The sequence below is a fragment of the Bidens hawaiensis genome, unplaced genomic scaffold, assembly GCF_021521415.1.
Source record: "Bidens hawaiensis isolate Kalapana, Puna unplaced genomic scaffold, B.hawaiensis_p1.1 tig00014716_1, whole genome shotgun sequence".
Taxonomy (NCBI): domain Eukaryota; kingdom Viridiplantae; phylum Streptophyta; class Magnoliopsida; order Asterales; family Asteraceae; genus Bidens; species Bidens hawaiensis.
Window position 1 is genome coordinate 520,102 of NW_027492290.1, and position 65,563 is coordinate 585,664.

At 36.4% G+C, this 65,563-nt stretch overlaps 9 protein-coding genes across 10 annotated transcripts in view; 4 read left to right on the forward strand and 5 right to left on the reverse strand.

The window, feature by feature from the left end:
* Positions 1-2,454, forward strand: part of LOC143547414 (uncharacterized) — a 3,181-nt gene extending 727 nt beyond the window's left edge. The window contains exons 3-10 of the mRNA XM_077038845.1: positions 51-291; positions 373-476; positions 1,147-1,180; positions 1,283-1,329; positions 1,455-1,592; positions 1,669-1,733; positions 1,814-1,862; positions 1,966-2,454. Of these exons, the coding sequence (XP_076894960.1) occupies positions 51-291; positions 373-476; positions 1,147-1,180; positions 1,283-1,329; positions 1,455-1,592; positions 1,669-1,733; positions 1,814-1,862; positions 1,966-2,143 (856 nt within the window). The 3' untranslated portion in view covers positions 2,144-2,454. The remainder of the gene's footprint in view (positions 1-50; positions 292-372; positions 477-1,146; positions 1,181-1,282; positions 1,330-1,454; positions 1,593-1,668; positions 1,734-1,813; positions 1,863-1,965) is intronic.
* A 13,229-nt stretch (positions 2,455-15,683) lies between these two features.
* Positions 15,684-18,632, forward strand: LOC143547417 (rac-like GTP-binding protein ARAC3). The gene is made up of 7 exons (XM_077038848.1): positions 15,684-15,899; positions 16,530-16,617; positions 16,749-16,858; positions 17,322-17,385; positions 17,682-17,746; positions 17,854-17,919; positions 18,518-18,632. The coding sequence occupies exons 1-7, from the start codon at positions 15,801-15,803 to the stop codon at positions 18,620-18,622; spliced, it is 597 nt and encodes a 198-aa protein (XP_076894963.1). The 5' UTR covers positions 15,684-15,800; the 3' UTR covers positions 18,623-18,632.
* Positions 18,633-27,358: 8,726 nt separating this feature from the next.
* On the forward strand, positions 27,359-32,652 carry LOC143547413 (protein kinase STUNTED-like). The gene is made up of 11 exons (XM_077038844.1): positions 27,359-27,510; positions 27,668-28,073; positions 28,176-28,249; positions 28,366-28,484; positions 28,959-29,074; positions 29,485-30,042; positions 30,697-30,945; positions 31,038-31,201; positions 31,791-32,018; positions 32,110-32,259; positions 32,331-32,652. The coding sequence occupies exons 2-11, from the start codon at positions 27,890-27,892 to the stop codon at positions 32,628-32,630; spliced, it is 2,142 nt and encodes a 713-aa protein (XP_076894959.1). The 5' UTR covers positions 27,359-27,510; positions 27,668-27,889; the 3' UTR covers positions 32,631-32,652.
* Positions 32,653-33,738: 1,086 nt separating this feature from the next.
* Positions 33,739-35,623, reverse strand: LOC143547394 (heavy metal-associated isoprenylated plant protein 26-like). 2 transcript variants are annotated; one of them, XM_077038831.1, is made up of 2 exons: positions 35,529-35,623; positions 33,739-34,220 (listed from the first exon to the last, which is right to left on the reverse strand). In XM_077038831.1, exons 1-2 carry the CDS (start codon positions 35,610-35,612, stop codon positions 33,846-33,848), a joined length of 459 nt encoding a protein of 152 aa, XP_076894946.1. In that variant the 5' UTR covers positions 35,613-35,623; the 3' UTR covers positions 33,739-33,845. The 2 variants fall into 2 exon arrangements, with proteins under 2 accessions (XP_076894946.1, XP_076894944.1); XM_077038829.1 differs by having other exon boundaries at positions 33,739-34,229; positions 35,529-35,613.
* A 2,286-nt stretch (positions 35,624-37,909) lies between these two features.
* Positions 37,910-40,044, forward strand: LOC143547421 (SKP1-like protein 1A). The gene is made up of 2 exons (XM_077038851.1): positions 37,910-38,215; positions 39,615-40,044. The coding sequence occupies exons 1-2, from the start codon at positions 37,919-37,921 to the stop codon at positions 39,786-39,788; spliced, it is 471 nt and encodes a 156-aa protein (XP_076894966.1). The 5' UTR covers positions 37,910-37,918; the 3' UTR covers positions 39,789-40,044.
* Positions 40,045-41,547: 1,503 nt separating this feature from the next.
* Positions 41,548-43,913, reverse strand: LOC143547422 (uncharacterized). Its single transcript, XM_077038852.1, has 5 exons — positions 43,787-43,913; positions 43,486-43,682; positions 43,154-43,394; positions 42,003-42,139; positions 41,548-41,919 (listed from the first exon to the last, which is right to left on the reverse strand). The coding sequence occupies exons 1-5, from the start codon at positions 43,908-43,910 to the stop codon at positions 41,692-41,694; spliced, it is 927 nt and encodes a 308-aa protein (XP_076894967.1). The 5' UTR covers positions 43,911-43,913; the 3' UTR covers positions 41,548-41,691.
* Positions 43,914-45,962: 2,049 nt separating this feature from the next.
* Positions 45,963-49,629, reverse strand: LOC143547405 (uncharacterized). Its single transcript, XM_077038839.1, has 9 exons — positions 49,524-49,629; positions 49,158-49,316; positions 48,757-48,942; positions 48,337-48,519; positions 47,931-48,116; positions 47,600-47,785; positions 47,240-47,419; positions 46,443-46,619; positions 45,963-46,196 (listed from the first exon to the last, which is right to left on the reverse strand). The coding sequence occupies exons 1-9, from the start codon at positions 49,627-49,629 to the stop codon at positions 46,027-46,029; spliced, it is 1,533 nt and encodes a 510-aa protein (XP_076894954.1). The 3' UTR covers positions 45,963-46,026.
* A 4,090-nt stretch (positions 49,630-53,719) lies between these two features.
* On the reverse strand, positions 53,720-54,190 carry LOC143547395 (uncharacterized). The gene has a single exon (XM_077038832.1). The coding sequence runs from the start codon at positions 54,178-54,180 to the stop codon at positions 53,782-53,784; it is 399 nt and encodes a 132-aa protein (XP_076894947.1). The 5' UTR covers positions 54,181-54,190; the 3' UTR covers positions 53,720-53,781.
* A 1,349-nt stretch (positions 54,191-55,539) lies between these two features.
* On the reverse strand, positions 55,540-60,084 carry LOC143547396 (protein ALTERED PHOSPHATE STARVATION RESPONSE 1-like). The gene is made up of 4 exons (XM_077038833.1): positions 58,911-60,084; positions 57,527-57,747; positions 57,200-57,423; positions 55,540-56,676 (listed from the first exon to the last, which is right to left on the reverse strand). The coding sequence occupies exons 1-4, from the start codon at positions 59,806-59,808 to the stop codon at positions 55,842-55,844; spliced, it is 2,178 nt and encodes a 725-aa protein (XP_076894948.1). The 5' UTR covers positions 59,809-60,084; the 3' UTR covers positions 55,540-55,841.
* Between the last annotated feature and the right edge of the window lie 5,479 nt (positions 60,085-65,563).

Genomic DNA, 65,563 nt, shown 5'->3' on the forward strand with positions numbered 1-65,563 from the left:
TTAATAATTATTCAAATGAATCAAGTTTTTAACTTTTGTGGTATTTGTAGGAATCTTTTATCGGGGGACACTCTTTCTGGTTGTTGGGCAACTGTTGGAGTGTTATGTAACCCTGGTGAAAAGAGAATCAGCTCTACAGGGAAGCCGTACACTATATGGGAAATTACTTGTTTTAATGAAAAAAAGGTTTCGGTTTTCTTGTTTGGAAATGCTTATCAAAAGAACTGTAAAGAAGTAGTTGGAGCCGTATTTGCTTTCTTCAATTGTGGTGTTCGTAACGACCCAAAATCGGTAACAAATTTCAACTTTTTTTAATGTTATTGTCTTTTAGTTTGACAAATATTGACATTTTTTGTGTCTTTCTTTTTTTAGAAAGAAGGGTTTACTTTGACAGTTTTTAATGCTCCTCAAGTGTTGAAAATGGGAACTTCTCCTGATTTTGGGCACTGCAAATCTTGCACACAGTTTATTGACAAGTATGTTATCAGAAGCATTATATATATTGTTGTAATGAATGGTCAAATGTCAACTTTTATAAGTTATACAACTAAAGTTCTTGTCCATCTAAAATGAGTTACTTGTCCATTTAAAATGAATTACTTGTCCATTTAAAACGAACCGAATGTTCAATGAACTGGTCGGTGGAAAGTTCGTTTATGTTTGTTTGTTTTATAAATGAATGAACATTAACACATGTCTCTTTCCTTCATATATGTTAACGTTTGTTTATGCTTGTTTAAGTTTGTTTGTTTATGTTTGTTTGCGTTAATATATAATTCAAAATTTTCAGGCCTATTACACTTTAGTCTATTTTTAACATCTTTTTAGGCCCAATGCATTGTTCACATTTAGTATTAATTGGTTTTAGCTCAGTTCCTCAGTTATGTCCGTTCATTTATGTTTAGTTATGTCCGTTCATTTACGTTTGTGAAACGTTAATTTATATTGTCAATAAACGAATATAAACGAACTTAAACGTGCCCAATTTTTTAACAAATGAACACGGAGAAGAGAGCCTGTTCATTTGACTGTTCATGTCTGATGATTTGTTTGGTTAAAGCCAAATGAACAAATGGAGAATACAGTAAAATGATGAAACATTAAATCTCAAAAGAGTAATTATTTTCTTTTTCTTGTGTATTCTAGGCGTAAGGGAATATATTGCAGCTACCACAAAAAGGTATGCAATTATGAATGCACTTTGTTTCCTTTTTATATTTTCATTTCTGGGTACACATATACTTTTGCTGACTAATGATGTATCTGATTATTTGAACCACAGGATGCATCAAAAAAGTATACTAGTAAAAGAGTTGAGTTCACGGGAGGGTATGAAAAACATATTTGTATCTTTATTTTTCAACCAATTTAACTGTTTTTTCCCTACATTATATTAGCTGGGCACCACAAAACCATTAACTTTGACGTTCAAAAGGTTCATTGTTATGATTCAGGAATATAAAGGCAGCTTTTAACTTCAAAGATAAAATGCAATCGGAAGGCGTTTACATGGTTGAAAACCCAACAAATGTATCAAAACCTGGACAACTGAAGAAAATTTTGTCGGTTGAGGGATTGCGAAAGGCGTTAAGGTTTTAACTATTTTTAATATTGTTATCTAGTTAATTCTGAATCTTGATGTGTCACATAGCTTTTCTGTTTTGACAGTAATGCAGGAAAAGTGACAACTAATGCTTACTCGCAAGGAATAAGATTTTTATCTGAAGTTGCAGGTATTGTATTACGTTTGTTTGGCTCAAATTTGCTTATTTGTGATTACATTTTGAACAATCAAAGTCAATTTAACTAACAGGAAAACCAAGTTCAAGTTTAAATCAACCTATTAAGAGTTTTGATAAAAGGTAAACAGACTAAGAACTAAGAAGTCATAATTTTTTCATTATTTTGTGCTTGATTTATTTAAAAGATGGTATATTTCTAATCTTTTGTTTGTGGGTGTGAAAGGAAATCACCTGTTGTTGGGTCAAATCCGCCTGAGGTCAAAACAAGTCAACAGTTAAATGCAAAGAGAGTAAAAATTGAAAAGAGTCAAACGTCTGCGGCGAAAGTCAAAGAAGGTACACAAAAGATGCATGAATTAGAAATTATTCTTAGTTCTGACGATGAAGCTTGTCCTTTTTGAGATTTCTAAGTAGTATTGAAGAGAAATTGACCAGTTGTGTCTCATTGGATACAAGTGATGGTTTGACTTTGAGTAGGTTGACATTTTTCTCTATTGAAATTTTCTGTAAATTATAAGACTTAATTTGGCAAGAAATTTGATTAATATGCATGGCTAACATGAAGTCTTAATCTAGATTTTCATCTCATACTTGTTATGTTGTTTGACTTTTTCAGTTTGATTTTGACATGTTGGTTTACTTGACCAATTTTTATAATATTTTGTGTTACTTTCAGGCTTATGTATATTTTAAGAGGTAGTTTAGGTAACAGTGTGACACAATGACACAACAATGCAACATGATTCACCTAACCAGTCTTAGTCTGGTGATCAGATTAGCTAGTTAGCTACTACTTGAAAAATATAACAAAAGTCAATGTCATATGTTGACTTTGTTTAAATCATTAAGAAATATTTAATTTTCAAGCAAAGGGATTTGCTTAATTTAGTTAGTTTTTTTTATGCTGGGGCATTTTCTAATGATGTGGCATGTTATGTGGCATTTTTTAAAAATTTATGGATCTTATACTACCACTTCATCTTTAATAAAACCCTAACCTCTATACATAACCACCACTATCACCCACCCATCCACCTGACCACCTCCATCTCAACTGGTTGAACCCATTGTCTTTGCATCACCATCTCCCGCCACCAATGACCATCACCTAGACTAGTTTTGTCCAAATTGTTTAAAAACAAACTATTTTGTCCAAAAGATTTTTTTTTGAAAGGCAAACTTGAAATAAAAACCACATCCGGAAAGAAAAGCCTAACCGGGACAAGACAAAAATTACATGCTAAGTAACGGATTTTTGAGCCACGTCACCCAGTTCAAATAAAACTTACAATCACAAGATGATAACCACAAATACGTAACTGAAACAATCGAATTAAATAAAGTGTCTCTGTTATCATTGGGTTGACCAAAAATAATCTCATTCTGAACTTTCCAAATAGTCCACCATGTCGTATAAATAATCACCTCAATAACATTTTTTTTCTTTTTCACCCATCCCGAGGAATCCAACCATTCTAAAATACTTTTAGGCCCTTTATCTCCTGGAAGAGACACATCCAACCAACGACCGATAGCATTCCAAATCTTTGAAGCAAGGTGACACCCTCCAAAAATGTGATCCAAAACTTCCACCGAATTCAAACAAATTGGGCATAATATTGAAGGAATATCAAAACCTTTATGACTTAAATTAAATCTAGTCGAGAGACGATCTAGAAGCAGGCGCCAAATCATGATGTATGCTACAAATTGTGTCGAAAAATAAACCATATTGCATATTGCGATGTAACATTTGTACATATAATCCATGTTGTATGATTCATCTCTCAAGATAAGCATGTGAATGGTACCAATATAAACTAATGTCCGTACATGTCAAACTTCTAAGATGATAATTGACGAGTTTTTTCATCTAAATTCTTCTCCGTCATTGGTGGTAGATCCAAGTCGTTTTGTGACATCGTTTGTAAGCCTTTTGATGGATTCATGCAATCTCGTTTTGAACACTTTGAATGATGTAAATATTTAAGGGATAGAATTATGAGCATATATGTATTTAGACGTCCTTTAATTACATGTTATCATTATTTATCTCATCAAAATAGGTTAATTATACTCGGGCATGTGTGTGCCAATAACATATGATAACATCTTGGCATATTAAAAGTGATGTTATAAAGTCCGATACAACAAGAACTAACATAATGTTTAAATACATTAACCATACAATTTGCCTTTGATTGTAAGTAAATCTTTTTGAACAATCAAAAGTCTAATAATTAAAATTGTTGATTTGTTTACAACCTTTAGACAAATTGTAGTAAGCTTTACATATAATTTATCATAATTGTGTATATAATTATAAGTGACAAATGTTACACCAATTAAAAGGCATTCTTTATAAAACTTTTTTGCCTTGCACATAGAGGATTCTTGATGCATTGGAATGATTGGTTTATAAGGTTTGGCCTCCTAAAAGTTAGTTGGGGACAAGTTTGGTTGGAGGTAGAAATGAGAAGGTGATATTTGGGGATTAATTATTCCAAACTATGAACATTGACAAGTAGTTTAATCATTATTCTCAACCACTACTTAACTAAACCCTTAAGATATCATCCAAACTTTTTTTTTAATTTGATTTCTTTTTGGGTAAAGTTACAATAGTTTTATATATGCATTGTTTTAGGATAAGTTTTACTTGTAAATTAAGAAAACAGTAGATGTGCCAACTTGAACTTGTAACGGTATTAGCTTCTAGTTTTTGATTTTAAGAATTTTATTTTCCAATATAAAGAATTCTTGTAATTTTGTTAATTTATTTAATTTAACTTTGGATTTTTTTAACCTTGTGGCTTTTGGAATTTAGTCCGAACTTGGGCCCAGCTAATGGCTTCTTCCCTCCTTTGAAATCTTTATTGGCTTCCAAAAATTATTTTCAATATGAAATTTGAGAATCAAAGATTCAACATTTTTGCATTTCACTTGATATTTAAATAGTTGTTGAAGTATTTCCTAACAAGGCGTAAATTTTCAATTGTTGTTGCTAAATGAAAGATTCTCTAAGAACCATATTTTGTAAAGATGCATGATTTATAAAGTCAATCCACATGCTTAGAATCTACCATATCATAGTTTAAGTTGACATGATCATTTGTTGGTGGTTTTAATCTTATCATGATATTTTGGGTAATTAGAATTCATCTGAGACTAAATGAAAAGAAATAGAAAGTATATTGATACGAATTAAGAGTCAAAGAGTGCACATCTGAACGAGACTACTGCAATTGTTTATACACCTTTATCTTTATAGTTCAAGTAGGCGAAGCCCATTTGAAGAGGTAGGTCCCAGCAGAGCCCAGTTGGACCCGCAAGACTCATCTCAAAGAGGGACGTCTGCGCAGTTGAACCCGCAAGACTCACCTTCGCCAGGGACGTCTGCGCAAAGGCTAAACTCGCAAGACACCTTGAAGAGGGACGTCTGCGCAGAAACCAACTGGATCCGCAGGACCCACCATGCTCAGAGACGTGACGTCCTTACGCGCAGTACGCAAGCTGTTCCCGCAGGAAAAGCCTCCCAATGGTGAAGTACCCCGCCTGTTCCCGTAGCTGCGGATACAAGCCATCAGGGAAGGCTACCTGCGCAGCAAGGCTACACGCACAAGGCACTTAACTCTTAAATAATTCAGTAATGTCACCTGAAGAAGGAGTGAGCAAGCCGGGAACACTCCCGCACAAAGCCGGGAACACTCCCGCACAAATGAGCCAGTCCGTACGATACTGCAGGATCTTTTGTACTGTACCTGACGAGGTATGGACAAAAGATCTGACCAAAGATACGACAGCTCACTGACAACAGTATGACGAGCAACACGCTCTTGTACTGTATGTCACTATCAGCCGCTGCATACTCACCAACCTGTCGGAGGACGTGCATAGCCTGCAGTTGGTGGAACAAGAATAGTACACAGTCGGCCTGGTCACTATCAGCCGCTGCCTACTCACCAACCACCAGCATGGCACGTGCGTAGCCCACAGTTGGCAGAACATGAATACTATTCAGCCGGCTGTACCTGCTTGGAAACCTATCTTCGGCTATAAATACTCCAACACCTTGGAACGGTATTATGATCTCATCTCATACCATCATATCTGCTCTAGTCATTTATCTTAATATACACTTATATTCAAGAGCAATCTAGTCTGATTCTCACGCCGGAGGGTGGTCACAAGGAGGTTCCCCCCCCCCTTCTCAGTGACGAGCTCACGGTGTCTGTTTTGCAGGTCATCAGAAGAACCATCTTTGCCGGACCTAACCCCTCGTAGGAAACATCTATTTAACCCCCAGATTATCCGTAATCTGCCCGGGGTCAATTAGTGTTTCTTCATTAGCGCCATCCGTGCATAAAAGCTAGAACTAATTCTCAGTTTTTTCAAAACCTCCGAAAAGATGGTTAACGTTACTCAGGTCCCCAGGCCAGGGAGTAACCAAGAAACCCCGGTAACCACAACCCCAGCTACTGGGAGGAACACCGGCGAGCACACAAATTTTACGAACACTACCCCGGTTACCCGAGCCGGGGCAAGTGCAGTAAACAATCCTCCCCTGGGATTCATTGATACCCATGTGGAAAGACAATAGACGAGGCCCCCCCGCCAAATACTTGAACAAGTTAAAGCGTGGGCGAAAAAACGTCAAAGGGAATTCCAAGCTGAGTTGGATGAACGCTTACGTTCACTCCAACAGGCTGACGAATTCGAAAGCACTCAACAGCTCAACATGAGCAATGAGTGCGAGTACTTGGACGATGATTCGGAGGAATCCGACACCGACGCAAACCCTCGCCATAGGGCGAAAGAGAAGCGTAAGGAAACGGACTTCCAACCGAGAAGGAATTTTGGAGAAACCTTCAAACCAAAAAACGCGGGTGGAAACCCACGTGACTTCTCTAAAACCTTCAGACCAATCGCTGCAAATGCGGGAACCTCCAAGTTTGCAAGGGACATTGCGGAAGCAATCGCCCTAAGAAGTGCCAAACAGATGTCCAACATCGGCACTTATGATGGTATATCTGACCCAGACGATCATTTGAACAGATTCATAGCGGGGGCAACCGTCAGCAACTGGACGGAACCCACGTGGTGTTATATGTTCCAGATGACGCTGGTTGGAGCAGCCAGAGCGTGGTTCGACCGTCTACCGGTCCACCACATCTACGATTGGGCAGACTTCCAACAGAAGTTTAGCCAACACTTCAGCCAACAAAGAAAGTATATCGAAGAGCAATGGACAATCCTCAATTGCATTCGAGAGGAAGATGAATCTTTGCTAGACTTCATCACTCGCTTCAACTCAAAGAAGCTAAGTCTGGGTAGTATTAGGGAAGATCTTGTTCGCGCTGCTTTCATCCAGGGCGCGAAAGACCCAGAGCTCATCCGCACCTTAATGGGTAAAGATGGCATGCCATCCACATGGGATGCCATCATGACAGCAGCTAAACGCTTCGCGGAAACGGAAAAGCAATTGGGTAGAGATCTTCCCCAGAGCACAAACCTCTACACCCAGAAAACAAGAGAAAACAATGTCCTTACTGCCCGATTAAACAAAAAGAGGAAGCTAGGCATTTGGCAGTCAAGGGTGAACTTTGACACCTCATCCGGCTCACACCCTCTGTTAGGCGGAAAGGATAACATGCCGTCGTCAAACCGGAACTCCAGATGGACGCCACTTACCAAAAGCGTCACCGAGATATTCGACACCGAGAGACTCCCATGGCCAAAGGCTCCAGTAATCAGATAGCGTCACAACGCTGATCAGAGCAAATTCTGTGACTTCCACAGGACAAGAGGCCACAACACCGAGGAATGCGTAGACTTGAAAGACATCGTCGAATCATTTGTCAGAGATGGGACGCTCACGCACCTCGTGGCGTAATGAACGCTGAGCAGGCTAATGCGTGTAGAACCCCAGTTGGGGAAAACACGAATAAAACTGAAGCTTCAATGTCGGAGACTACATACTGCGTAAACAACGAGATTCCGAACCAAGTGCATATCGGCTCGAAAGGCTCGATGACACTCCCAATAACATGGAAGGGAGCTCAATTACACAGTCTGCATGTAGATCAATTCCAAACTTGTAAAAGAAAAGGCCCAGAGCCACTTCTAATGGAAATGATTCTCCTTATCACATTGACGCTGATGGTCTTACATTTATACTTAATGAACTTTCCACACTGATATGCCGGTCTTCACCGCATACATAAGTGGGAAAACAAGTCGTTGCGTGTGGAAGGCGGCAAAACCCGCATAAACACAAAAAACGGCAAACCTTCACGCAGGTCAGTCATAGGTAAAGTTTGATCATCCTACTAAATGAAAGTGCCGGTCCTAACCGCACAAATCATGATAGAGGACACCGAACTAACCTATTGACAACCGCGCGTCGAACGGCTAATTTATTCAAAACACTGATGCAGGTTTTCACCGCATAAATAAGTGTGAACAAGTCGTTGCATGTGGAAGGCGGCAAAACCCGCATAAACACAAAAAACGACAAACCTTCACGCAGGTCAGTCATAGGTAAAGTTGGGTCATCCCACTAAATGAAAGTGTCGGTCCTACCCGCACAAATCATGATAGAGGAAACCGAACTACCCTATTGACAACCGCGCGTCGAACGGTTAACCTATTCAGAACACTTAGAAAATCTCTTCAAGGAAAAAATGAGAAAAACCTCCACGCATGTCAGATATAGGTAAAGTTTAGCCATCCTACTAAGTGCAAGTGACGGTCTTACCCGCACAATCACGAAAGAGGAAGCAAAACTTTAACCTATTATCTGTCACGTTGATAGGTTAACTTATTCAAAGTACTTAAGAAATTGCTAAGTTAAACTAAAGTATGCACAAGCGAATCATATATTGTTTATGCGGCAAAACAAGTGCCAAATTAAACTATAATATGCATGAGCAAGTCGTATAACGTTTATAAAGCAAGAGTGACAGTCCTACCCGCACAAAGGATTTACATTCCATAAAAATTCAAGTATTACAAGAATGGCCGGGTATCTACCCGCTTACAAGAGTGTAAATCTATACAAAAACAAACCTATCCTAACAGTGGAAAGGGATCTAAAGGTTCAAGCTTCAGGACTACTTCCTCCAAACCCACTTGTACCCGCACCATCACTTGGCTGTGGCGGTTCAAAGAGGGTCTTGAGAATGGTTAACCCATCATCAGCAGCAGCAACTTCGTTCACCTTCTCCACCACTGGATGCGGGAAGGCAGCATACTGGTTCACTGCTTGGTCATAAGCAGCTTCAGTATCCACATCATATAAAGGGAAGTTGGAAGGCGGGATGCCCTTCTCAACGAACCCTAAACCAAGCAGGAAGCCAGCCTTTTCCCCATCCTCATGAGAAGCGTTGAGGGCTGCGCTCATGGCATCGTCATATGATGTGTCCGTGAAGACCCGACGCACAACCTACAAGAAAAAATACAGGTATCAAAACCTTTTCTTAGTACAAAGAAAAGCGTAAAGACGTTATGAAGCTAAGCTTACCTGCGACAACGCTTCTCGTAGAAGCCATTCCTTGGTAACCAGAGCCTCCTGGAGGGCAGCTTGAGCTTGGTTACGGGCGCGTTCGGCTTCACTTTTGTTAAGGTTGGCAAGCAACACTTCTTTAGCCGCAGCCTCTTCGACGCTCTTTAGCTTACGCTCAGTATGATCAAGCACGCCCCTCTGGTCCAAGATCTCTTGGAGCTTCTTGGCGTCTTCCATGGCCAAGGCATCATGAGCCTGTTGGAGCCTCTCTAATTTGGCTTTAAGCTCCTCATTCTCGGTGCGTAGAGGCTCAGCAACAGCTTCAGCCCTGGTGGCCCTCTCAGTTGCGTTCCGAGCGGTTTCCTTAGCTAACCGAAGCTGTTCGTTAACAGCTTGGGCAGCCTTGGAACGGGCCTCGAGACGGGCCTGAACTTCAACCTCAAGGGCCTTGAAGGACTTTTCCTTCTCCGCAGCAACGACGGAGAGCCTCATGTTCTCCTCCCGGACAGCCCGCGCTTGAGCTACTTCTTGGATACGAGCTGCTTTTAACTTGTCGTTTTCACGACAAAGCAGCTCGACGCGCGGCTGCATCCGGGCAAGGAGAATTCGAAGCTCGTTTGTCAGCCTACCATCCTGGTAGCTTGACATAGCTTCTCCCAGTGCACCACTGGGGGCGGCGTGGTGCGCCCACTCGACGCAGTCCACAGCCGTCCGAAGGGTGGTTCCCCGGCGGATGTTCCACCGCGGAACAAATACCTCATTTGAATCCGACACTGCAAAAACAAAAAGCAGTTAGGAAAAGATGATAAAAAAAAAACATAACAGGCCAAAATAACCCTACGCACCTGTAGGGTCGACGACAGGCCTGTAGCCGCCGAACCCATCACCCGAACCTAACGGATATCCATCCATGAGGTCAGGCAGATGGGAAGGAGGCAGAGATTGGCTAGACGCCGCAATCCCGGACATACCTGAAGGACCGGCCGTAGTCACCGGCGCCGGAGGAGGCATGGCGGAGGCCGCCGCGGTAGAGACCAACGGAGGTGAACTCACTGGAGGTGAACTCACAACCGCGGTCGTTGCTGCGGAAGAGACCACAGAAAAACTCACCGCCGGCTCAGTGAAAGAATCAGTGAATATGGCACTGACAACCGGCGGAGACGTTGTCACAGGTGGAGCAGTTGCCTCAACTGAGTGAGCAACTGAACCAACTGAAGCAGGTGCAGCCGCCTGGGTCATCGCCTCAGGTAGGTTGACCAAACCTACCATCATGGGTCCGGAGGTGCTCCTCCCCGCTTCACCCTGGAATGCGGTAGCATCCACGCCTACACGAAGACAAGATATATAAGTATAATGGCGGAAAGATATGAAGTTAAAAGTAAAGGAAGTTTGTACTTACGAGTCCTTTTGAGCTTGAAAGGTACGAACAGGCGGGGATGAACCCGATGGAACCGGCCTCTTTACGCCGGTCACCGTCGCTGTACTTGGCTGCCCGGAGGTGACAGCCGTCTCAACCTCCGGAGCAGTGATCTCAACACCACCAGGGTTCCCCGCCACCTCCTCGCTTTCGGTCTCTGAGTCAGACCGATTCACCGGATCGGCAGTGGAGGCAACCTTCGCCTTCCCCTTCCCGCCGGCAGCCTTCTTCTTCCTCGCCAAGAAAGGACCATCTGCGGATTCCTCATCAGAAGATGACAAAATTAGAGGAATTCCCGTAGAGGTTTGAGCATTGAGAGGGCGAGGGTCAAAAAGTTCTTTACCTGGCCGCCTGGCGCTTAGAATCGGGTGGCCCGGCGGGTAGACCTCCACGAACCGATCCGCCGTTTGCTCAATGATGGGCAACTCGTTCTCATCTAGAGCACGAGTACCCATCCGAGCGGGACCATCACTCTCCCGCGGCTGCAGGAGAGACTGCAAGTCGTTTCCATCTGAAAACAAAAAGAAAAAACGGTTAGAACAAAAACCCTAAATTAACGGATAATATGAAGCATACCGTAAGGGACAGAGTTCAAACCGTATTCGAGGACGATGGGAATCTGTGACGCCTCCTTCCACACCCGGCTCATCCCGAGCATCACCATCCCGGACTCCGCAAAGCGGTAAACCGGAGACTGGATCCGGGAAACCTTGGAGAACCATTCCGCCTCCTGGTAGTTGGAGGCGTGAAGGTTCGGGAGAGCTCTCCCGTTCTTGAACGTCATCGCTATGGGGACGACACGAGCGGAGATATAGAAGAACTCCCGCTTCCAAGATCGAAGACTGCGCTCGGTAGCGCAGATCTTCAAACCCTTGATCCGATTGACCAAGGTATACCACCCCTGGATGCACCTCCAGGAATAGAAGGTCATCAGGCGGTCAACATGGGGCTCCACACCCAGAATGAGACACACCCACTCGAAATGGCGGATCTTGGCGATCGCCATTGGGTGTACCTCAGTCAGATGCACACCGTGTCTCTCCAGAACACGGTATACAAACTTCGTCAATGAGAACCTGAGATTCCCATAGACGAAGAATGCAGCTTACACCCCTATCTTGCCCTTGGGGGCATCGTACACCGTCTGATGAGGTGCAGGAAACTCAGGCTCGAAAGGCTCGAGCATGAACTTCCTGACGACGTACTGATAAAGGTCGACCGGAAGAGCACACTGGCACTCGCCAGCAGTACTCTTGTCATCCTTGTCCGACGTGGAGGACGGATTCTCGAGGTATACATCGGACTCCTCGACAGTAACCTCAGGATCATGAGAAGACATGTTTGGGAAGTAAACAACAACGATTTCAGGAGAATGCTCGACAGAAAAGTTAAAGTATTCGCCGGAAATCGTTTAGAAGAAGAAGAGAGGTGAAACTGTGAGTTGAGATGCAACCTCTCCTCCCTTTATATACTCATCGCAATGAATGCGATGAATTTAATGCGGAAGAGAGAGGAAAACGCTGGTGCAATGAAACTATGACACGTGGAAAAAGCAAGCTGGCAACAGCTGTTGACAGGACGCGTGCCGTAAACTTCGCGGCCACGCGCCCGAAAACTCGCGCCCACGCGCCTGAAAAAGCGTCTGGAATGACCATATACTGACGTCGTCATAACTTCCTGCACGTCCTGACACTGTCAGAAGAAACCGTCGGACGACGTTTCAACAGTTTGGACTGTTCTTATCCTTTCACCAACTCTTCGAATTTCAAAAAGATTCAAAAAGTTTCAAAAGTAAGCGGGACTATACCCATTACCTTGGCAAACAAGTAACTATAAGACAGGTGCGAGTACAGTGTTAAGGCAAAACCCTTCAGATACTTAGCACTTGCAGGGAATTGAAGCCAAGAATACTTCGGCGACTAAGTAACTATAAGACGGGTGCAGGTACAGTGTCAAGGCAAAACCCTTCACATACTTAGCACCCGCAGGGAATTGAAGCCAGGAATACCTTGGAAGTAAAGTAACTATAAGACGAGTGCGGGTACAGTGTCAAGGCGAAACCCTTCACATACCTAGCACTCCGCAGGGAATTGAAACCAAGAAGGATCTTCTGGGCCATGCTTGCGGAAACGGGAATAACATCCCCGCATAGCGGGAACGTCGAGAACTAGATTGTTTGAAGCTCCAAGATGGAATTGGTTGTTTTAACATAATTGATCACTATGTTCAAAACTACCAAAACCTCATGGAGAATCTATACAAGTGGAACTCAACGCTCCTGACTTGCGAGGAGGTTACAGACCTACCCGCATCATACCCAAAGATCAAGCAGAAAAGTCAGGAATTTCTGCACGTGACATTAGGACTTCCGCGGGAAGAATCCCCATGGAAAACCTTAAAACTAAACCCTTTTCAAAACCCTTTGCTTAAGTCCAAAAGTTCACCTCACTTATTAACAATTCATGAGAAGAACATTGGACTGGGGGGACTTGAAGAGGTAGGTCCCAGCAGAGCCCAGTTGGACCCGCAAGACTCACCTCAAAGAGGGACGTCTGCGCAGTTGAACCCGCAAAACTCACCTTTGCCAGGGACGTCTGCGCAAAGGCTAAACTCGCAAGACACCTTGAAGAGGGACGTCTGCGCAGAAACCAACTGGATCCGCAGGATCCACCATGCTCAGAGACGTGACGTCCTTACGCGCAGTACGCAAGCTGCTCCCGCAGGAAAAGCCTCCCAATGGTGAAGTACCCCGCCTGTTCCCGCAGCTGCGGATACAAGCCATCAGGGAAGGCTACCTGCGCAGCAAGGCTACACGCACAAGGCACTTAACTCTTAAATAATTCAGTAATGTCACCTGAAGAAGGAATGAGCAAGCCGGGAACACTCCCGCACAAAGCCGGGAACACTCTACCACAAATGAGCCAGTCCGTACGATACTGCAGGATCTTTTGTACTGTACCTGACGAGGTATGGACAAAAGATCTAACCAAAGATACGACAGCTCACTGACAACAGTATGACGAGCAGCACGCTCTTGTACTGTATGTCACTATCAGCCGCTGCCTACTCACCAACCTGTCGGAGGACGTGCATAGCCTGCAGTTGGTGGAACAGGAATAGTACACAGTCGGCCTGGTCACTATCAGCCGCTGCCTACTCACCAACCACCAGCATGGCACGTGCGTAGCCTACAGTTGGCAGAACAGGAATACTATTCAGCCGGCTGTACCTGCTTGGAAACCTACCTTCGGCTATAAATACTCCAACACCTTGGAACGGTATTATGATCTCATCTCATACCATCATATATGCTCTAGTCATTTCTCTTAATATACACTTATATTCAAGAGCAATCTAGTCTGATTCTCACGCCGGAGGGTGGTCACAAGGAGGTACCCCCCCCTTCTCAGTGACGAGCTCACGGTGTCTGTTTTGCAGGTCATCAGAAGAACCATCTTTGCCGGACCTAACCCCTCGTGGGAAACATCTATTTAACCCCCAGATTATCCGTAATCTGCCCGGGGTCAATTAGTGTTTCTTCATTGAACTTGGAAATCAAAGTTCAATGTGGTATAAAGTAGAGCTAACATTTGGGACCGTAAGTGTAATCATCCGTAACGGTTTTTTTTCTCAGCGGGATCAGTATACAGTGTTTTAGATGATAGTGAAGAAGAAAACAATAGTTGAAATTTATAATAAAAGAACAAAAGTCTCTCATCATATATTTACAAATAAAATTAATCATTATAGTTGAAATTTAGTATCGTTTCATTGCAATAGTTATTGATCGTAAACTATACCATGACATAAATATGATATCAAATTAAGATTCAAACAAACAATAGTAGAATCTTATATGTTAACTACAATTGAAATAGTAAAAACTCTATCTATAGTATTTAAGTATTTATGAACTTATTTTTAAGTAGTTTATGTATTAATTTAAGAATCAAAATAACTTAATTGAATTAAAATACATAAAAAATAAAATTAATTCATTATGTATATGTATACAAATAAAACAAAACAAACTAGTACTCTATATATCACGTGTTACCTCTTGTGATAACATTTTATTATAATTTTAATTGTCACTTTCTGAAAGTTTGTAATAAATAAATATGATAAAGTTAATTTTAAAGATTTAAATTTCGACTCAAATCACACTAAATTTCTGTTTTCGACACATATCTTTTTCATAAACAAGTTACAAATATATTGATAACGATTTTTTTAGACATAACTCGTATCTTTCTAATATGGCATATTAGTTTCTCTCCTTCACTTTTTCTATATTTACATTTTGTTAACAAACATGTAAAAATATTTATTATAAAAATTAAAGTGACTCTAAAATTATAGCATTTATTTTAATATTATTGACCAAACACAAATAAAATATCAAAAGTAACACATACGATTTTTAAACCCACTAATTTCTCTCTTTAGTCAATAAACTTACATGCTATGTCTAAATGAAAAAAAAAAATCAAAACTCATCTAAATAAAAAACACAACATGTTTTCTATAAAACATTTAAAAATCTTACTTAATGTTTTCATAACCAAATCTGTTATCAAACCAATTGTTTCATCATTTTTATTGGACATACACGTTAAAAATAAGATATTATACATAATATAAAACTTTTTAGAATACACATAACTAACTAAAAACAAATTTGAAACTAATATTTTAGTCGGATTTTCAATATTAACAAGATATACAATATCAAATAAACAAAATACGAAATCTTAAAAAACCAGTAAATAAGATTTAGAAAAGTATTATTTCCACCCACTTAAAGAAAGACAGTTCAAATAGACTCAATCAGACTAATTATATAGCCGCCTAGCCGGCCCCGGGTCCAACCCATCTATCCGATTGCAAGAACACGCGTTATCAACCGTAAAATAACCCAACAAAATAAAAATAAGAATAAAAATACCAAAAAAAGTAGATTGTTTTAACATTTAAAGATAAAAGGATAAAATGGTCTCACAAAATTTGGAAATAAAGGGATATGAAACGAACCATTTGCACTTGCACTTGCACTTGCACTTGATAGCTAGCTGTCAACTAACCTACTCTCTTCTCTTCTCTTCTCGCCGGACTTTTGAACTCCGGCCACCGGAAAATGAGTGCTTCTCGGTTCATAAAGTGTGTGACTGTCGGCGATGGAGCTGTTGGGAAGACTTGTATGCTCATTTCTTACACCAGCAACACCTTCCCCACTGTAAGTAAACTCAATTCATTCTTGATTTGTTTTCAATTATTTTGATTTTAATTTGATGGGTTTTGTGTGAATTTGTCTGAAACTAAATGGGTTTGTCCAATTTGGGTTTCTTAGATTTGGATTGATAAGTTAGGGTTTTGTTATTAGTTTTAGGGTTTTTGTCTGTTTTTCCCCAAATTCAAGATTGAAGCTTTTTATGTTCAATTGGGATTAAAATGAAGGGTTTTGGTTAAATTGTGGTTAATGTAGATTTGTTTTTCTTGAACTATAAATGTTTTTTTTAATCTTCAATTTTTTTTAAGATTATAATTTTGTGGTAACTGGTAAATCTATCTGTTTTCCCCAAATTCAAAAGTGTATCATTTTATTTTCAATTGGAATTAAAATGAAGGGTTTGGTTAAATTGTGCTTTATATAGATGTGTTTTTTCTTGAACCATGTTTTTTTTAATCTTGAAATTTTATTGTTTTTTTTAAAGATTATAAATTTGTGGTGAGTCAGATTTAGAGACAATTTTGGTGAATCATGTCAAAAGAAATTGTGGATTTTGATAAAAATGTGTTTTTTCACCAAACAATGTTTATAATCTTTAATACTTTCTTGTATGTATGTCTACTTTTATGTTAACAGGATTACGTGCCGACTGTTTTTGACAATTTTAGTGCAAATGTGGTGGTAGATGGGAGCACGGTTAATCTTGGATTGTGGGATACTGCAGGTTAGATATTATTTTTCATGAAACAATACCATGTGAAAAAATGTTAACTTTTATCAGTAAGTTGGATTTATTTGTTTTGTCTGGTTATTTTGGGATTATTATAATTATTTCTTTATTTTTGGTTGGAATAGGGCAAGAAGATTACAATAGATTGAGACCGTTGAGTTATCGCGGTGCGGATGTTTTTATACTCGCCTTTTCTCTCATTAGCAAGGCCAGCTACGAAAATATCTCCAAAAAGGTGATTTGGTCTTTCTCTTATTTTGAAGCTCTTTTAATTGTTTCGTAAATAGTTAATGTTACAAATTTTGATTATGTTAACGGTTATTTATATATACTTATAACTGCGGGTGGTTGATATTTTCATTTGATGCGTTTGTGATAAAAACACAACCCTGGGGAAAGATAATATCAATGGAATCATAAATACACTATCAGTGACTTAAAAAGATACTTTTGTTTTTGTATTTGTTCTCAAATTTCAGAAAAAGATACGCGACTGATATAATAAGTTTTGATTCGACTTTACTCAAATCTAGATTACTTCTTTTGTAGATTTTTATCATAAACAGAACTATATCCAAAAGTTCTTATTATGAATCTAAATTTCTTCTGTTTACGCGTTTTAACTTTTTAGCGTTATCATTTGTGGGTCCCGTTTATGTCGGAAGGATAGCTAAGATGTGAGTATTTGCATTGTGCAGTGGATTCCTGAATTGAGGCATTATGCACCCGGGGTTCCAATAATCCTTGTTGGAACAAAGCTTGGTTAGATTCTTCTATCCATATATATACTTGTGTTTAATTACAATTATGCCATTTGAAATTTGATACTCTTTTTTCCGACTGTTTATATTTTGATCCGGCTTTGTTAGTCTTCATTTATAAAATATTCACACGTCTGAAAACTTATCTACTCTTTTATAAAATATATTCACACTTCTGAAAACTTATCTACTCTTTTTATCAGATACTTTTAAGAAATATATAATCTTTTGTTTTCTTTTGCGATTAGCATTTGAGTTTATTAAATGGAAATGACAATTGAAGTTTGTTTCTTGTAGATCTTCGTGATGATAAGCAGTTTTTTACGGACCATCCTGGTGCAGTTCCGATCACAACGGCTCAGGTTGACTTTGTTGACGTTTTCTACTCTTTTCATCAAGTTTAGTTTTTATGCATAAAATTTTCATCTTTTTATAAATGAATTTCAACTACTTTATTGTATTTTAATAGGGAGAGGAATTGAAGAAACTAATTGGTGTTCCTGCTTACATCGAGTGCAGCTCAAAAACACAGCAGGTGACATTTTATTACATGTAAACGAGCCGATTTTGGCTCGTTTAACTTATGAGAGCTCAAACTCACCCCATTTCTAGCTCTATTTCTAAAGCTTGAACTTGACTCACATTTAATTTATATTTATATACATTTATAATTATTTTTTTGTATGTTTATAATATTAATTTTTATGTGTAACATAATATAAGTTATTAACTTATTTTAACATTATATATAATAAATTAATAATAACAGTTATCATGTAAATACATATGTAATGTATTAAGTAAAGGCTATACAAGTATAATGTTATAGGTTCGTTTAGGCTTGCAAGTCTTCTTGTGCTCGATAAGTAAATCTCAGGCTCAGGATCGTATACTAAACGGGCTTATTTTTAGACTTTAGCTCATACTAGCGCAGCTCAATGTGAGCTTCACGAACTGATTTCAAGTAGCTCACGAGTGGCTCGGCGGCTTGTTTACATTACATATTATGTTGAAAACCTTTAGAAATCATATGTTGTAATATGGTTATCGTTTTTAGAGTGAAGAGATTAAAGATTTTGACTCAAAAAAGTCAAAACTTTATGTTGACTGAAGTTTTGCAATTGTTTCTACAGAATGTGAAGGCTGTATTTGATGCAGCAATCAAAGTGGTTTTGCAGCCACCAAAGCAAAAGAAGAAAAAGAAGCGAAAGGGTCAAAAGGGGTGCTCCATATTGTGATTTTAGTCTCACTAAAGTGGAAAATGGACAATGGGGTGCTAATTACCATTCTACCCTTTCTAAAGTACCTGATAAATTGATCACTTTTGCTTTTTCTGTCTCAAGAAAACAAGTTGTGTTGTGCTAAATATGAAATAGATTGGAGGTGTTTGTAATATGTATATTGTTGAGGGTATTTTTGGTATTTGTAGTTTGCTCTGTTTGGGTGAAGTTAATTTGGTGTGGTTTTTGTAAACCCTAATTATATGTTTAATGACAGTTTACTTTGTTTTATTGCAACTAAATTTTATGTTTTTGTTCTTGGTTATTCTTTTAATTCTAACAATAGGCCTATTTGGCTCATGATATTTTTTGCTTAAGTTGTCAGAAGGGTTTAAAGAAATTGGATTTAGTATTCAAATATGTTTAATAAATTAAATTTGTAAATGTATTAAGTAGATAATATATTTGTTTCTTTAATTTGTTAAAGAAATTGGAATGTGGTGGACCTGTGGTGATGGTGTTGAGGTGTTAATTCAAAGTTGAAGGAATTTGATGGAATGAATTGAATTCAAATCCAAATTTCATGTATTTTATAAAACTTATCATTTGAAAATTGATTTAAGATTTCAATGTGAAAGGACATATTGTTCTCTCATATGGTACCAATACCATGAGCTTATGATGCTTTATATCATTTTCCAGCTTGATTTTGAACATTTTCTAAGTGTTTTCACTTTCGTTCAGTTACAAAATCTATATGTTGTTATTTATCATTGTTAATATGTGTGTATGTTGTACATAATATATCGTTGCTAAGCATGGGTAATAGAGCCCTAATGTGGATTAGCGTAGATGTATCACCTCGTTTCATTATTGCATATGCCAAGCTTCTTTTAAATGTGTTTATTCATAACTTGCACGATCGATTTTGAAGTTGTATATCAGTTTTCGTATACACATGTTTGAGAAGCTTTTGTAAATGATTGGAACTTGCTAATCATCGACTTTTGACCACTAACTTTTGAAGGCCGTCTTTTAACTAGTCATCTCTTGTTTTGTCTACAAAGACTAACTTCATAGCTTCAAATTAACGACAACTGCGAATCTCGTTTTCAAGAGTTAAAGCTGTTATATGAAGTTACTAATTCCAACTACAATATGTGATAACAGATGGACAAGGTAAGCCTGAGTCACACGACCCACACCAAAAATTTAAATATATAACACAACAATATAATATATATATATATATATATACCATATCAAGTTCATTAAAACCTGATGAGGTACTCCCATATTAATACAAGTTTATATTAAAAGTTGGATCACATACAATTAGAAAAGCAAGACACAAAGTCAAGGAATAGTGCAAGTGTAACATAATGTATCCAAAACTACATGACACTAAATAAGGGAATAGACTTCCATTGGGCTTCTTGTGCCCACGGATTTCGGCCCAATCCTTTTTTTATACAGAACTACATAAGAGAGTGATACTGTGAAGTCATAAGTCACACCCAAGGAAAAATATTCTATATCTCATCTGGGAGTGACAAGTAGATGGCATCACTAACATCACACAACCATGAGTCCATGACCACCATTCTTTAAAGTTCTTCAGTGCATAATGTATAAAGATCACTGTCAGATTGAAAGTTCAAGTAGATAATTCATATAGAATAATAATGAATATGTAGAATCTGTTATAAAAACACCATGCCAGGATTAGACCAAGGATCTTCTTTCAACAGGTGACGGGCCATCACAACTTTTCTGTCACCAGCTGTAACTGTCGACAGTTAAACAATTACATAAGTGGAAATTATTATATCAGCGATAACTCAGTTACCGCTAATAGCTAAGTTACTACTGATGATAATTTTCAATTGTCACTACTGAGTCAAGTTCCTACAAATACAATCCTACATACTATGGTTGCAGCTGAACGCCAAGTAGAATGCATCTTCATATATGAATTGGTTGGACCTTGCATAATTTTTAATGTAAGATATGAGACATAACAGTTATTATCACTGTCAATGCACACCTGGCATCCTGGTCCAGTTCTAGGGACCGACCGAGACTTGCTAGACATGCACGTTGAAATCATTTGTATATGGATATGTGGGGCCTGATGAATGTGATATCACTAGCAGAGCCCAAAGGGAGGTATTATGCATGATTTGATTGCTGGATTTTAATTAATTGTGACATTACTGTTTATTTTTCTACTGGGCTTGCACCTATGTTTGCTGGATTTTAATAAATATTCGTACATATGACCCGAATTGGCCTGGCACCTCCATATCCCATAAACACCAGAGACTTGTACACCATGTTTGCTTCTTTTTTTTTCTAGTGGGTTTCATCAGTAATAGTGTAATACTATATTTAGCTAACCACTTTGCCTTAGTAATAAGATTAGTTCTTGTCGAAGCATGAAATGAATCTGACCTGATCCATGACGATGTTTCCACGGATTTTCGAGATGAACGAACCACGTCTTGATCTTCTTCATCTGCTTGTTTACAGACACAAAAAAGTGGTGGTGGCTCTTATTGAGCATGACCTCTTGATAAGGAGGTGGAGACCTCCTTATATAGAGAGTCTCATGGCCACCATCATGGTACCCTAATGGGCCTAGCCCAATTAGGGTTACTTCCACAAAACCCCCTCAGCCCAATAACATTGTATTAGTCCATGTAATAAAATAAGCCAAACATAATAGATTTAGGGTCGTAAAACCGGGTTTTAGTACCATACCCCTACAAGCCCCCCAAGTCCAGCGTTGCTCCTGGGCGTGCAAGCGTCTAGGTGGAGCGCTGGACTTTATGAGGTGTGTTAGGTCGTGGGGCGGTTTTTTCCCTTTCCTTCGGCCTTGTCTTTATTGTCTTTGAGTTTTGGGAGGTTTTCCCCATGATGGTGACATGTTGCGGTCCTTATAATAATGATGGTGCCCTGTCATAAATAAGATATAGCACGCATCATAGTAATAATGAAGCTTGCGCGCGAGGCGACTTATGAGCTGTAAGAAAAATAAAGCCTGCGCGCGTGGCGACTTACGAGCTATAATAATAATGAAGCTTGCGCGCGAGGCGACTTATGAGCTGTAAGAAAAATAAAGCCTGCGCGCGTGAGGCGACTTACGAGCTGTATGAATAATAAAAGCTTGCGCGCGAGGCGTCTTACGAGCTATAAGAATAATAACAGCTTGCGCGCGAGGCGTCTTAAGAGCTATGAGAATAATGAAGCCTGCGCGCATGGCGGCTTACGAGCTATGAGAATAATGAAGCCTGCGCGCATGGCGGCTTACGAGCTGTATGAATAATAACAGCTTGCGCGCGAGGCGTCTTATGAGCTGTATGAATAATAAAGCTTGCGCGCGGAGCGTCTTACGAGCTATAAGAATAATAACAGCTTGCGCGCGAGGCGTCTTATGAGCTGTATGAATAATAAAAGCTTGCGCGCGAGGCGTCTTACGAGCTATAAGAATAATAACAGCTTGCGCGCGAGGCGTCTTATGAGCTGTAGGAATAATAAAAGCTTGCCCGCGAGGCGTCTTACGAGCTGTAGGAATAATAAAAGCTTGCGCGCGAGGCGTCTTACGAGCTGTAGGAATAATAAAAGCTTGCGCGCGAGGCGTCTTACGAGCTATATGAATAATAAAGCTTGCGCGCGTGAGGCGGCTTACGAGCTGTAAAAATAATTAAGCCTGCGCGCAAGGCGACTTACGGATCTATGAGAATAATGCAGCCTGCGCGCGTGGCGTCTTACGAGCTATAAGAATAATAACAGCTTGCGCGAGGCGTCTTATGAGCTGTATGAATAATAAAAGCTTGCGCGCGAGGCGTCTTAGGAGCTGTAAGAATAATAACAGCTTGCGCGTGAGGCGTCTTATGAGCTGTATGAATAATAAAAGCTTGCGCGCGAGGCGTCTTACGAGCTACCTTATGTCCCGCGCCACGCGCAGATGTTGCATGCGCGTGCGTGTAGGCTTTATGTCCCGCGCCGCGCGCAGATGTTGCATGCGCGTGCGCGTAGACTGTGATATGTGTGAGCATGTGATGCGTAAGCATGAGTAATATGCGTAAGCATATGTGATGCGTGAGCATATGTGGTGCACGAGCATGTGGTATGAGGATTCCCAACCCTTGAGTTTGGCGCGTGTCCATATGGGATATTATGAGGATTCCCAACCTTTAAGTTTGGCGCGTAGCCATATGGGATATTATGAGGATTCCCAACCTTGAAGTTTGGCGCGTAGCCATATGGGATATTATGAGGATTCCCAACCTTGAAGTTTGGCGCGTAGCCGTATGGGACATTATGAGGATTCCCAACCTTTAATTTTGGCGCGTAGCCATATGGGACATTATGAGGATTCCCAACCTTGAAGTTTGGCGCGTAGCCATATGGGATATTATGAGGATTCCCAACCTTGAAGTTTGGCGCGTAGCCATATGGGATATTATGAGGATTCCCAACCTTGAAGTTTGGCGCGTAGCCGTATGGGACATTATGAGGATTCCTAACCTTTAATTTTGGCGTGTAGCCATATGGGACATTATGAGGATTCCCAACCTTGAAGTTTGGCGCGTAGCCATATGGGATATTATGAGGATTCCCAACCTTGAAGTTTGGCGCGTAGCCGTATGGGATATTATGAGGATTCCCAACCTTTAATTTTGGCGTGAGGCCTGATGTGCGCATGCACGGCGATGGAGCGGTGACTCGCGAGTGCGCGTGCATGGCGGAGGTCTCTTGCGCAAAATCCACATGGTGGTTTCCGCGGCGGCACATGCACGGCTGCGGAATGAGAATCCGCGGGCACGCGTACATGGCGGCGGAAGTCTGGTAATTTCTGGATCTGCAATTTTAGAGTCAGACCTGCAACTTTAGACCTAAAATCCAGGTCTGTAATCTAGATCTAGATCTGTAAATCAGATCTAGGTAGATCTGAAGCTCGGAGCAGATTTAAAACCATCACAGATCCGGAGACCTGATCATTCGAATCAGGCTGTTTCTTTTTGCACAGATCTGGAAGTCTCTTTTAGATCTATGGATCTTTTTGAGCTTTAATAGAACAAGCCTTGAAGCCTTTTTCTGTAAACTTCCAGATCTGGGTTTTTCCTGTGAGAGATCTGACAGCCGAGATGAAGATCGAAGGGTAGTTCGTTGCCGTCCCACGGATGGCGCCAATGTCGAAGCATGAAATGAATCTGACCTGATCCATGACGATGTTTCCACGGATTTTCGAGATGAACGAACCACGTCTTGATCTTCTTCATCTGCTGCTGATGACCTGCGATGGCTTTTTGGGGGTGTGGAGGTGACTGCTAAGAAATCCTAAGATCTCTTGTTTACAGACACAAAAAAGTGGTGGTGGCTCTTATTGAGCATGACCTCTTGATAAGGAGGTGGAGACCTCCTTATATAGAGAGTCTCATGGCCACCATCATGGTACCCTAATGGGCCTAGCCCAATTAGGGTTACCTCCACAAAACCTCCTCAGCCCAATAACATTGTATTAGTCCATGTAATAAAATAAGCCAAACATAATAGATTTAGGGTCGTAAAACCGGGTTTTAGTACCATACCCCTACAGTTCTAGATGTAGCTAACCATTCACCATTGTGCCTTAACCGATCCAGACCGATGTTAGTCTTTAACCTACACATCAAATCAAAAGTCAGACCATATCAATATTGGGATCAGTTGTCAGATTAACATTTTACCACACTGTCAACTTAATAAAAAGTATAATATACTATTTTAGCAAAAAGTTATATATAGTACAAAGACATGGATTCAAAAGAGTAGGTCCTTGGTGATTAGTCTTTTTTGAAGTGTACCAAAACGTTAAAAGGAAAAAAGAGAACTAGAAGTGGACCAAAAAGGAATAAAACACTATTTAATATGGTGGTCACTTAGTTTTTGTTGTTTTCGTGGATTATTCATTCAACCATGATGCTTTATTTTTTGTATTTTGCATAAATATTGATACACGTTACAGAAGATATTCTTTATTAAAATGAAAATAATTCCTACAATGAAAGGTGACAACATCAAAAAAGCCGTTTTACGTGGTACATGTTTCTCAAGAGTTAAAAGTAGAAGTAAGCACATATACAAGAACATATATCACACGATCTTAGAACTCTGCTCTATTGAACGATTCAAAAACTAAAAAAGTTAATGCTTATTTATGATCTTACGAGGTTAACGATCATAATCTTGATACAAGTTGTGATTATAGCGTATGAAATAGTACGTAACAAGATAAATTCAATGAAAAGGATAATGACTCCAAATGGACCCGATGAATGGCTCACACTACTCATTATATCTATCTCCTAAAAAGGAGAAGTTTATTGGAGTTATGTGTGGAGACGTTTCACAAGAATTCAATGGATAAAGCAACTAAAACTAAATATATGGATACCAATGCTTCAAAGGCTATCGCTTAATATAGGAGTATCAATTAAGTAATCTTGCATAAGATGATCATGTGTAACGTCAATAAATGAACTCCTGACCTTATGGTAATGTCAATATTTAACTTAATTACGTAAAGATGCTCCAATGGTTGTGAAAAACTGGCAGTTATTAACAAATACTCAATGTTCAAACTTAATGAACTAGGGATTGAAGTTGGGTCTCCACCGAATAGCCCAAAACTTCCTACCACCTAATTGAATGCGCTAACAAGTTTAGTTATAGATTAAAGCCGTAAGAGTTCATGTCAATGGTTGTGGTGGGGTGATGGGATTCCTAACGATAGTGGTGGTCCTAGTCTATATTATCTTGTTTTAAAGTTTACAATACGTCATATTTATATGCAATTGTCTCTTCTACAAAAATGACACCACTTTTTTAAATAAAGGACCAAAAATATCATGCCATTCTTTTACATGGATCATTTCACTAGGATGCGTATAGACCGGTTTAAGTTATTTTGGACCTAAAGTTGGAGTTTAAAGCAAACAAAAACCAAAATGTCAATTATTGTTTCGGTTTTCGTCTTTACGTAGTAGTTCCATTCCATTACGGACAAGTTTCCAGTTTTTCATTTGTAACTGAAACGTTTGAGTCCAAAAATGCTGGCCTAAAATAATGATTTTGAGCCAGAAACTTTTGGCCAAAAGTATATGTAGCTATTCAGTAATAATCTAGACTGTTCCATAATTCTCATCAGTTTGGTTCTGGAACAACTGACCAAAACCAAATCACAATTTTCAGTTAAAAAACAATACAGACCATGGGTTATTAGTTTGGACTAGTTATTATGATTAGATTTTACCAATTGTTTCAATTTGAATACAATTAATAATAATGATGAATGTTTTTCACTTAATGAATAAAGGGTATGGGTATCCCAAAGAAAGGAACATTTTCATATTTTATTAAAAGTTTTCAAAAGACTCCTGCTGTCCTTCGTCGGTGAAGGTCAATAACGGGACGGATATGCAACTTACTTTACTTCCGGTCTCTTTGTCTTTTAATCTCCCATTCAAAGCCAATATCTTCACGTAATTCTTTCTAATTTATACAGTTAATTATTACCTTTTTTATCCCTCTGGTCAACCAGCGGATTTAGTTTGCAACTCCACTTTCGAATATAAGCCATCCGCATTCCTGTCAAAATCTATACGAGCTGTATATAAAAAAATAATTATAAAAGATTGATTGTTTAGTTAATTACAAAAAGTTAACAAATTCAATAATTAAAAAAAAAAATTAATTTATAGGTGTAAACGAGCCAAGGGTGTGCAAAGTCGGTTCAGTTGCGAGGCTTAACCATATCCAAAACCAAATTCAGTTATGGAAAATTAGGGGTGAACATATGGTATCAGGTACCAACCATACCAAGTATTTTCGGTAGCAATTAAGTACCCATTTTTTGTGTTTTTCAGGATCGGTACTTTTGGTACTGGTATTGGCTCGGTATGATACAAGTATTTTGGGTTGATTAGCCTTCAAATACCATACCGGTACCCATTTTGGTGATTTTTTGGGATCGGTACTTTCGGTATGGTATCATTACTAATCTTATCCATATGGAAACTGCTTAGCCATAGCCATAAGTCCATAACCATAATCGGCCTTAACTGTAGATTATGGGTTGGTTTTAGATAATTCGTTTAATCGCCCAATACATTTTTTTTTATGTTTTTGTTCTATTCTAATTGAAATTGGTTCAGTTATGATATTCCAAGCTCAACCAAAAAGTTTTGAAACTCACCGGTTTCAAGCTTAGTTATAATACTTAAAGCTATGTAATAGACAGTTCTAACATAAATTTAAATGTTTGAAGCTCGAAACAAAGAAATAAAATTTAGAATAGTCAAAACATTCAAGATTCGATTCGACCATAACCATAACTGAACAGTTAGTAGTGCGTCTCTAAACAAGAGATCTACACGAGTAGTACAAGGCTATACGACTCGAATAGGAGTGACTTTGTTTCTAAATAGCAGGGCCCCTCGAAAATTAATATGTTTTCTTCACGTAGACGTCAATTGTTTATTAATTACTTCTGACACCTCTCGATTGAATTTAATATCATAATATTATTATGGTGAAAAAATTAAATGGATCGATCCCACCAATTTTCGCGGGAAATATATTTGATGTCCGCCTTCAATTCTTTCATACACACACCTCTCAACGATTTCTACTTCTTTCTTGTATTTTAAACCCATTTCGTTTCACCATTTTTCTTTCTGATTATTATTAAACTCTTTTAAAAATTTAATAATAAAAAAACCCTAATCAAACAATTTTGTTTTAGAATAAATTGTTTGATAGTTGGAGTAGGTGGGTGGATTCGATTGATTTTGGAGGCAACTTCATCCAATTTCCAATGACGATGGAGTTGCATCACAAATCCTTCTTGATTCTTTTCGGTTAGTTTTTTATTTATTAATACCTGTTTGTTTCATTCTTTTTGTTTTGTTGTTGTGTTGTTACCCACAATTTGAATTTTTCTTTTTGTCGGTGGGTTGTTTTTTATCTTTTAATTATAATTTATGGTAAAAATTTAATCTTTTTGAAATTTTGCAGGTGGGGTTTCTTGAGAATATTGTATCTTTTGGAATTTAGCCAAAAAGCCCACGGATTTTGAGATTGCTATATAATTAGAATTTGCAGATTAACAAGATTATATTCTATTTGGATTTGGCTGGTTTTGCTAGTGGCTCTGCAAATTTAGTGAAGAAATAGAATATCTGTAGGAAGAGTTTGCAGAGTTTTGATTAATATATTTGAAGAAAAAGAGATAGCACGATGACATTTGAAGCAGTTGATCATAATCATAACCATAATCATGATCATCAAGGTGTTGAGTCCAAGAATGTTTTGGTGGGAGTTCGGTTGGATGAATATGGAAGAGAGCTTCTTGATTGGGCTATGGTGAAAGTTGCAGATGGAGGTGATCGTGTGATCGCGATTAATGTTTGTCGGAATTCAGGTGGTGTTTTCTTGTAATAAAAATTCAAACTTTTGAGTTTTCTTGAATTTCTTGAAATAAAGATTCAAACTTTGGGTTTTTGATTATTTTGATGCTGTGCAGATTCTGTAGCAAAGTATAAGGCATTGTTGGATGATTATTTGGCTGATTATGAAGGTCTTTGTGACCACAAACAGGTACTTTTGTTTTCAAGATCTCTTTTTTAACTGTGGTTTTTAATAGGGGGTACCAAAAATCTTGAAATTGGTTCGGTTTTTGGTCAAAGTTTGATTCTTGAAGATGGGATTTGCAGGTGGATCTCACCGGGCAGGTGTTGCGAGAGAATTCAGTTAGAAAAGTTTTGGTTAGAGAAGCAAAGTTTTATTCTGCAGCTGCTGTTATTGTTGGGGTCAGCAAGATCAAGGCTTTTGGGTATGTAAATCTTATAAAATAAAAGGAGGCCTTGGCTAGAGAAACACTACCGAGTACTGACACAGTATTCATACACAACTGATGTCTCATACAGGTTGTGTGGTTATACGGCCGTATGACCTGCAAGAAATGGTCATAGAGGCTGTATGAGATCGTGTTCGTCAAACCATACGGCTCGTATGATGTGTTTGACTGACATAGACCAAGTCATATGGCCCGATGACCATTGATGTGACAGGCTCTAGTGTACCGACTTGATTTGACATCAAACGGCTTGTATGACAATATACGGCCCGTATGATGTGACAAGAACACTAGTGTACAGATTTGGAGATGGTGTCTGTTTAGCAGCACCCCTAAAAACGCACTCCTATTATTTAGGAATTCAAAAGAAATGAATCGATTTTGCTTCAGACACTGCGAGTTCAAAACAGGATGTTATTTTTGCTCTTATTCTTTTGTTTATATTTGTAGGGGTTGGCTTTCAATTGCCAAATATTGTGCCAAGAAACTACCTTTAGCTACTGAAGTATTGGTTCTCCATAACGGGAAAGCTGTTTTCAAGAGGTTTTCAAATGGCAAACTTTCAGGTATTGTTTTTTTTCATCATTCAAATGAATCAACATCTGACCTTGAGCATGCCAATATAAGCAAGTTGGATGACAAAATATCCCCAATTCATCATTTCCCCGACACAAATAAGCAATCATTGTACGATAAGGTTTGCTACGTAAACGAGGAAAATGTTAACAGTTTTACTACATAAAATAAGAAAAAGTAACAATTTTGTCATTAATTTGGAAGTGGGCTAGTATCCATGTGACTTTTGGGTTGGGGCCTTCTCATTTTTTTGTATAAAAATTAACACTTCTGTGCATCTAAACAATGATTCGGTGGGCCTCCCCCTCTATTTCGTCTTGGTTTGCATATGGTTAGGCAGATGGTTTGTGCACTACAAAGAAAAACATAAAAATGCTAATGTTGTTTTTTCTTTCAAAAGTGTCAATGACAGATCCAAAGCCGAGCTTCTACTTAATTGGGAACACGCATTTGAAAGATACTCAGTCCGAGTTTTGTGAATCCGAGGCATCCGATATGGGCAGACAAAGTGTTGAAGGGGCTCAAAGTTTAAAAAACGGAGACTTAGGCTCGTTTGAGTTGAGAAAAAAAGCTTTGACCTCGGTTTCTGTGGTTTTAGAAGACTTTGCACATCAAAGGCCCGGTTGGCCTCTACTTCGGGCCAATAGTGTGTTGACCCCGTCAGCACGAGAAGCTAGAAAAATGTCAGTGGTCAAGTGGGTCATGAACCTGCCGAACCGGTCTGCACCGTGGACACCTAGGACCACTTCTTCGTCTAGCAATGAAGTTAGCCCAAAGAGTATGGGTTCTGATTCAAGATCTGAATGCAGCATATTTACAGATACAAGTAATGAAACTACCACACCAAAGAGCCATGAGTTGCCTGAAATCTTGAATCTTTTACTCAAAACTAACTCGTCTCGGTGCCAATGGATCGGGTTTGATCTACTCAAAGCCTCAACTTCTAACTTTGCATTAGGTAGTTACACATTCTCAAGCCCTGTTTTTTTATGGTATTGAGTTTTGTATTGTGCTTCATGATTTTTTGGGCATATTTCGAGAAACCCGAAACCGCTGTGAGTTGTTTTGTTTTGTCTAAAGTTTTCGTTGTATTTCTTGATTTCTAACTGATCTGTGAATGGTTTTGTATTTAAAGTTTTGCATTGTGTTTCTTGATTTTAAAGCATTTTTCAAGAAACCCAAAACCATACAAGCTGATCTGTGAATGGTTTTGTATTTTCTAAATTTTTGCATTGTGATTCATTGATACTTGACTTTTAGGGCATATTTCAAGAAACCCAAAGCGGTACAAACTGATATGTGCAAGGTTTTTGTATTTCTAAAGTCCGGCATTGTGTTTTTTGAATTTTAGGGCATGTTCAAAGAAACTCAAAACTTTATAAACTGATCTGTGAATGGTTTTGTGTTTTCTAAAGTTTTGCATTGTGTTTCTTAGATTTTAGGACGTCTTTCAAGAAACCCGAAACCAAACAAACTGATCCGTGAATGGTTTTGTATTTTTCCCCCTTTTTCTTGCTTACCAAATTTTTTGACTCTGATTGCATATTTCAAGAAGCCTAACAAACTGATTTTAGAATGATTTAAATATTTCTAAAACTTATGTTTTTGACAGAGAATCTGATAGGGAAAGGTGGTTGCCATCGTGTATATAAAGGGATATTTCCTGATGGAAAATCAGCTGCTGTTAAGATTAGAAAGTCTTCAAAAGATGCATGGAAAGATTATATTTTGGAAATCGACATTATGACATCACTAGATCATAAAAACATCACACCACTTTTAGGAGTGTGTGTGGAAGATGATAACTTAATCTCCGTTTATGATCTCGTGCCTAGAGGAAATCTAGAGGAAAATTTACACGGTATGTCTTTATTAAAAAAGTCAAATGATCATGTTCTTAGTATGTTTTATATACATTTGTGTAATGATCATGATGCCTTTTTTTTTATACAGGTGTAATAAAGGATAGATCTGTTTTATCATGGGAAAAAAGATTGAATATAGCTATTGGAGTTGCTGAGGCTTTAAATTATTTGCATAAAGAATGCATTCGGCCCATTATTCATCGTGACATCAAATCTTCAAACATTCTTCTCTCTGATGAATTCGAGCCACAGGTACGGGTCTAGATTTCCATCTTGACCCAGACCAAAAATAACCCGTTTTGGCTTGTTACCAAAAACCAATACCCGCCCATTTTCCTGTCCCTTAAGTAGGGGTGCGAATTTCAGTAATGACACAAACCCAACACAAAATTTGTGGGCTCGGGTTTAGTGTGTAAACAAGTCCAGGCCAGTTTTAGGTCGAGCCCGCCAACATGTTTAGCTAATGGGTCGTGTTTGATTCAGCCCGGCAGGTTTGCTGGTTGACCCATTTAACACCCCCCCCCCCCCTTTTATTTTTTTTTACTTTTTAAAACAGGCATTCTGTAATAACTTAAACTCTAGCTATTTTTATGCCAAAAAATAAAAAATTTAAAAATATTTGGCATAGTTTAAAAATAATTGCTTTAAAAAAATAAAAATAATATTTATTTTAGAATTTTAAAGTATACGTGGCAACATGCGAATACAAGTGTCATGTGTGTGACGTGATTTACAGGTAGATGTAAAATTTTTGGGTTTGTGTTAGATCCCCCAATCCGCTAACACGACCCATTTAGCAGCCTTAGCTTTCTGGATTTTTACCCTTGATTTGTTTGTGCAGCTATCAGATTTTGGGCTTGCGATATGGGGGCCCACAACTTCGCCATTCTCGAGTCACTGTGATGTAGTAGGAACTTTTGGGTATCTTGCCCCTGAGTATTTCATGTATGGGAAAGTTAGTGAAAAGATTGATGTTTATTCTTTCGGGGTCGTTCTTCTAGAACTTTTAACAAGAAAACGACCCATAAGCTCGGATACCATTAAAGGTGAAGATAGTTTGGTTATGTGGGTGAGTATCTTGATCCCATTCTTGAAATCTTGTAAAAATCAAAACTTTACAGTCTTTTTTCGGTTTTAATAATCTTTAGTGTATAATCTAGGCAAAACCGAGGCTAGAGAACGGTGATCTTGCAAGCATATTGGATGTGGACCTTGACAAAGAAGTCAACAAAAGTCAAATAGTTCGAATGGCGTTAGCAGCAACGCTTTGCCTCACTCGTTCTGCTAGACGTCGTCCTACCATGAGCCAGGTTTAAACGCGCTCAAACTGTTATTTAACCGTAGTTTGAACATGTGATTCATTTTATGAACATGTTTGTAGGTTATAAGAATATTAAGAGGGGAGCATGATTTGGATGAGAGGGGAACCAAGAATGAGTGGCAAGTGTCATGTAACAATGGTGACATTGATCTTGACCATGATGACGGTGATGGTGATGGTGATGATGATGAGGTTTATCCGGAGTCAAATGCAGAGTCTCATATGACTCTTGCATTTCTTGACGTTGACGAAAAGTCAACGTGGTTTGGTAGTGTTGATGTAAAGCAAAATGCCCAGATTTCATTGGAAGGGTATTTGAGGGAAAGGTGGTCTTGGGGAAATGTAAATAGTTATGTATAGTTTGAGAATATGTATATGAAGAGTACCCTAAAGGTTAATAATAAGTTATAAAAAAAGTAAGTTATCATTATTTCTTTTACGTTTCTTTTAATATTTTTTTATATAAGTTTAAGGATATTTTTACCGAGCTTATATGATTTGACATGCGGTTTTTTAGTTAGTATGTATGATAAATGATAAGAGTTTCTTATTTTGATGATAAGTATGACGTTTTAATTTTATTATATCATTATATGAAAAATGATGAAGCACGTTTTAAACAAAACCTAAAATGCGAACTAGTGCACTTTATTGCAATATCATCTAGCCTATTATGGACGGCGACAATTGAATGTCTCTGTATCATATATATTTTTAATTGGTTCGTAAAGACTACTATTTCAATGCAAATGAATCACTGAATGCCATAATTTCAGAATAAAGTGTCGTTCTTTATTACCTATCAATTTTTTAGAGGCCATGCGCAAGTGGTTGGTAAGGTCCTTCAAATCGAAAACACTTGGACCAATAGCAAGTAAATTTGATTTAAGAAAATAGACGAATTACACTTTACAAGTTGCACTTACAAAATCAATTTGATTCATAGGCAAAGTCTTTTCTTATTTCAACTAAACGTTGTATTTGTTCCCAATTGTAAAACACATGTCTTTTCACAACTGAATTTTCATACTCATTCTTGTTGCCCTTCGAATTATTTGATTAAGATCCTGAGAATACATCAAAAATACTTGAATCCAAAAGTGAACGATTCAAAATACATTTCCAAACTATAAAACCTAGTCAGTAGCCTAATTAATATAATTTTATAGTTAACTTGTGTTAAGTGAAAAGGTTCCTATATTCCTCACCTATAAATAGAGATGCAAATGCCTGTGCACAAGCACTTTGAAAAGAGAATAATTACCAAAATTAGCAAAATTTGGCAACTTATACTAACCTCTCACAAAGGTGATTTGTATTTGTCTTTAGTCTTTTGCTACCCCCCTTACACCTACCATCACCTTTTTTTTCTTCTTTCCCTTTATGTCATTTCTTGTTCTTTGTCTTTTAATGTTTTTGTCCTTTATAATAAGTTTAATAAACTCCTCAAGCAAACATATTCAAAAACTTAAATCTCATTTTCACATATTACACTTTTATTACCTAATAAATAAACATCTTACCAAGCCCATTACAAATCTTTAGAATACAATCATACTCTTCATGTCACATAGCTCACATGATAGCACACGCATTTGTGTTTTCATCACTAAAAGCTGTGGTGTACCGAACCTCAATCGAGCTGGCACGGGCCAATTGGTTCCTAGACGGGTCTTGATCATATCTCACATATCCAGCTGGCGCCTTCTTATCATACACACCCTGAGCATAAGGGTGGGCCACCATGTCATACGGTACATAGGGCCACAACTCCACCTTCTTCCCAGTCCGATAAGCCACACGAGACACAACCTTGTCTGGCTCAACATAACCGACCACCGTGAGCTTGTTTTGCTTCGGCTCGATGGTCACGGATGACACACCTTTCATACCCTCAACCGATCTCCTCACTTTTCGCTCACATCCTTCACAATCTATCTTTACTTTAATCTCCACCGTCTATTTAATTCAATGTATTTTTATTATAAATACAAAATTAGAAGTCATTTGTCAATCAAGTGAAAGTGTGGAACCCATATGAGTAATAAGTTGTTGAATTTGTGGGTCCGTTACGTATCTAAATATCTAGAGTTGTTGCTAGCATTTGTGTCATCAATAATTCACTCACTTTATAAATTACTTTTCCATTTAAACTTTATATGAAATATATTTGTTGAAAATAAATGTTATTAGTTGAATTAGTAAAAAATTAGTGATGTTTAGGTGGGTAATAATGTTGTCATGTATAAAAAGCAATATGAGATTATGAATATTATTACAAGGTTTGGATTAAATATAAAATAAATAAACATGTTATGCTAATTGTGTGAATCAGCTAGTGTAATTATAGTGTAATGTAATTATACGACGATGTAATTACATAACCGCACTACTTGATTCGCACAAATGACACAATTTTTTAGTTTATACGTTAACTTTCTCCTATTATTACATTTTTAAGTAATAAAATATTGATTTGTTACTAGCAAAAGAGTTAATATAGCATTCACTTCCATAAAGAGTGTGCGAATAATTAAGAATGAGGAAATGATACTGGGTATTGATACCAAGCTCATATCTATTAATAACCAACTTGTTTTGTTTTGTTTTTTTTGGAAAAACTGATAGCCAACATGTATAGTTAATTGCATTATCATTTGTTTTAAATAAATTTAAAAAGTTTAATATTCCAAAAATATTTTTACAAAATACGTAATATGAATAAAAAATTCATTTACCTTATATTGATAATCTAAACAAATCTAAATTCTGAATTTCTGATCAAAGTCGAGCTCAATTAGCTAGGCTTGATATAAGTTAAGCTCAAGTTCTGTATCTAAAGCTCTAGTCCAGAGTTACAAACACAACTCATTTATTAAAAGCATTGTTTTTTATTATTACAATGTCACATCAATTTTCTAAACCATTCTAATTTCGATCGGTCGCTTTTATTTGTTTTTATTGTGTCATCCAAAATAATTTTCACGGAGTTGTATACGGTACAAATATACTTGAGGTTGTTCTCAGAACTCAAAAGCAAGTTAAAGACAGAACCACCGTTCACTGTCACTGTCCTTGAACCCTTATGTTCAAAAGAAGCAAGAGCTAGTACATAATCGTGCAACTCACATTGCAATAAGTACAACAACAACAACAACAACTTCAGATCCGGTTAATAAAGTAGATACAGCAGTACTAGCTTGATATGAAAAGCAAGAAACTTTAAAGAAGGAATAATAGGAGATGTTAATATATTACCTGCAGTTGTTTTTGCTTTTTGTGTTTCTTGTGATCTCCACTTGAGCAATCAAACATGTTGGAGAGATGATCCAAAGCTCCCATGCTTATGACAAGAACAACGAATGATTTTGAAAATCTTTGGTGCTTTGTTTCATTATTTATGATGATGTCTTATTACTTGTTTAGACTTTAGACCCCCATCAAAGTTTTCTTTACTTTCTAAGTCCTTTACTTTGAAATATTGACGGTGCAAGTCCTTTAATCTATGAGAAGTTTATTATAATGTGCTGTGGTTTTTTGTTTTCATAATTTCAATTCAAAGCGATCAATAGGTATTTTACTTGGTGATTCTAGTATGAGTTTTTTTTTTCTTCGATTATTTTAGATAGGGGTTCCAAAGCCTAAAAGGAGGATGCGGGGCGTGAAATAAGAAATATATATTGAAATAACGTTGATTCCAACTTGATGTACTTATGTAAGTGAGAGTGGTTGTATTGAACTATTTGTGTTAAACTAATGGGAGTTTGTGCTTAGGGCATGCGTAGTGGGCCCACACCCAAATCCACCTTTGCTTGAAAATGCCATTAATAGTTAATAACATTACAACATCTCTAAAACCCATGTGTTGGTCATTTATGTGGCGTGGAGGAAACCATGTGAACCTAGGGTGTTCCCCTTCACTGCCTGCTATGAATTAGTTTTGAGTTGCATGTAGCATAACCTATGCTGAAAGTTGTCCTATTTTATGCTGAAGGCATGTCAACGTAGACTACATTGAACCCAACGTAGTATGCATATAAATCGTTTTAACTTCAAGGTTTTGATGTTTTGTGTTGGATCTTGCATGTCTTGTTCACTTATGAACTAATACACCATCAAAACCATCTTTTGGTATTACATGAGGTGGTGGATGATGATCAAGCAACCAGGACTAATATGGACAACACATCTTGTAATTGGTTTCATATATAAAAACTAAATCCTAAAGTTTTGAAAATATATTGTGATGACACCTTGATGTTGACGCTGAAGCCAAACACCTAACCTTATAAACATAAGCAATTTTTTGGGACCTACTTTTCTTGTTCTAAACGATGACGTCTAGTATTTTCAGATTTGGTTGTTACATGGTCGTGCTTTGATAATAGATGTGGAACACGATAAGTCTAAGGAGTGTTGGAATGGGGCTGGCCAGAATAGTGTCGACGGAAAAGAAGAGATCGTTTGTAGAGCAAGATATTATGGAATTATATGACTCCAATACCATAAAAATGGTTTGTTTGAGTATACGACTATATGTGGAGATTGGACGACAATCTAATATGTAATCATAACTGTCTCAACCATAAATTACGGTGTTGCAAAAATTTCTATTAATCCCAATTAATCGCTAGTCTTTACCTCACCGACTTGTCGTCGATTAATCCCCATTTGTCTAAAATCGGTTACAATTGATATATATATATATATATATATATATATATATATATATATGGTTAGATTAAAATAAAAACCCACTTGAGTTGTGAAAACTCTAAAAACCCATTCTCAACCACATGTTTTTAATTAAAGTTTAAATCTTGTGGTCCACAATTAAAGTTAATAAAAAATGTAAACATATATTATAACATTTTCTCTCTCCTGAAAACATATTTAAAAATTAGTAAAAAAATGTTAAAAAATAGCAAAAAAATGTTTTTTTTTGATTTTTTGATGTTTTGTATTAAATGTAACAACACATATTACGTGTGTAACAAAAAAAAACGATGTTACATAGGGTTTCACAACTCAAGTGAGTTTTTATTTTATACTTCCCCTATATATATATATTTGAAAATTTACATGTAAATTTCAACCCGATTAATCATGACTAATCATATTGATCCGATTAATTGCTAGTCGTTACCCCAACACCCGACTAGCGCTTGACGATTTCTACAGCATTGGCGATAATATACAAAACCCTTCATCTTCCTCTCCCTCTATGGTGCCACAAAATTTGACCATATATATTGAATTTATTTTGAAAGTTTCGGGCAAACGTGTTTGCTAACACTTGCTAATGAATTTGGATCTAAATTCATTTGCCAAATTAAGGAGTTAGCACAAAAATTCCACTAGCATACCTACTAAACAAGTCCAGTTTCACTTTTTACTACCGCCCTTTTGAGTTCGGTTCAGAACGAGCAAAACTAAAACCGAACCGTAAGAAAAAAAAAAGTATTATTTTGATCCGGTTTTGTTAATTACTTCAACAAACCGACTTCTTTCCCCAACCCTAAAATTATATTAAATTAAAATTACAATATATATACAACTTAAAATCCCCAAGGCACCCAAACGTCGTCTAATCAAAATCCCCAAATCCTCCTCCGCTAGGGTTAGGGTTTCCATCCAATTCATCAAACATGTCGTCCTCATCAAAGATCATCGTCCTCAAGAGCTCCGATGGCGAAACCTTCGATGTGGAAGAAGCCGTGGCGTTGGAGTCGCAGACAATCAAGCACATGATCGAAGATGACTGTGCCGACACCAGTATTCCTCTGCCCAACGTCACCAGCAGCATCCTCTCCAAGGTTATTGAGTACTGTAAGAAGCATGTCGAGGCGCCCAAGACCGAGGAGAAGGCGGCTGAAGATGATTTGAAGGCGTTTGATGCGGAGTTTGTCAAAGTGGACCAGAACACGCTATTTGATCTTATCTTGGTTTGCTTATTTCTACTATCCTTATTGTTTGATATTGTGATTTGCGATATGTTAATATTGTTTGGGTTATTGTCTGTTATGATTTTGATTAGTTTTGTGAATATTATATGAAATTCTGTTTTTTTTTTCTGTTACTGATTAATGGTTTTCTTTATTAACTTAAATAGAAGTCTAAAAGAGATAAATTTCAAAATACATAAAAGGCATGATGTCGGCGATAACAAATGAGCTTTATTTGAGGCTTGGGCACGGCTCAAGCTTGAAGCAGCTTGGCTCTTGTCTAGTTTATGTTACTGATTCTAGCTCGAGTAGATCGCGAGCAGCTTGGCTTGTTTGCACTCTTTGGGTCTTGTAATGATTAATCTGGTTTTCCGTTATGTAGTGATTATTTTTTAGGAACTGTATATAAATGCTGTGTTTTGGTCACTGATTAAAGCTTTTCTTAGGGTAAACTTAATTAGAAGGACAAAAGAGGTAAAGTTATGAATACACAGGCTCGTTAAGGCTAGACAAGCCAAACGAGCGTCCCTTGCAAGGCTTGAGCTAGGGCTTGATAACTATATAAGCTTTATTTGAGGCTCAGGCTCAGAAAAGCTCGCCTCGTCTCGAGTTTTTTTTATCGTTCTGAGCTTGAGTAGCTTGGCTTGTTTGCACCCTTAGGGTATTGTAATTAAGCGTAGAGGATTATAAAATATTGTAATATATTTTGAGTGTTAGCTTGTGTCACTAAATATAGTTTATGGTGTTTGCTTATCTTTTGAATGCAATGTTATTTAATAAAATAACAAAAGTAGTCATTTTCTTGGGTGTGTAATATTTATTAGCATACTTAAGTCATATGAAATGCAATTTTATGCTCTGTGTGAATTACATTCTCGATATTGTGAATTTGTGATTGAATCTGTTGTGTGTTATCAAGTTTTACTTGGGTATTATACTTTTTTTTGGTGCTAAATATGCATAATTTGTATACGGTTTATATTTGTTAAGGTTTGACACACATTATGTTTTACAGTTTTTCTAAGTGTTTTTGTGTCTGCTTAAATAGAAAGCATTGGCTAACTAACTTAAAACATCATAAGAAACTCTTCTTACACAAAACACTTATATGAATTCAACATAGGCTTGAACCAAAATTATGTATGAATCTATTAGATTACCTGTTTGAATTGGGATAGATAATAAGCATATAAACAACGAAGATGCATCATAAGATTATTACAATAACCTAAGTTAAATGAAGATAACATTTTTCATTGATGATTTTCCTTGCTTTTATATACTATATGGATCTGTGTTGCATGTGCATTGAATTTTGTCAACTGAATGCGAATTCATTATGGCTTTTTTTCTTTTATTTTGGTTAATGATTTATTTGGGTGCTATTTGTTGGGTTCAGGCTGCCAATTACCTAAACATCAAGAGCTTACTTGATCTGACATGTCAAACTGTTGCTGACATGATAAAAGGAAAGACGCCTGAAGAGATTCGGAAGACATTTAACATCAAGAATGATTTCACACCCGAGGAAGAAGAGGAGGTTCGCAGGGAGAATGCATGGGCGTTTGAGTAAAATCTATTTAAGTATGTTGAACCGACTTTATTTTATCATGCAAGTAGAAGTAGTATATAATTTGGGGTCTGTTATGTTTTTCCTAGGAAACATCAAACATCCGTAATGTGGTCTCTGTTTGGATTCTGCTGTCTTTGTTTTGTCGGTTTTAATTTTTTGAACCGTTTGTTGGGAGGTTATGAAGCTCATTTTGAACCATACTGGATGATGTTTTGAACTGATCAAGTTTTATGTGAAGGAACTGTTTGGATTTTTTGGGTTTGTTATTTTGGTTGGTTATGGCTCTACATGAATGATCATGTTCGGTTACATTGTGGTGCCTGGTTTTTATTGAAAATTAAAAGCCAAATTGCAGAAAAATAGATACCGTACTGGCTGCATTGGCCAGACCAACCGGCTTTTGTGATTGGAACCGATTTTTTAAAATGATGAAATATCATTCATGAATACAATGCATTTTTTTTATAACCAAACCGTAATATATCAAGGTTTGTAAAACCTCAATGTGATTGTCGATTTGTATTTTCGCTTATACAATCTCTGCTACGTCAACCTGCAAGGTTTATGGATTGCACCTCACAGTGATTCTTATCGACGATTGACTCCCCTGAAGTCTTCAATCTTGATTAGTTGTCCTCTTTGCCTGATAACATTTGATTCATTCTTTGTTCTTTTTAACTTATAAACAAAAACACCTAGAAACGTGAATCTTGATGATTTGAATTAATAAGAGATCTTGGAAATTACATCACGGCATCTTTTCAGAATCGCAGAATCGTTGGCTTCCTTCCATCACTTAAAAAGTTATGGTTTTTCTCTATCAAATCTTCACATCTAAGTTTTATGAACTACCTTTGATGAACACTCGTACATTTCTAATCGGTTTTGTGATGTTAATTTTGGGTTTCTTGGTGATTAGTTTTTATAGCGATGTCACATACGAGCGAACCCAAGGTTGTAAAACTGTGGTAGCATAAAACGATAGAGCATTAACTCAATTGCATTTGGTATTTAACTTTGTTGACAATGATCCTTTATAATGATGTATACAGTCCTAAATGATCGGTGTTGATTATTGTTAATGATGATACGTGAACTTACGAGTAACAGAGTAAGTTACTATGATGTAAGATTAGGATGATACTGAAATATCCGAGGACTTGCTAATGATGACAAGTTGTTACTATCGAAAATTTTATTGTTGATAGTAAGGTAACCTTTGCTTATAAATAGTTATTACTGAAGAAAACCTTGATGTTGAACAAGTGTCAGGTGGTGAAAGGCTATATTACGAACATGCAACAAATAAACAAGGGCAAGTAGACAAAAGTCTTTACAATAATATAAAAACAGGATGTAAGACGATTAAGGCTAAAGCAAACGAAAGTGTAAACCATGTTTCCAAAACAGGTCTAACGCAAATCTATACACTATGTTAAAATCCATAACCTTTATCCTACATATACAAAAGCTCCTATTCCTGACCATGTCCTCATAGAGACGTCTAACGAATCTTATCTAATATGTTTATTTCTATTGTTAGGGCTTCCATCTTTATCTTATTGTTTTTCAATCAAACAGCGATATTGTTCCACTACAAAGGTTTGAAGTTTGAAACCATAAACCGAACCGTATAAATCTTAAACTGGCCAGACCAACTATTTTGCTTTGATATAGTCGTTTCAACATATGACCACCCCAATTGCCAAAAATACCCAAAATGTAGTGAGTGAAGCAGTGTCTAAAATTAATACCAGAATACACTCACTGCTATCATTGCATTAGACTCAAAAACAATATAACATCTGCTTACAATCCTGTAACGAAACCACATACGGCCATCATTCAACTATCGTTACACATGAAAAGTACACAAGTAATCCAGCCACCTTTTAAATCAAAATCAATCTGGCAAAGCCGTTCCTCTCTCGAGATTATTCTTAATCTCAAGCGTGTATCTGCCAAACGCACGTTCAATCTTCTTATTGAAATGCTCGTTACGATCATTAATGGAGTCAATATCCTTCTCTTCATGAAACTTTCTTCTCCTACTAAATGCAGCCCTCTTCTCATCTTTGTCTCTAAGCTCCTTCACCATCCTCTCAATCTTATCCTCTGAAACCTTAGGTGCCTGTCGTTGTACAAACATATTTATTTACGACCAAAATGATAGCAATACCACGATGAATGTTAATTCATGAACTTATAACTTACCTTTCCATATTGAAGACTTGAAGCTTCTCTGTAGAATTCAGGATCCGCTTCCTTCATTTTGTTGTACTCTTCAAGGTCAACATCAATCTTCTTTGTCCTTTTCTTGTGTGCATCATACAAGGTTTTCTGATTAAAAACTGTTCAAAATTCAACATCATACTGGTTAGCAAGGTATTGGCGGCAGCCATGAGTTCTCTTGGTTCTCACACTTATCAAAAAAGAAAAGTTATATATGACCAAAAATTGGTGAAGAATTTCATAAACCCTACATACTTGTTGAATGCATCCAACCCAAACTTAAAATAGCATATGTGCCCTTAAAAACTAATTAAAATATCATATTTAGCATATTTCTCAAAAACAATCTAAAAATGACCATTTTACCCTTATTTTCTTAAACAATACACTTTTATATATACCCATTCTAACCTTAAAATTTTATTTTCACCCGTCAACAAAAACTACAAGATTTACCCATATTATAAAAACAAGTCATTTTATTATCCTTCTCATTTTCTTTTATATACCCATTTTAACCTTAAAAATTTCATTTTCACCCGTTACCAAGATTTTCCTCAAAACTATTAGATTTACACATTTTATAAAAATACGTGATAAAGTGAATATCATTTTCTTACTATGCAGTATGCACCAAAAAGGTTTTTTTTTATGTTCATAGTTTTATTTAAATAAATTATGTTTTTTGTGTTGGGCTTTCATTGATAAAATACGATTATGCTAATATTATAAAAGATGCGTAATAAACTTATTTACTACGCTTATAAAAAAATATTTAACTGAATAAAATTTAGCGACTACAAAACTCATTATATTATGAAATATTTACCAACACCTTTCTTTTCCTTATATGATTATAATTTGAGGGTGTTTTATATAAAGACATCATACATATTTGATAAGAGGTAAAATGGTCATAAACTATAATTTCATTTAAATTGGGCATAAAGTTCGGGTTGGATGTATATGATATTTCACAAGTTTGTCGGGGTATATATAAAATGCTCCAAAGCATTAATAATATAAACCAAAAATATTGATTAAATGCACTTAACAATTTATTAAACGAAAGCCATACTAAAATTAGATTTATTGGCTGTTAACAGGAGATGAAAGAATATGAAAACACATACCATCCCAACCGGCTGGAGCAGGATCCTTTTCCCACTTCTTATACTTAGTTTCCGCCACCTGTTGTGTATCTAACATATACGCTTCTTTCATATCCAGACCGTTTGCTTCAAGAAGCTTCCCGATCTTTTTCTTCCTCTCATCCAACCACTTCTGTTTGGAAATCCCTCTTGACTCTTGTGGACCCTCCATTCTTTTCTTCTCTGCCACCATGGCACTTTGATTGGCTTTCCTTGCCTCATTCTACATACACATGAATAAACATTTAAGCATACATATATGATTATAACGTACACTAAACAAAAAAACTATAAGTTAAGAAAAAGGTACTTACCATCCTCAGCCTTAACTCAAATAACTTCTTTTGTTTGCCAGTAAGTGTAGCGGGGTCCACTTGTGGTTCATCATCGGGGGCGTTGTTGTCATCATCTTCACTTGGATGATCATCAGGTTCACTTCTTTCATTATCGGGTTGAACCGGTGTTGCAACTGAAGTCGGTTGAGAGCTTCTGGCTTCAGCTTTCAATCCAGCTAAAAGATCAAAGCAGTTAGTTTAAATCCAATAAAGTCTTCATCTTTATTAATAAGTTTTTATAATAAAGATAACGAATGCGTTTTAAAAACTTTAAACTCACCGGGTTCGTTTATGGCGGCCAATTTCTTGGCCTCGGCAATGAATTTGAAGCAAAACTCAGAGCATTCATGGTACGGGTTTGAGGCATTTCTACAATCGGGGTGTACTCCGGATTTCGCAGTCATCTGTATACTCTGCAAATACTCCTAAAGTTATATCTATGGAACATAATCATCTAATCAACAAAGCAATTAGGGCAAACTCACTGAATAATTAGGCCAAAATCTTATGAAAGTAACTAATGGAATTGATTAGGGCAAAACCCCTAAAATACTATACTAGCTTCGTAGAAACCCTAATCGCAAAATCAAGGAAGAATCATAGAGATTTTTGTATATAGATAAATAAATTAACATAACATGAATGAATCTATAAGAATTAATACCTTGGAAGGAACATCGATCGATCGATCGGATGAAGAAGATAGATGAGTGACGGAAACCCTCGATTGGATATTTAATTCAACAGTTTGTGTTGCAAACTTAAAATATGAAATATTTTATAGTAAATTTAATATAATCTTTTATTTTATTTTTATTATTATTATTATTATTATTATTGTAATTTGAGTAAACGGCTAAAGTCATCCCCGAGTTTGGTTATAGTTGTCACTTTCATTCAAAATGTTCCTTTGTCAGTCATCTAGAACCATAAGGTATTATGAATTTTTCTTGTTATTTTCAATCCGATTTGTTAAGCCTAGTAATTTTTTAACGTTAATTAAGAGATAAGACTATCTTTTCAAATAGTTGATTGTTTTAATCATTTTTTTTAATTTATATGTTTTTAATTTATCTATTATCACCTTTTAATGATTAGTCAGCACCTTGCCATCGACTAATCCCAAACAGACCGAACAAACTAAATCAAAAGAACTAGTTTTTTTAATTGAACCAACGGTGTTGACTTGTGACAGCGACGATCTCAGGCTGGGCTATTGGTACACAGTGGTGTGGCTTACCCTTACACTTTATTATAATTACTCGTGGCTTCTTTTCTAGTAACGACATGTTTAGCTCTGAACTTTAATAAGTTCTTTTTTTAATTCCCATTGTTTACCCTTATACTTTGTTATAATTATTATTTAGAACCTCGTCTTTTAGTTTTTCTTTCTTTACATTTTATTGTACTTGTTATTTAGAAACAGACATCCATGCTTGAATGTTTTTATGTATGTTTTTTTTTTCATTTGTATGAGCCACTTCAGTTCCTATTTAATAATGGCTTGAATGGGTTCAATACAACTATTAAGTTAAACGAATTAGTTTTTTCTTTTTATGTTTGTACGCCCCCGCCGCAACGCAGTACGCAACATAGCGGCAAGATTCACACTATGAAAAAGAAAAATGAAAAAAAAACAAAGCTAAATCACCTGGTTTATTTTTAGCAGCAATTTCTTACCCCCAACAATAAATTTGAAGCACTATTTCATGGTACGGGTTTGATGAGTATGAGTATCTATAATAAAGATGCATTGGTTACAGCTTTCAATCCTTCCAGCTAAAATACTAGCAATTAGTGAATTGAAAACCTGTTAAGTTTTTTACTTTGGATGACAAATTCTTTTTCTGTTATGAGCAACACTGGGCTAGCAAGGGTAACGGTGACAATGGCTAGTCGAGTTACAGATTCACCACTCAATCATCCATAGGGCAACGATTTATGTTTTCGGGCACAGATTCACCACTGATGAACAAAAAAACTGTGATATGCTGATTACTTCTTGAAGGCCAATTTAAGCTAGCAAGGACACAAATGAGGATTCATGTATACGAAACCAAAACATAAAATTGTCTTAAGTTGCCATTTTTCATTCCAATCATCAATCACTAACACAGAGAATATTATACTCACGAAAAAACAAACTAATCCATGACTCCCACCACTGCTGAAATAACTACAATTGACGGGGAACAAAATAACACACGATTAACAACAAAACGGCCAAATTAAACTTCGGAGTTTGCATGAAAGGTCGGTCTTCAACTGTTCAACACAAGTCTTCTGCATGCGTAAAATTGAAGTGAATACAATTTACAAAAATACCCCTAGAAATTGTGGCAGTGGCGAGTGTAGGTACTGGGTCAACATCATTTTCCCCTAACTTGATAAAGCAACATGAATCAATCACTCAAAATGTGAAATAACAAAAGGTAAGAAACTAATTATATGCTCACATTAAAGCTAAAGAAAGTGCATTTAAGCTAACCTGGTTCATTTTTAGCAGCTAACTTCTTGGGCTCAGCAATACTCAACGCATAAATGGTACCGGTTGGATGGATATTTGCTATCTGGATGCAATTTCTTGGGCTCAGAAATAACTTCGAAGCAATATTCAGAGCATACATGGTACGGGTTCGATGAATATCTGCAATGTCGTTGTACTACAGTTTTCTTGACTTGAACAGATGCTGCAATTTTCGTCGGTTGAGAACTTCTCGTTTCGGCTTTCAATCCAGCCAAAAGATTATAGCAAATTAGTAAAATTATTGATCAACTAACACCGATTCCTTTTTTTACAAATGTCTTAAACTCTTAATTGAAAACCTATGTAAGTTTTTACTTTGTGTAAAGCAGCATGCATCAATCATACAGATGTGGAAAAAAAAACTGATGATATGCTCACATTAGAGTCAAGAAAGTGTGTTTAAACTAACCTGGTTCATTTTTAGCCGCAAATTTCTTGGGCGAAGTAACTTCGAAGCAATATTCAGAGCATACATGGTACGGGTTTGATGAATATCTGCAACCTTGATGTACTCCGGTTTTCTTAGCTTGAATAGATGTTGCAACTGAAGTCGGTTGAGAACTTTTGGTTAAAGCTTTCAATCCAGCTAAAAGATTACAAAAGTTAGTAAAACTATAATCAATGTTCAGCTATTCCTTTATTTTTATCATCTTTACGAACAACCTATCTAAGTTTTTACTTTCTACAACAAATTCATTTTCCCCAAAGATGATAAAGCAACATGGGTCGATTACTCAGATCATCATCATCATCATCATCATCGTACTCAGTATATCCCACCAATAGCAAAGCTATAGTAGGGTCTGAGGAGGGTAAGATGTAGACAGCCTTACCTCTACCCCATAAGGATAGAGAGGCTGCTTCCGGTGAGACCCCCGGCTCGATAGTAGTTTTGCATCAAGCCTTGGACATAAGGCACATAGCACTCAATCATCGGGACACCGGCTGATCGGTGCATGTACCCTTGTCTTTCGGCTATCAACGCCACTACATGATGCCTGATTAACCGTCCGTCACTTTTAACGTTATTTTCACGAGATTAGTAAAATAACGTCAAAATTGGTGCAATTTCACTTTTGCCCACCCGGGGGTTCACACATATATACATCATATGTGCGCACCGCAAGCAGGGCTAAAGATGAAGAAAGAAAGTAAGAAACTGATGATATGCTCACATTAAAGATGAAGAAAGTGCGTTCAAGTAACCTGGATCATTTTTAGCCGCAGATTTCTTGGGCTCAGAAGTAACTTCGAAGCAAAATTCAGAGCATATATGGTATGGGTTTGATGAATATCTGCAATCTTGATGTACTCCTGTTTTCTTATCTTGAACAGATGTTGTAATTGAAGTCGGTTGAGAACTTCTGGTTTTGGCTTTCAATCCATCTAAAACATTATAGCAATAAATAAAACTATTAATCAATTGATGCCAATTACTTTATTTTCATCAACTTAAATAAAAAACCATGCAAGTGTTTACTTTGTATAACAAATTCGAATATGAATAAATGTAAGAAACTAACGATATGCTCACGTAAAAGATGAAGAAAATGCGTTTAAGCTAACCTGGTTCACTGTTAGCCACCGATTTCTTGGGCTCAGAAGTAGCTTCAAAGCAATATTCGGAGCATACATGGTACGGGTTTGATGAATATCTGCAATCTCCATGTACTCCTGTTTTCTCAACTTGAACAGATGTTGCAGTTGATATTGAAGTTGGTTGAGAGCTTCTGGTTTCTGCTTTCAATTCAGCTAAAAGATTGTAGCAAATTAGCAATAAGTAAAACTATTAACCAATTGACACAAAATCGTGTAATCAATTACTCAGATGTGAAAAAAAGGTAAGAAACTGATGGCATGCTCACATTAAAGACGAAGTGACTACGTTTAAGCTAACCTGATTCATTTTTAGTTACTGATTTATTTGGCTCAGAAGTAGCTTCAAAGCAATATTCAGAGCATACATGGTACGGGTTTGATAAATATCTGCAATCTTGATGTACTCCCGTTTTCTTAGCTTGAACAGATGTTGCAGTTGATATTGAAGTCGGTTGAGAACTTTTGGTTTCAGCTTTCAATCCATCTAAAAGATTAGAGCAATAAGTAAAACTATTAATTAACTGACACAAAATCCTGCAACTCTTCAACTTAATATGAAAATCTAAAGTTTTTCCTTTGTATATCAAACTCTTTTTGCAACCAGATTGATAAAGCAACATGGATCAATCACTCAGATGTGAAAACAAGTAAGAAACTGATGATATGCTCACATTACAGACGACAAAGAGTGTGTTTAAGCTAACCTGATTCATTTTTAGCCATTGATTTCTTGGGCTCAGAAGTAACTTCGACGCAATATTCAGAGCATACATGGTACGGGTTTGATGAATATCTACAATCTCGACGTACTCCTGTTTTCTCAGCTTGAACAATAGCAGTTGATATTGATGTTGGTTGAGAACTTCTAGTTTCAGCTTTCAATGCAGCTAAATGAGTTCAGGAATAAGTAAAAGTGTAAAACTATTAATCAGTTGACACAAAATCCAGTAACTTTTTCATCTTAATATGAATACCTACAAGTTTTTACTTTGCATATTAAACTTACTTTCGCCCAAACTGATAAAGCAACGTGAATCAATGAATCCATCACTCAGATGTGAAAAGAAGTAAGAAACTGATGATATGCTCACATTACAGATAAAAAAAAGGGTTTTTAAGCTAACCTGGTTCATTTTTAGCTGCCGATTTCTTGGGCTTGGAAATAACTTTGAAGCAATATTCAGAGCATACATGATACGGGTTTGATGAATGTCTGCAACCTTGATGCACTCCGGTTTTCTCAGCTTGAACAGATGATGCAGTTGATATTGAAGTCGGTTGAGAAGTTTTAGTTTCAGCTTTCAATCCAGCTAAAAGATTACAGCAATAAGTAAAGCTATTAATCAAATGACACAAAATCCTGTAACTTGTTCATCTTAATATAAAAACTTAAAAGTTTTTTACTTTGTTTACCAAACTCAATTTCCTCCAAATTGATAAAGCAACGTGATCAAAGATTCAAATTTGAAAAGAAGTAAGAAACTGATGTATGCGCACATGAAGAAGAAAGTGCGTTTAAGCTAACCTGGTTCGTTTTTAGCCACCGAATTTTTGGGGTCAGAAGTAACTTGAAAGCAAAATTCAGAGCATACATGGTAGGGGTTTGATGAATAAGTACAATCTCGACTTGCTGCGGTTGATATTGAAGTTGGTTGAGAATTTCTAGTTTCAGCTTTCAACCCATCTAAAAGATTATTATAGTAATAAGTAAAACTATTAATTAATTGACACAAAATCCTGTAACTTGTTAATTTTAATATGAAAGCACCTATATATAAGCTGTTACTGTTTGTAGTTACCAAACTAATAATATTCTTTGCTATCAAATTGGTAAAGCAAGACGTATGAATCACAAAAGAAAGTGATGATATGCTTAAAAAAGTGCAAGAACCTGGCTGATTATTAGGCGACAATTTGTTGCAATGTTCAGAACAAACATGGTAGGGGTTTGATGAATGTCTGCAATAGGGATATAATCCTATTTTCATCTCAGGCATCTGTTTGTTTAATTGGCTGTTTGTATAAGCAAAAACTATATCAATGAACTAATAATAATAATAATAATAATAATAATATGAAACGCAGAATATAAGCAAAACCCATGTCAGATGAGAAGTAACTAGGACAGAACCTTACTATTGGATTGGATGAAGATGAGTGTCTGGAACCCTCGATATGAATTTAGACCACTCACATCGGTGTGTTTTAACTACTTTTATTTAAGATATTGACGACTGGTCGGCTAATTATTTATTTAAACAAATATGGAAATTACTTTTCCAATCAAAAGTCGCTCCACTGCTTGGATGGACACTTCTTTTTATTACTATTATTTATTTTCTTTTAATCATCTTTCACACATGATTTGATGGCATGATGCTATTGGTTCGGTATATATTTAGGTTAACTAACTATACTTTCATAAAAAGTTTAAAAAATTAGATTTGAGGGATGGAAAAAGATGGGGGATATTTTCAATATTTATTTTTTTCATTATTTTCCTCTAAATTTAAGAATAAAGTTGGAAACGAGAATAACATGTGAAAGCGGTGAAAAGTCTTATATATAAATTTTAACTACCTATAGTATTTTTTTTAAAGTTGTAAAGAATGAAATTGTGGTATTAAAGCTTATAAATAGAAACATATATAAAAAATATAAATCTATATATTTGCATCATGATATGAGGTAAAGGGGTCGCAAACTCGCACATATCACGTTTTCTAAATAATCAAGCCAAATAGCATGACAAGTATTATTATTAAATAACATGCATAAATTGTTTTTTTGGATAAACATAAAGTCATAAACAATTAAAATGAAATTAACAAAAGAAAAGTGACTTGCTAGCTAAAGGGCGCGTTTTTATTATTGTAGAGTTATGAGTTATCCATCATTGAAGATTGTTATTGTCTATGGGTTAAGGATTGTTATTGATGCAGGAAATGTACTTTTGAGAGGGCCTAACTTATTGACAAAAACATTTAACTCATATGAACATAAAGGCCCAACTTACGATTAAAAAAACTGGAAATGAAGTTCATGTCATACAAATTGCGTTATGCGACAAAATCCACATTTGTTGAAATGTTTAAGCACTAAACCACGAAAGCGTCTGATTCAACGTAAGTGGTTGCTAATCAATTCTCTAAATACCCTATGAATTTTGATATGAGTTTAATAAATTTTAAGAGTTAAAGCGACTTGAATTTTAGACTTAATGCAACTACGACAAAAAAAAAGTTTGATTAGTAACTATGGAATTACACCAATCCGAATATGTAATGTACTTTTATGTTATCTTAGAATCCCGTTTGTAAGAGTATGCATAACGGGGCGACATGCATGGTTTTTTTGGGTGAATTTCGGCTACAACACCGCCCCTAGGCTACAAAAGAGGGGGGGGGGGGTGGGAGAGGTACAAAGGTATGTCGCCGGATTTGGAATGGAAAATAATAATATTACAATCATGTGTGTGTGTGATATATATATATATATACACACACACATAGGGAGAGAAAGAGAGAAAAGATATAATACAATAATCATTAACATACAAAAATACCTATTCATGAAATTGGTCCATGAAATCACATCACAAGATCTCAAAATTGTCAATATATATCCAATTAATCATCGGTTCACCGAAAAAAACAGTTTTGGATCGGTAATTGATCAACTTTTTTACTTTTCCTCACGAAACCCGTTTTGAGCGTATTATGGATTTCTTGAGCTTTTTTTGTATTTTGGCTTTGAGTGTTTTTGTTTTTTTGTCTTTGAGCATTTTGTTTTTTTTTTTGCCTTGAGTGTTTTGTTTTTAGCTTGAGTGTAATTCGCTTACGTTTTTGTACGTTAAGAATTATTGTACGATAACTTAACCCTCTATATATAAGGTATGGTTAAAAGAAAAACCCACTTGAGTTGTGAAAACTCTAGAAACCCATTCTCAACCAAATGTTTTTAATAAAAGTTAATAAAAAATGTAAACATAAATATAGCATTTTCTCTCTCATGAAAACATATAAAAAAATTAGTAAAAAAACGTTAAAAAATGGCAAAACAATTTTTTTTTTATGTTTCGATGTTTTGTATTAAATGTTACAACATATATTACGTGCGCAAAAAAAAAACAAAAAAAAAAAAACAATGTTACATAGGGTTTTCACAATTCAAATCGGTTTTCATTCTATACTTCCCCTATATATATATATATATAAATATATATATATAATGTGATTAGGTAATATTGGGTTGCAAACCAATGTACCCTAAAATGAAAATCGTCTCCCTTACTGACGTGGTGTCACGTGCCAAAATAGGCACTTGATGAAGGGAGCCACTTGATGAAGTTTGGTTTTACCAAAGTATGCCACTTGATGAAGGGAACCAAATAGGCAAAATGGCAAATACAACAGGGAAAGAAATGAGGGAAACGACAAAGCATAGGTTAAAGTTAAAGACCTATAATGGGCGAACTAAGTATACAGTTTGAAGAATAAAAATAGACCAATGGTAGACACAAAATTCTTCGAGATACTCAACATTTTCGAAAATGACGAAAGGTATCTCGTGTTATCTATTATCACTTTTTAAGTTCTTATTCTTTACTATCTATTACGGTTTCTGGTTGGATTGGTCCAATGGTTGTATCATTTATTTTTATGTGAGGTTGTGGGTTCAAGCCTTATATGAAGTATTTTGTTCATAGTTGAGCCAAGAGATTTTTTCAGTTGTGGATTTCCTATTGGGAACACGTTTTGTTCTTTGGATAAAAAGGTGATCAATTTGCCAGTGTGATCTTGGATGCCCGGCTATTTGCTATTCGAAAAAATAAATGTCATATCATACAAGGTAGATTTAGCTAAAGGACATAAGTGAAAATGTAAAAGGTGAAGACAATACATGGTACGGGCATGGAGAGGGTTGGTTGTAAGGGGGTGGGACGATGACATAATAATGGGTAGTATAGGGAGAAGGTGGGGTTAGCTCGCTCGCTCTCTCGCTATCTCTCTCTCTCTCTCACACACACATATGCATGCATATAATACGGTAAATAAGCTTTAAATCACAACGATGCTTTATGAAGAGGGGCTTTAAAGCCCGTTTCCTACGTGTCGATGACATGAAGTGCGGTAAAGCCCCTCCACAACACACAGTCTTAAGTGATTTATGCTCATAAAAATCTATTTATTCCGATGAATTTTGGCTTTCTATTTTGATTCAATTCGGCAATTCAATTTAACTGATTCAGATTTCGTATTTCATTCATTCCTTCTACGGAGTTATACATCCCTTGTAAGTCGTCAATTTGACAAATCAATTTATTTGATTCAAATTTAAGATTACATTCATTCTATGGCTTTTCGCATCTCTTGCTAATTTATTTTTTTCTTTCAAACTCACAAACTTTCTATTCTACATACACATATTCGTTTGTTTACAATCATGGGCCTTAAACCTTGTTCCTTAAGAAACAAGTATTATCCAACTCTTTAATACTATCACAAATAGACCAAAGACCCTTTTGTGGTAGCATCATTTGTTACATGTAACTTATTTATGGTTTTTCTATACAAATGTTTCCTCTGTACAAATATTATCCCTTCTAAGTTTTGTGTTAACCAAGAACACTCAAATCTTTTATAAAAGACCAACAAATTCATGCATGCTCTTAACCATTTTCCATCAATTGTCATAAAAACCCATAGCAACTCGTTTGTATTGTTTAGATGAGTTCATAAAATTGGTTTGTAGATTTGCAAATACTTAATGCATCAAACAAGTAATAGCCATATACGCAAAAACTACAAGTAATACATGACACAGATTCAAGTACGAAACAATGTTCATCAACCTCAGGTATGTTACTCATGATACGCAATGAAAATGCTAAAGTTGATAAAGAGACAAGTATACTGTACCGCGTAACCCAATATGCATCAAAACTCAATATCTCCCCTTGTAAACAATTAATCCTAAGTTCTAAAATCCAACTCACATAATAAAAGAAAAACAACAATTAAGCATTTCAATTTGGGGCATGAAATGTTACCACTGAACACAAATTCATCCTGCAGTTATTATTATTATTATTATCATAATTATACAAATCTCTTACAACATTTAGCCCAATCAAAAACAAAACTAAATCATAGACTGCCTTTAATAATCTGCCTCCTGGCCAAAAACCTCGCAATCGGCGGAGTCACCGCAATCGTAATCGGAACCCTAACAGGAAACAACGCCTTATTACACAGCACAGCCAAAGCCAACGCGCCGCCGCTGGACGCCGCCAGCTCCGCCGTCCGGTTCCTGTTCTTCGATTTCGGATCTGAATCATCAGGTTCCTTAGGGCCGCCCATACCTACTTTGTCAAGGATGGATTCGAGCTGTTTGAATCGAACCTTCTCCAGAGCTGACTCGACGTCGAGGTTGTTCTTGATGGCGATGTAGAGGCCGGTGATGCTGGCGGCGGACACGGAGAGATGGACGCCCAGAGCAACCTTGCCGTATTTTTTAAACAGCTCGCGGAATCGACCTCCGGCCATTGATTTAGGGTTTTAGAAGTCGGAGAGGATGAATAATAAGTGGGACTGACCAGCCGCCGGCGTACTCTACTCTTTTGTAATGTAATTGGGCTGGGCTGGGCTTTAGCAGTACGTTGTATTTGTAATAAGAAAGCCTAAATTAATAGATGGGCCGTTGAAATATATTTTGTTAATAGTCGACCCGTTAATCCAGATTGGTTAATAAACAGGTTTTCAAAGATAACCATACCTAGAGGTGGGGGGAAAATACCCGGTTCCCAATCCGCGGGTACAAATTATGTATCGGTTCCTTTGAGAAATGGAATTAGGATCCCGCGGAACCGATTCCATCCCTACCTTGTCAAAACCTGGATCCGACCCAACCAAAACCCAATAAAACCCAGCAAACCCGATCATACCCTAAACCAATTTCTACCCAACACTGTTCTTACCCAGTTCTGGTTTTTAAAATACCCGATTTGTGCACCTATAACCATAACTCATATGATCGGATATAATCAACTTTAAACCGGATTAAAAATACGGTTTAAACCCCAAACCGGTTTCAAAGCTTGATTCCAAGTATATATAACCAATGCATATTATTCAATGCTACCAACTGACCACGCATTCCTGGAAAACTGTGTTTCAGTTCATGCAATTTGTATATTTTTTGGATGTCGGTCGAAGTTGGTTTACGTAAGATCTCTTACTATATAGCTTAATAACACATCTGCAGAATTTATTGTACATGTTTTTTTCCCGACATTTGAATATACCCATAAAAAACATCATATGTCATGTCGTATGCCATATGTAGAATTGTTGCAGTGCACTTTTGTAAAAAATTTCTTCTCTCTCGCATCTCAATGTAATGTAAAAAAAAACGAATCCGTACTCTATATGTTCTACGATTTTTAGGAATAGTTGTTTACTTATTTGGAACCGCCACTTACACTGGTCATTCGCAAAAACCAGGTTTTCAGCAAAGCAATAGGAGATACAAACGGTTTGCCCACCCTCACCATTTTGGTTTAACCGAGCTTTTCTAGTTCTTGGACATGATGTATGTTCATCATCAAATAATATATGCACCGTGCATTTCATTGATTCAATAAAGTAATCGGTATGTCAAAATCTTGTTAGTGATAGATTCATGATGTTTAAATGTTGCAGAGGGTGAAAATTTTAGAAATGGTTTGTTGAAATGGTTTAAATGGTTTGTTAACCACCTTCCAAATGGTTTGACACCTTATAACACAATAGGTAAGACCATAACTCTTGAATAATAGCACCACAATGATCACTTGTCAAATAAAAAATAAAATGCATAAAACAACTCAACAATAGAACCCCCACACCATTAAGAAAACTTTACACACCAATTGCCCACTTGAATATCCACCATTTTTATACAAACTCATTGGGACTAACTACCCATAGAGATTTGCAAGAAATGGTCAGGTTTCAGTTTTAACCAACAAAATTGTGAGCAAAAACACCAATGGCCCTAATCAAATCTACCAACAAGAACAAATTAATGAAATCAAATTCAATCGCGAATGCGTCTCAGCAAGAGGCTTCGAACACAAATCACAATCTAATGTACAACAATCACTAAAAAATAACCAACACAATTACCTCAAAGAATCCTTAAACAACACAAAAGTAACTATCTTTGGTCATCTAGTGCTCCCATCTTCTTGGATACAAGAAAAGTTTTCAACTTTTTCAGGGTTCTCACGGTTACCGACAAGATCACTATACATCTTTAGTGACCCTTTTGAGAACTCTATCAAATCCTCAAAAACCCGACAAAACCCGTTTTGAAAACCATTTAACGTGATCCTTTGAGTTTCTTGCATACAACTTTGATGTTTCCCTCTTTCAAGTTCTACTTTTGCTCTAAACTCGTCTAAATACTCTTTTCTTGATTTCAAGTAATCTGCTTTTTGGTCAACCTCAATCTCACAAAGCTCAAGGCCCGGCATCTTGGTTTCAAAAGCCCGAGTTTCGGTTTTCTGAAAAGCAAGAATCTTGCGGTCGAGTTCTTTAGACAAGCTATCAACTTTCCTTTTCTGATCTTGTTCTTTACCTTGCTGGATCCATAAAGAATGTAAATCTTTTGAAAAGCTTCTCATTGCAACATAAACCGATTTGTCAGGTAATTTGTCCATAAAGTTGAACCAATCTTGACAAATCATCAGCAACGGGGGGCCGTTTACTGTTTGAAACGGTTGAGATGTGTTTCTGCTTTTTGAGTAGAATTCAACTTCTGGGACTATGAACTTTGATAGCCAGCTATAAAGGGCTCCAACATATTGTTTTTGTGCAGTTAGGTAGTCGCGAAAACATGCCCGCCAGTTTTGGAATTCGACCTCTAGTTGCAGGGTTGCGAGACGGTGTGTGTTGTTCGAGAATTTCCCATATGTTGGATATGTGAAGAGTTTGACTTCTGACATGATTTTGTTTTGGATTTCGTGTGATTCCAACATAACCTTCCACATGTTCATCATGCTGCATAAACATGACACGGGTTATGATTATGATTTACCACTGTTATTGTGTATGGTGCAAACGGGTGATGCACGTGAATAACGAGCCAAGCTAAGCCCAAGCCTAGGTAAGATTGGCTCATTAGCTCGCCTGTTAGGCTCGTTAAGCTGGCTGTAGTCTCAGTCGTCTGCTCGTTTAACTAAAGCTTAAATTTTTTAATATATGTATATAAACAATATAAACTATAACCAAAAGTTTAATATATATAATACAAAATGTATAGTTTATCAGTTATGCATTATGTGTATTTTATAAATAATAATTTTCTTCTTTATATATATCAATGTATAACAATATAATTTAATTTAAAAAAAAAGGATCCATGAGCCGGATAGAGCTTTTTACAAGCTGAGCTCGAGCTCAAAAATTCTGCTCGTTAAGACAAACAACCCGAGCTCGAGCCTCAGCCCAACCAGGCTTGTGTGGCTCGACTCGTTTACAGCCCTAACTTGTACAAGTAGTCATTGAAATATTTGATGCATACCCGTGTAAAAGCTCAATAATTTGAGGCTGCAACTCTTCATCTCTAAGTTTCTCAATTCTTTCTGAATTTGATTCGGCACTTCGAATCGCAACCAAGATCCGACTGTACAAATCTTTAACTGCAGCCCGTGTTTTGTCTATGGTTCCCCCCTCATCCCCCTTCACATCTTGGTTCCTCAATTGACTGCATTTTCTCTCGTATAACTTCCGAGTGTTGTCTCCAGCCTAAATATCATGAAAATGTCTCACTTTTATTCACTTTGACCAGAAAAGTCAAACTACAGGTCATTTGCAAGAAAGCAAATTCCAAACGATTGACATGAAGTACCTTAACTTCTTCATATAACTTCTTTTCCCAAGCATAGAGTCTTCCCAATGTTAATGAATGGCTTCCTGAATTCATCCCTCCGCCATCATCAAAGAGATCGTTATCGAATTCGGTCCACATGGAAGCCGTTTTGGAATTTGATGCTACAAGACTCTTACATGTTGATGACCGGTAAGATGTTGACAGTGATGTGATTGCTTGAATGAGCTTAGTTGAATTTTCTGCATTTTTACAAGAGAAATTTAGTCTTGAAAGTTAAAAATGTGAACTTTGACTCTCAAAAGTGAAAATGTGTAGTATCTTGAAATATATGGTGTAATTACAATTAAACAAGAATAAGAATTGGGAAATCATGCCAAATTAAAAGCTTGAACGGATGTAAGAACGATAAAGTAACCGTCTTTGAACTTGTGAAGGCATTAGGTTTGACTCTTGAAAGTCAAAATGACAGTAATTCTTGTAAAGTATGACAAAATTAAAAATTTAATGATGTAAACAATGCAGGAATCTAGAAAATTTAAATACTTATGGATAGAGGGAGTAATTTCTAAAGGAGGGGTATTGTGGTCATTTTGAGCATATATTTTCTACTTGCAAGTCCATAATAATCATTTTGGCCTCATGAAACAGGACCCACAAAATGAAATTCATGCTAGCAAAAGTGGCTAAAACAGGAGCCTAAACTGATCAAGGGCAACCTTTTAATTTTTTGCACATAGTTAGGGGACAACTAAAACTGTAAGGAAAAAGGCATGCAAGAAACAACAATAGATGAAAATTTCACATTTGACTTAAGATAGTCAAACAAAATATTACTCAAATTAGAACTCAAATAAAGCCTCTTTTAGTATTCTACATTTCTAACCCTCAAATAAATTTTCAGCTGGTGGTTTAATATTTTTTAAAACAAGATAAGTTACGTTGACTAAATATTTGACCTTTGCCATGATGAAAAACTAACATGAACCACATACTTTATCAGAATTCAGAGTTGATGATTTAACCTCATCAGCCAAAAATCAAGTGGTCAAGAAAATGAACTAGATTTGACTGAACTATTGCAACTCTGAAATGACTAAAAAGTCCCTGCCTTTCAAACATTTTAACTTTCCATAGTCAAACCAAGCACTTTCCAAAACCAGAACTCAATACTTTTCTAGTCCTAAAAGTTTTTCTTCAATTGCATATTACTACATGTATGAACAAAAACTTTTATATCCAAATAAAAACAATTTTATATTTTTTACAAAAAATTAATAGTGGTTCATTTGACCAAAGTTTTGACCTTTTCTGAAGATATAAAAAGGTTTTAATAGAACAACAAATCTGGAATGGGTGTGTATGTGTGTGTGTTTGATATGCAAAATGACCAAAAAGCCCCTACCTTTAATTTCTTCCAAACCAGACTGTAACTGGATCCTGTTAGATCCCAACATCTTGGATACACCTTTCCCAGAATCATAAACCCTAAGAAAATAGTCTTCAATAGCCTTCAATGTTTCCAACAACTCCCTCCCATTTTCAGGTGTGTCAATGACAGTCAAACCCTTCTGTGCTTCACCCTGGCTCATGTTAGCACAACCCACCACTTCACTCCCACAGCTCTCCTCTTCTTTCACACTTTCTTTCTTCTTCTCTTCAACACTCACCACTTTGCTTTTCACTTCTTCAAGCTCTGGTATACCTTCTTCCCTAACTACCCTCAAATCTTCATCAGAATACCTATTATACCCTCCCATAACTTCTGGCCTCATGGTCACAAAAGGGTCAAAGAAATCCCACCCAAACTCTATGTTTTGTGACTGCATTGGTGGCATACATGGAGCAGGTGGGGCCATGTAAAAATACCCACAACCCTCTTCTTGTTTCACCTCTTTCTCACTCCTGAACTTACTTTCTCTCTCCTCATCCTCTTCTGAAGAAGTTGAAGACGATGAACAAGAACAAGACCCACATGCATTGGAATCTTTAGAATCTTTAACCTTTTGGGTAGGGCTTTGATCATGGTTTTGTTGAAGAAACAAAGGGTTTGACACAATCTTGTTTTCTTTAGGGGGTGAGGGTGGTGGTAAGGTTATTAAAAAGGGTGATGAAGCTGATGAGTGTCTTGCAACAAACAGTTTAATAGCAGCTGAAACACCATAAACTGATTGACAGTATCTAAAATATGCATCTGCAAGATTGTACCTTTTTTCCACAGCTAACTTCAAGAACTGTTTTCTCTCTCTGCAAATGGTCACCACTTCCTCTTCTTCTTCCAACTTTGTAGCAACAAAAAACATTTGAAACTAAACCCTAAACCCTAGAAAGGTATAATATAAAAAGAAATGATTTTTACAGTGGGTTTGTGTGGAAAAAGGAATCTTTTTTGGAGGTTCAAGAAAATGCAGGTTTTTAAAGGAGGAAATCAAGAACAGGCTCATTTGGTAACAAGATTCTTGATTGATGAACCCTGAGAGAAACCCATGTAGTCAAAATCATTTTTCTGAAGAAAAATGGAGAGAGAGAGAGAGGGTGGTGGGTTTACAGAGAAACGGAGGAGAAATAGTAAAGTTAGGTTTTTTTCTGAAAATGGCTTGTCAAACATATGAGAGAGAGAGTCTGTGTGTGTGATTTATTTGTTTAAATTTCAAATATGGAGTAATGTGGCTTCTGTGATTTGTACATTAAGCAGTAGCATTTGTACTTGGTTCATGGATAGTTGTACATGGGGTATAGAGACTTGTAGGCATGCCTTGGATTTTGGATTTTGGATTTTGGATTTTTGACCACCAGTGAAAGGAGTGAATTTGGTTTAGATTATGTTGTTTTATATTGCAGGAATAAACTGTTGGTATATGGAATTTAGCTGTTGATATAAAAGAAATGTTTTTTTTTTATTTATTCAAGGTTATGTCTCTTTTTTTAAGACCTCTACTTTTTAAGAGTAATATATTTTACAAGGAAATTAGTTTATGGGCTTAAGATGGTGCATTTAATAAGAAGATTGTATGAGTGTAAAATTAATTGTAATAACGAAAATGAAAATTTAAAAGTTATGTTTTTTTGAAAAGCAAACACATTTAAGGAAAAAAATTTATAAATATTAATTAAATGAAGCATGTGTTTTTTAAGTTTCAAAGATTCACAGACTATATTATTACCACTTTATCTTGTCACTAATGTTGGTAATGATAACCAGTTTGTCTTGTTTCAAGTATCCATTCAAATCGACCCAATATATTAGTGTTCATAGTATTTACAATGGTGAGTGCATAAGAACAATTCGTTTGCATTATCTTGATTCTTTGGATCTGCATTTTGGAAATGTAAGGAGCTTCAAAGAAAACAGTTATATAAGAGAAGTTATTGAAAGGGTGTGTAAGATGTTGGAAGAGGTGATCTTTACATAGCTAAGAAAAGAAAGTGTGAAAAATGGGTCAGTACGCGAAAGGTTAGTGCCATGGTCTGATCATGCATCGACTGTGAATCTTTGAATACAATTATCTCCTAAAAGTAAATACGTGGCTATGAGTCCAGATTTGAGGGTAAGGTTTTGATTAAACATTAAACAATGAATCAGATATAAAAAGTGGGATTAGTCTTGACAAAATAGGAGAACGATTGATTTTCGAACTGTAAGGAGCGTCAAATATCACTTTGAGATAAGTATGTATTTTTATATGATAAAATGATGAGTCAAAATATTGGAAGAGCTATATCTTAACTAGCCAAGATGAGGGAGTGTGAAAATGGGCCAATATGTAGATAGTCGGTGCCATTGTCTGGCCAACAACGTGAATCTTTTGAACACATTTTTCTATTATAAGCCAATTTGTTTTGATGAGGCCGAGAATGGTTTTAAGCCTTTGATTAGGCCTGTAAAGCACTAAAATTAGATATATAAGGTGGGATTCATAAATAGAAAAAGGGATGATTTTGGCATTTTAAGGAGCTTCCAAGATCACCTTTAGATTAGATACATATATATTTGTATTTAGCAAAAATGTGATTCAAAGTGTTGGAAGTATGGTCGCTGCCAAGAGGGGAGAAAGTGTGAAAATTTGGTTAGTGCGATATCATGGTCTAATCGATGCATCAAACGTGAACTTTCAAAACCAATTTTTTCTCTCAAAAATAATCTTTGCAACGGGTCCAAAATAAATTTAATGCTTTTGATTAGATCAAAACTCTAAAGCAAACCCTAAACCCATTTTTATATAAAAAAAATAAAACAATTTAGTTCAAAAAGTTTGAAATTTGGTGGCATGAGAAAATTTCATCGAAGAACTAAGCATGCGAAGACCTCACAAATGGGTGAAGTATAGGTTTCTACTATAAATTAGGAATTTACTGTTTTGTTTAGGTATGTATATTGTAGTGTGAGATCACCAACCCTAGCGGAGCTCACCTAGGGTTGTCGAGGCTTAAACATGTATGTATGTGTGCATGTATGATGCAAAGCATTCAACCACGATGTAATTATTTAGCCATCAATTCACATATGATTTCAATATTATTTGTTGTTGTTTGATCAATCTCACACACATACCTGTCTCACTTGCAAAATCAACAACAATCATGGATGATTTATGTCACACCCCGACCAAAGGCGGCGGAACATGCCGAGGTGTAACGATTGTCCATAAGCACATGACACTAATTAAAGTGACAGTATTTAATAAACTCATTTCATTTTACAACATCGAAAATGTCACATAACAATTATCCAAAAAATAACCATAAACAAGATATCACAAAATATGGCAAATTGATATTGTTCATTTTTACTAATATCCTAAGGTCTTTGATGTCGTTTTCTTCACAATCATAAATCAACCAAGATGCAAACCTACAACATTTCATAAAATAAAGTTGTCAACACAAAGGTCGGTGAGTAATTCATAAGTTTAATCATATTAGTATATAATAAAGATAGGCACAAAACTTGCATACGAAACGATAAATAAAAGTGGTAATTTGGATAAATAGATATCGCTAAACACATTAGCGACACCTAGCTATAAGGGGATGCCAAATAGTCTAGGATTTTATAGTTATCGTTAATTGCATTACGTTAACGACACCTTGCTATAAGGGGATGCCAAATAGTCTAGGATTTTATAGTTCCACCAACCAAAAGCGATAAACACATAGGCATATAAGCATAGAACACCAAATCGAGCAATTATTTAGGTAAAGTATACAACAACGTTTGTGGTTTAAGATTCAAATATAAAGCATTTTGTTGAATAAGTATGAAATGTCACCCCCAAAATAAAAGATGGAAAATGGGGTATGAAGTACTCACCTTCAAGTGGTAAACTTGAAAGATGATAATTTGGAGATTTGTCGGAACGACGAGTTTAACGCACAATGCCTAAAAAGAAAAGAAGTCTTGAATTTAGAAAGGTTGTCTTGAAGGTCTTTAAACAAGATAAATGTTGAGAAATGTAAATAATTAAAGTTCAAGGTTTAAAATGTGACTATTTAAGAATTTATAATAATAACCCTTTAAAAATGTAAGTTTGCTCGAAACCGGGTTAAAGTATCTAACCTTAATATTTACTCAACCTATGTTAAGTAATAAGGTGGGTAAAATGCAAGAATGCAAATCCCTTTGGAATAAAGATACTAAAAAGGGTTTTTTTTTATCGAGTGTTCAGGTTGTCGGTTCGGGTCTTGATAATTGGTCAAACCCAAAGTCAACTTTCCAAAATATTGAATGTTATGAGATAACTCAATAAAATTTAATAAGACTTAACCAAGTATGTAGTTCCATTGTTTTAGAACTAACAACGCACGTTAAGCGAGTGTTCGGTTTTGTCGGTCCAAACTTTGTTATGAGATCAAGTTGGATCCAACATTTCCAAGTACTTAAGAAAATATTTAAAAATCAATTTATAACTATTTTTAAAGAAATATACAAGTCTTGATGGCTAAAAAAAACACACTTGTGTGTCTTAAGCGAGCAAGAATCGGTTTGGTTCGGTTTCCATCTTACAACAAGTTCATAGATGGTTTCCACATGTCCAAACACCAAAAAACTTGTATAATAATGTACAAATAAAAAAATACCAAAAGTTAACAATGAAGTCTTTAAAAAAAAGTTCGGTTTTCGGTTCGGATCGTGTTTCGGGTTAAGACCGAGGTAAGATTCTACAAACCTATAACCATAGAATTTGTAAAAATGATTTTAGAAACTTAGATCTAACACTAAGTATGTTTAAACAAACAAAAACTAGTAACAAAGTTCGGTTTACGGTTTAGAGCTATTTACGGTTAAACCGAAGCATAGACTCTTAAAAACCCATAACCATGGAACTTGTAAACATGACCAACAAACTAAAATAAGCAAGATTAATATGTATGAACAAGTTATATAGATGTATATATATCAAGGACACGAAGTCCTCCATGAAGCCTTGCCTTATGGGGTCCGAAACCTCACCGACCGGAATCGGAGAAGTAACTACCAAAGGTAAACAAGGGGTGTATATTATATATATGTTGCACAACCATAAACAAGTATTAATAAGGCTACATAAACTAATTAAGATGAAAGACCAAAATCCTTCAAGAACACTTAAGAAGATAACCTTGAATCTTTGATGTTTGAGAGAGTTTTTTTTTTTTTTTTTGGAGTTGTAGCAAGGGAAAATGAAGAGGAAATGTCACACCCCGACCAAAGGCGGCGGAACATGCCTGGGTGCAGCGTGATTGGACAAATACACAAGACACTATTTTCCCCTTTGTTTATGAAATGTCCATATGTGAGAGAAAATTTGATGGTGATGGTGGTCGGTTGAATAACTTGTGAAAGTGTGCAAGTGTAAAATTACTTAGAATTTTGAGACTTCTAATGGTTCATGATTCTTTGGCATATATTTTTGGTGGTTTAGTTATTTTTTTTGTATTAATTATACAACGTTTTTTCGGGTTGGCCTAATTTTGGGTTAACTAAACCGAGCATACTTAAAGAACAAATACTTTGGTCATTGGATATTAAAATGCCGGGTATATGACATGATCAGTACTCAAATGTGTTGACTCATATAACAATTACTATTTAATGGTAAATAGAAAATAAAAATAGTTATTATATTTGGGTGATGCCGATCTCATTTGTAGTGGTCCTTAATGCCAAGGAATAAGTGCCCTTAATCACCATAGGAACCATGAATCTGAATCCCCTTTGGAAGACAAAGAATTATCAAAATGTATACATGGAAATTATTATTATATTGTAATAGAAGTATAGCAAAATGTTTGGTAGCAAGAAACGTAACAATCTGTTTGGTTCATGATTATTATCAAGTGTGAGATTATAGCAGTTTGGTTAAGTTTGAATTTTATTAATTTGGAAAGATTTAATCTAAGGGTAGTTATTGATTGTTTAATTTGTTGAGTTTGAAGAAGAGATTAAAGACCATAAATTTTTTTTAGAATGCAAAGAATTCTTTTTGTCAATATGACAATAAAATGTCGGTCCACCGAACTCGTATAAAATTAGTGAAGAAAAAAAACAAACAAATCCAAAAGATACCGGTTAACACATCAAAATACAATCATGTATGCACTTATTATTTCTTATGACCTTAGTATCTTATTCAGACATGTCTTCATCTCATTCATGTTACTAAATTAATATAGTCGTCACATTCCTGTGTTAATGTTCCAATCTACCGGACGGGTAAAGTACTTCCAAGATTCCAAGAGTTAGTGTCCTAAGCCATAACCTGGTTGTTCGAGTTTGTCTGCTTTTCATATTGGTAGAATGTACGCATTTTATTTTTAATTAACTCTATGCTACTTTTTTAAGTTTGGTATGCCAAGTTTTTTCTAAATGTTTATTATAATTGTTTTGATGTCTATATTATATATTAGGGTTTAAACATGCTATGAGTGATGCGTCATTTGTTTACAAAATACCATTAATAACTATAACAAGGCTGATAAGAAATATGAACGTTGCTTATTACATTTATTAAGTTATTACAAAATAGTAGGGGCTTATGGTCTTCATTTAAAAAAATTATTTTTAGATCTAACAAAAAA

Excerpts from the sequence above, each read along its gene's own strand:
- LOC143547417 (XM_077038848.1), top strand. The coding sequence starts at position 15,801 with ATGAGTGCTTCTCGGTTCATAAAGTGTGTGACTGTCGGCGATGGAGCT. Across the intron at positions 17,386-17,681 it reads CCTTGTTGGAACAAAGCTTG|ATCTTCGTGATGATAAGCAG; the intron begins GTTAGATTCTTC and ends TGTTTCTTGTAG. Across the intron at positions 17,747-17,853 it reads TTCCGATCACAACGGCTCAG|GGAGAGGAATTGAAGAAACT; the intron begins GTTGACTTTGTT and ends GTATTTTAATAG.
- LOC143547413 (XM_077038844.1), top strand. The coding sequence starts at position 27,890 with ATGACATTTGAAGCAGTTGATCATAATCATAACCATAATCATGATCAT. Across the intron at positions 29,075-29,484 it reads TTCAAATGGCAAACTTTCAG|TGTCAATGACAGATCCAAAG; the intron begins GTATTGTTTTTT and ends TTCTTTCAAAAG. Across the intron at positions 32,019-32,109 it reads AAGATAGTTTGGTTATGTGG|GCAAAACCGAGGCTAGAGAA; the intron begins GTGAGTATCTTG and ends TGTATAATCTAG.
- LOC143547394 (XM_077038829.1), bottom strand. The coding sequence starts at position 35,612 with ATGGGAGCTTTGGATCATCTCTCCAACATGTTTGATTGCTCAAGTGGA. Across the intron at positions 34,230-35,528 it reads AAAAGCAAAAACAACTGCAG|ACGGTGGAGATTAAAGTAAA; the intron begins GTAATATATTAA and ends TGAATTAAATAG.
- LOC143547421 (XM_077038851.1), top strand. The coding sequence starts at position 37,919 with ATGTCGTCCTCATCAAAGATCATCGTCCTCAAGAGCTCCGATGGCGAA. Across the intron at positions 38,216-39,614 it reads CGCTATTTGATCTTATCTTG|GCTGCCAATTACCTAAACAT; the intron begins GTTTGCTTATTT and ends TGTTGGGTTCAG.
- LOC143547422 (XM_077038852.1), bottom strand. The coding sequence starts at position 43,910 with ATGACTGCGAAATCCGGAGTACACCCCGATTGTAGAAATGCCTCAAAC. Across the intron at positions 43,683-43,786 it reads GGCCGCCATAAACGAACCCG|CTGGATTGAAAGCTGAAGCC; the intron begins GTGAGTTTAAAG and ends TTGATCTTTTAG. Across the intron at positions 42,140-43,153 it reads TGCTCCAGCCGGTTGGGATG|TTTTTAATCAGAAAACCTTG; the intron begins GTATGTGTTTTC and ends AATTTTGAACAG.
- LOC143547405 (XM_077038839.1), bottom strand. The coding sequence starts at position 49,629 with ATGCCTGAGATGAAAATAGGATTATATCCCTATTGCAGACATTCATCA. Across the intron at positions 48,943-49,157 it reads GGTGGCTAAAAACGAACCAG|CTGGATTGAAAGCTGAAACT; the intron begins GTTAGCTTAAAC and ends GTAATCTTTTAG. Across the intron at positions 48,117-48,336 it reads AATGGCTAAAAATGAATCAG|ATGGATTGAAAGCTGAAACC; the intron begins GTTAGCTTAAAC and ends CTAATCTTTTAG.
- LOC143547395 (XM_077038832.1), bottom strand. The coding sequence starts at position 54,180 with ATGGCCGGAGGTCGATTCCGCGAGCTGTTTAAAAAATACGGCAAGGTT.
- LOC143547396 (XM_077038833.1), bottom strand. The coding sequence starts at position 59,808 with ATGTTTTTTGTTGCTACAAAGTTGGAAGAAGAAGAGGAAGTGGTGACC. Across the intron at positions 57,748-58,910 it reads TGGTTTGGAAGAAATTAAAG|AAAATTCAACTAAGCTCATT; the intron begins GTAGGGGCTTTT and ends GTAAAAATGCAG. Across the intron at positions 56,677-57,199 it reads ATTATTGAGCTTTTACACGG|CATGATGAACATGTGGAAGG; the intron begins GTATGCATCAAA and ends ATGTTTATGCAG.